Raw genomic sequence first — 67,689 nt, 5'->3', positions numbered from 1 at the left:
GCGAAAGTTTTACCACGCGAGCCCTTCCGCAATTAATAACAGATCTGGTTATAAAATACTCTAATACGAGATCTTTAATTTTCTATGGCAGTTTTCACGGTCTTCAAAACTGCACAGTGGAGACGAGCGAACAATGTTCGGCGCTTGCCTCGGAATGTGCACTTGAGGGGGAGTACAACATTCAATGGGGGTGATTTCAGTGGCATTGTTCAAAGTGTTTTTTTTTTTTTTTTTCTGGGGTTTCTAACTGTATGATGAGCGGCGTACGGACGTGGACAGATGGATAGGGACAGCAGGAGGTAGTGGCGGGCAGGGGACGGTGAGCATCCGTCCTGAACCGCCTTGAGGGGGAACTGTACCGACATTGGTCTGGGGAGTCTGCCGGAAAAGCGAGCGAAAAAAAAAAAAAAAAGCTGGTGTCGGAATTCAAGCCCTCGTCTCCCACAATCTGTGCTTGCGGTCGTGTGTGTCTGCTCATCAAAATACCCGTGAACGAAGTTTGACCGATAACAAGGAACGCCAAGCAGGTACCTTTCATGCAGGAGGGTCAAGTCCTCTGTGGATCGCTCCAAAACTACACCGTTCGCCCATTGTTATGTTCTTTTTTCTACTTCTTCTGTTGTAAAATGGGAACTTCAGTTCTAAAATGTCCAGGCAGCTGCCCACCCATGATCAGACGAGGTGAGCACTACGCAGGTCCAACTGCACCATATTTCCAACTAGCAGAAAGCAGAAAAGCGCCTCGCGGTCTTCAATTGGACAATCCTGAGGGCCATTCACCCAAAGAAAGACGTCGTCAGGGAAACACAAGCCATCGACTCAGAACGTCGCTGAACTTCACGTGAACGGCATTGAGATCCGACAGTGGGAAAAACGAACCAGAAAGACTCAAAATATATTGCTAGGATGGGATTTGCGGTAGGTCTGCATCCTGAGCTCTGTCATTCAAAGGCGGAGACGTCGGCAGTAGCAGACGCCAATAATCCTGTTAACTATCTGGCGTGGTTCTCCCGGTCGCGTATTTCCAAACCCAGACCGATACGGGACGGCGGCGGCGGCGGCGCCTGCCTGAAACCCGGAAAACCTGGTGCGTTGCTGTTAGCTACGCCATGGCGGCTGCTATGCTTGGGGGTCATGTTGGATGTTCGGAGCGTTTACATTTACGCGGATGGCTGATTAGCAGATAGATTTGTTAAGGGGTGAAGTTGATTGTGATAAGCTATGTGCATGTTCCTCTAACAGTTTATACTTTGCGAACATGAGACAACGAAGGGCCAATTTTTTCAGTGAAGTGTGTATGTCAGTGACGTTGTGCTGCAGCTTCGTGTGGTGGTGACGTTCAGAAGGAAGAAAGCGAGGTATTCGAAAAAGTGCGAACAGTGAAAAAAACGAATAGCGGCTAAAGCTTTATTGCGTGTGAGCACCTTCGATGGAGTGTAACAGAGAGTGTAAGAGATGGTGGACGGCGGTGTGCAGTCGGGTCCTGCGAACACATTCACATGGTGTCTTTTTTTCTTTCTGTGCAGCTATTGCACCACAGTGAAAGATGCATATCATGGTGCAACACATATTCCTCGTGAAGTACACTCATGAGCACCAAATATTGTAACATAAATGTGCTTACATTCTATATCCGCACTCAATATTAGACTTATAATATTAGATAATAAGTTAATTATAATATTAGATTTCTGTATCGGATGCAACCAATTGGTCTGCATCCACTTTAGTTCATGATTGAAACATGTTTGAAATTCAATGAGAATTGGTTTAAAGGGGTTGGGACACTTTTATAGATGTGGTTCATTACATCATAAATGCATAGTACTGCATGTCACAATACTGTGAAAAGGAATTATTATTGTACATGTCATACTTAGCGAGATACAAGCCCATGAACACACTCATGAGCAAAGCACAGACATAAGAGAGCTCAGAGTCGCGTCCATTCCAACTGGCAGACTTACCTCCCGTGCGCTTCCTCACTAGACAACAAGATGGAGGAGAGCACTTCGTTTGCAGCCAGCTGTTGTCAGATAATGGCAAGCATATAATTCAAGATGGGGAGTATTTACTTGTGAAGCAAGATTTGTGTGTGCTTCTTTTTAATTACTTGTCATGCGTCTTGTTCGCACAGTTAACGTAGAAGTAAACTTCCGATACGTACGCTCGTCACCTGGCTCTTTCATCCCCTCCATCTGTGTCACAAAGGTGCCCATTTTCTTCTCTCCTATTACCCTCTCCACTGGAACATTTTCAATGCAGCTTCACAGCAATGCAAACAAAAGTATTTTACGTTTATCTGGAATAACAGGGGGTGACCTCTCACAACACCTTTAACTCACATTCCAGTGGCACTAATTCTGGCATCCCTTCTACTGTATTTGTGAATCATGTAGGGAGCCTCCCTCGCTCTTGGTCAGCAAAGTCAAGGATAGTCGTATGACAATGAGGAGACCCGAGACTTAAGAAGATGGGTTCACAACCATTACAATCACACTAGTTCTTTTTTATTTCCGTGTTAGCACCGCGAAGCAACTGTGGCTATGAGCAGCGTACAGACGTTGACGGATGGAGAGAGGATAGCAGGAAGGAGTGGGGGACAGTTGGGTTAGTATGCATCCTGGGCAGACTTCAAGGGGAACTGTGCCGACATTTGTCTGGAAAGTCTTCGGAAAACAGGGAAAACCAGTGACAGGATTCGAACCTGTGTCACCTCCCAGTCTCGGCGTGGAAAGCAATCATCTTAATCACTATGCTGGTACATTCACACTTGTGAACTTGTAAACAGCAAGTGAACTCGTATCGCACTTGCACAAGGAATGTAACGTTTCTGAAACCCATTTTCTCTCAAACTGATGCATCATGTAAAGAAAGGGACTGATGGCATAGGTTGCTTATGAACTCATTGGAGACAACTACATGTGGCAATTGTGTTAGCAAGCCATTCTTTGTACTCATCCTCCTCTCAGGACGTTTCTTAGTGTATAAGTGCGGTGTGCCAGTAAAATTTGTTGCTGTGTTTGAGAAATTGTTGCCAGTTAATCTTCCCCTGACTCGGGTCTCCTTGTCATCGTGAACCAGCTTGTCTGCGCCCCTTTCACTGTTATCGATTGCACCCTAGTATGCAGGCTACTGCGCTATATTCTTAGATTTTTGCAAAAAGTTAGAATTGTATCACAAAATTCTGTGCAATGCTCAAAGATTTCTGGGAGTGTAGGGGTGTACTGTGAAAATGTCTATGCCAAGGACAAGACACCAACAACTACTAACCAGGGGCTCTCTTTTTCATACAAATCTAATTCATTATTATCTAATAATTTTATTACATTGTCATGCAAGCTTTGTTTTATGAGAAACTGCTCGAAACTATTCTGTATTCTATATATCATTTGCAAGAAGCATGCTATGAATATAGCCAGTGCATGTACATTGTTCAAGAATACTACACAGACACTTTCATTGAAAGAGAGAATTCTTGTAGGCCTGTAAATATTAAAAAGCACTTTGATGCAGCATTTTGTCTCAGATACCAATGAAAAGGAAAAAAAAAACTGAGATAACTTGGATTAGAAGCACTTACGTAGCTGGACTTACGCTGGACCAAAAATCATCAGAGTGTACATCCATTTCTCCCATATCGCTACGTTTGTGAAGCTGGTACGTGTATACGTATCAGCTTCACAAGGATACTGTCACTTAATTTTATTTAACTGTTAATTGGAAACTAACCTTGACTATTATAAGTTTTGGATGACTTGAATTGTCGATCCAGAAGAACATTGTGTCAAGATCTATTTCAAAATAGTCAGTCGCATTTGATGTGGTCACGTGATACCCTCAACTTAGTTTTTACATTTGGCTGGCGTCACCACAGGTTGAGCCTTACCTGGAGCTCTCTGCTTCGTCAGCTAACATGTGATGTGTTATCCTTGTCAGAGAGGTGGAATTTACCCAATGAAAGGAACACATTACAAACTTTAAAAGCGATAAAACCCCCGTGCCGGCAAACAAATAAAAGAACGTTCATTTGTTTCCCGTAACGGGGGTTTTATCGCTTTTGAAGTGTGAAATACCGAACAGCCCAATTTTTAAAGAAAGAAGGGAGAGGGTGCAGGCAAGCTGGTATAGACACATGATGGGGGACCGAGAGATACGGAACAAGAAAATTTGTCGCCCGTCCTTCTTGTTCTGTGTCTCTCAGTCCCCTACCATGAGCCAAATTTTTAACAATTTTTTACACGTTACAAGTTACGGTGCTGTGCAAAAAAATTAAGTTACTAACAAGGTTAGAGGTAATCAAGAATGAATGAATTACTTTGGAAAAGTAACTAGTTACCTTCAAGTTACTTGCTACTTGCTTGACACATTTTACTTCCTGACCTTTTTATAATTCAGATACTGATGTTGCAATGGATGATTCAAGATGTTCTTCACTAGCTTTGATACAATGAATTGATGCCAATCTTCAATATAATAAAAGAAACTGTGTCTTCATGTGCTTTCGTAGGTTTGCATTTCATGATTCTGGTTGTGCAATAAATTTCTTTAGTAGAATACAAAGTAGACATCAAAATTTTAGATTCAGTGAATCATTAGGAAAACTAAGCAAGTCGTTTGTGCCCAAATCAAATGACTGATTCTGCCGATTCGAAAAGCGAATGGGAAGCGAACTACAGAAACTTAGCAAATCGGAGGAATCGTTCATTTCCAAATGTATTCCATGTGGATTTGAGTAGCAACTGGACCGTGGTGGATCATTTGCATGTTTTCTTGTAGTATAAATGACATACCACTTTCACCACTACCGTACTTCCAGACTTTTTTTCCCAGTTGAGTCGAACTACGTCGGCCACCGTGTTGTCAAAGCAGACGCCGGCACAGTTGGGAGACTCGATCTAACGTTGATGAATCAGGATGATGCAAGAGGCAGTTTTACTTTCAAAAGGAATAACCACCCGCGTGCGGGTCTCTCTCGGCAGTTACCCAAACAGGAAACGACACAGGGATGAGCACTTCGCGTAGCTTTAATGCGCCTTGCATGTACACACAACTTTCTCACATGAACTAGATGTTCTGGCTGACTACGTCTTCTGACTACATGGTTTAAGTAGTTAGAGATGTAGTTAAAATACATTGCAGTAGTTGAAGAAGTAGTTTTAACTACCTCCCCTGAAAAGTAGTTGAACTACTAGCTAAACTACTCTATCGTGAACTAGTTAGTAGTTATAGTTAAACTACTGTAGAAGTCTCACAAATCTCCCATGCCATTGTAGAGGTAGAATGCAGCTTGTGTTACCCTGAGTTACTTTGACAAAGTAACCTGAAAAAGGAACAAGTTCCTCAAAAAGTACTGGAGCTGAAAAGCAACAAGTTAGGTTAAGAGCCTACACAGCTCGCCCTTACAGTCCCGCACTGTAGTCAGTTTATAACCAAACTCTAAATAAAGTCTGTCCTCCTCTCTAAAGAGTTACGAGAGAATGTAGCCGCTTAATCGGTTACCCCCAATGCTGACTCTTGTCGTTGTTATCATCCCGGAAAGAAGTCACACAATGGGCTAACAAGCCTCTATGTTCACACGTTTACTGGTCAAAACATAAGGGTTAACTGAAAAAATATCCAATACAATTAAACTCACTTGACCTCATATCGAGCATATTCAAACCATCATGTCACTATTTCCTCAGCTATGGCCTGCCAGTGAGCTTCGGGACATCTAATGAAAGTAGGCCATCACCAAGTTGAGAGTAATCTCACAGAAGTATGAGCCTCAGATTACCAACTCAAAGTTATCTAGTGCATACTTCACTTCAGTGTAACTGGGTGTTTCATATGTTGTGCTCCCATTATGTCCAAACAAAAAAGCTGCAACTTGTCAGACATGAAGACAGTGTTTATTAAGATGCCTGAGATCATGTTCCAAATTTCTTTGGCACTCGTCTGCCTTGATGTAACAGTGCCCCACAAAATTTCAGTGTTGGGTGAATGTGTGCCTTGTCTTGAAGCTCTCTGTAGTGACACACCACTTTTGCACCGATAGAAAGAAATGTGCTTCGATGAGCTGTATGAACCGAGAGTAATAAATTGTAGGATTGTGCGAAAACTGGAGAATGGTGTGAACAGGGATTAGATGCCAGCAGTGATAGTTGTGCTACATTGTTCAACACACTGCATGGAACAGTGCAGTGCATAGCAGGTTATCCTGAATTAGTTATCTAGTAACATGGCAGTGCTGCAGTGGTAGTGGAGCTAGCACTCTCCTGCGTGATGTTCATGTACTGATGGGAGCAGATAATGAATAATTTTTATTTTTATTTAGCAATACTGCGAGCCCGTCTCGGGCCCAAGCAGGTGTCATTACAATAATCAAAAACGAGCACAATACACAACTAGCAATGACGTAAAAAGAAGAAAAAGAAGAATGGTTAGAAGCACAAGACTTTCAGTGGTTGCAGCAAGCTTTGCATAGTGTACAATGTTAGTTGTAGATCAATGACAAACTAAGTTACCACCGCCTTTCCTCAGGTCATATCTACTAAAAGTATCCATCACAAGGGTCAAATTAGCAACAGCAATGAGAATTATCTGCCACCTGTGGTGAGACAGGGTGGATGTTCTTGATTTCAATGTTGTTGTCAACACAGTGATGAAGACCAATACGTCACCAGTTGCTGCTGGAAGTGGCGTGAAACTGGGAGATTTGGTTTCTTCTTTGGGTTTTCGTCTGTCCGATACATTGTGTATTGCAGGTGTTACATTGAGTAGCGTATATGACGTTGGCCGAGTTGCAATCGAAGTTTCTCATTACCTTTGCTTTCAATAGTGAGTTTTAATCTATGCATTAAATTACCCATTAAATAAATTAGTTTCTGTTAACTTTCCTGTAATCTGTCGTCCATGTCTTATTATCTTAGTTTTATTTATCTTTATTTATTTATTTTTTGTATTCTTATTACCTTTATTTATGTTTATCTTTTATTACCTTTAGGAAAAATATGCAGACAACACATTTTAGGGAAGTTAGGAATACTAGATTATTTGACAGGGAGACATTAACACACCATACTTAACGCTAAATGGAAAAGGGTCGACGCTTTGACAGCGGCACGTATATACTGTCTTCGTCAGGATGAAGACAGTGCCACTTAATAATAACTCAAAGTTCTAAACTATAGCTTCAATTATTGCCATCCTTCATGATGAATATACTATATTTATATCTACATTTTGAGAATCATTTTTTTATTGTATATGTGTTCGACCCGTCCGATGCGAGTCCGGAGGTTCTCTCTCCCCGCTTTTACCATACACTGTGTGAGCCATTTCTGGCGCTTTTTTTAGCCAATTCCCCTGTCTTGGCCTTGGCTGGTATTCCTTATACTTCACATGTGGGAATGCACATGAGGAACATGTAGTTTCGTTTCCTGTTCAAGAGCGTAGGTGCTTTTCCCCTATCTCCTTTTTTCCTCTTTTCTTTTTTATTATCCCCGCCTGTCTGTTTTCACGTCACCGCTGGTACGTTACATAGATATGTCAGTTCTCAAAGTGGACTAGGTTGAGTGCAATTGACTTGACAATTACGTGCATCGGAGCAGCGCGCGGACGCATCTGAACCCGAATTACGCAATCCGGAGCAGAATCAAAGCGCGGGCGGAAGGTGAAGAGACGCCGAACAAGCTGCATGAGCGCACCTTGTTTCATGTATGCCGCCCTCAGTTTTGCACTTTGCGTCATTTGAGCTCCTGCGATGACTGAGGGTAAAACGTTCACCTGCGTACAAGACGAAAATCTCAGCACAGAAGAACTGCAAGTTTTCCGTGCGGATTTGAACAATGAAGCGGACGCAACTGAATGGCTTCGACAGTACAGAATACGGACCAACACCTCGTGGATCGTGTACAAAGTCTCCAAGCCGTACGGTGAGCGTTCAAGGTAGGAATGAAACGGAAGATGCACGAGGAAAACGACTTGGTCCATTCTGAACGCGATGTTTCTGTCGCATGAGCGCACGTTTGTTTCCGACTGTTGTCGAGTTCTGCTTTCTTAAAACAGCAGCAGTATACCAATTTGCGTTCGACGGATAAGGAAACCTTGATAGTGAGGGGAAGGCGAACGCATTTCGTTGAATTGAACTTCCACGAAACAGAACTAATAATCAACGACAAAAAGGGTTCGAAATTTATGTAAGATCGTATGCAGATGTATGTAACATAACAGTGGATCGCACAGGTTCAGGAGGGCAACAGGCAGAGAGAAACAGCAGTATTGCAAAACATTTTAAGAGACAAGGGCCTAGTTAAACTGGCTTGCAATTGCTAAAGAGCAAGATATGCAGCAACAATACAATCTACAAGAAAAAGAAAAATGTGCACCTTGCTAACGGGAGCCACAGTCGGCCCCACAGGTATTCAGTCCTGGGACAGTGGAGACAAGACTCACAAAAATGTGTGTAATCATGGCAGAATGGCAAAATATGTCCCAATGTAGGCAGTACGCACAATAGTGTGAACTACCAATTTTCTCTTTCCCTTTCCTTTTACAGAATGGTGTTCCATAAAATCTGGAAATGCCAGCATAACGAGAAAAACAAAAGTGAAAAGGGCAGAGCAACACGTTGCCAGGCAACCATTGATATAAAAATCAAGGTGGTTACGAAGAAGACTCAAAAGACGGATGCATTTCTTCGAAGCAACCCGGTTCTAGCTGGAGTGATAAAGCTCTTGCCCTCACACAACCACAGCACAGAGTGTGCCGATGCTCTCCGTCAGCTTCGATGTGAGCCCGAGACAAAAGCCAAGTTTTTGTCATACTTTGATGATGGGCTTACTCCTGCAGAAGCAATTAAGCTCCACGAGAGCAAGTTGAGCATGGAGGACAATGGTCCACTATTGTTGGCAAACAGTTCACTTAACCCTATGCCAAGAACTGTTTACCACTGGCGTAGAGACCACTTTGGCACTACTGTGGATCCCTTGGAGAAGCTGAAGAGTAAAGTTCTGCTCTATGCTGAACAAGGTAGGTAGGTTCAGACTACATGCCAATTGGCTATTGTGCAGTACACTTGTCATAGGGAGCATATGCTAAACTGGTCCCCCATCATTGCAGAAGTATGTTTGCTAAAACCATAATTCATTTACATCTATATTTTTACAGATTTTGCCGTGTAATTTTTTCAATGATTCATATGCTATTCAGCAGTACCTTTATCACAGCTGCGTGAAGGTTTCTAGTTATAATACATGTACAATAAGGCAGGCGTATACTTTTACCCTTTTGTGAACAGTAGTAGGTCTACCATGACGCTTATGCTTGCTATTACAGTGCACTTTTCTCTACACTGGTAATAAGTGTGCGGTATCTGAAGACTGTGTAACTGGAAAACATGCTCTGCAAATGTAGAAGCAATAATTCACAATGATTTTGCAGGTATATTAGTACACACAGCAAGATCTTCAGATAACAGTCTCTGGGCAGTACTCATCATTACACCTATCATGAAAAGAGCACACAGACTGCAAGCATCAGGGGAAATCATTTTTATTGACTCTACTTCCTCCTGTGATGCAACACACAGCACAACCACCCTGTTTCTGGTAGCCACAAATGCTGGAGCTGTGCCCATAGCTGCCATCATCCATAACTCTCAAAGTACTCAGGGCTACTGTGAAGCATTTAGATTGCTACAGCAACATTATCCTAACGGCTTCGGGGGACTAGAGGTATGTAGCAAAATAATAAAACCTACCAGTGGTACCTGTAGTTTAGATAAGTAATGTAATGATGCTTTTGGTCATGTACTTTTTTAGTGTGCTGTCTCTACATAATATCCCGCTCCCTTCTCCTCATAATAGCCTGTCTGCAGAACAGAGAACACAAAATACGAACAATTGGACTGCATGTGTATCAGGCACAAAAAAGGAAAAAAAAAAAGGAAAAAGATTTAGTTTGCATCTAACAAAATACCACATTTTCAGGTGTATATTTTGAACAATCAAGACACCTAAAAATACTTCGAAATACAGTCGACCCACGTTTATCCGGATCCTGCGCTATCCGGTCAAAAAAGTATGCGGACGGATTTCTCCCCATGCATTTCGCCCTCGTTTATTCGGACTTCAGCTTCCGGACTCGGACGAGAATTCCAGGGAACAGAAGTGACTAATACCCAACAACCAGCTTCAGTTATCCGGTCATTGTCCACGAATGACACTTGGCCCACACCTAGTCAAGAGAGGTCGAGGACCCTGGTCATGGCCTCCTTTTTACTGACACAAAGACGGTGTTGCTAGGACGAATTTTCTCCCTTTCCAACTTTGCACGTTACACAAAGTAATCCACTGAGCAGTCTGGTCATTTCAGACTGAGAAGGTCCGCAACGAGGACCCCTGCGCTGCAATCACAGATGACGACATCGTCAGTGTCGTCGTTTCCGATAGTGTTCATAAAGAATCTGATGATGAAAGCGTGGCTGCACCAGCTGTGACGCTAGGAAATGCACGAGCGGTACTGAGAACAGAGAGAGAGAGAGATATTATGGGTTTAATGGCACAAAGGCAACAAAGACCATAGAGCGCCAAAACTATGGTGAGTGGTGGTGGGAGATGATGTGAGAACAGCGCTATTTTTTTTTTCGTGCAACAAAACAATATTTCGCAAGTCAATGCCATTAGCAAAGGTTTGCAAGAACTGGATGCGTGTATTAGAATGAAACATATGACAATGAATAGTTTTCTGTGTAATGGTCAACAAAGGCGTCCTTTTAGGATCACTCTGGATTTTCGTGTTTCACTTATCCGGTTTCCCCGCTATCCGGACATTTTCACAGGAAACGAAGCCGTCCGGATAAACGCGGGTCGACTGTACAATGATGCCATGAGCATAGTACTTTGGACAGCAATTTATGGCACTTTCCTTGTCACTGCAAGCCAAGCATCTAACCATGCTAATCATGCCAAGGATCCAGTATGATGTCCACTCATTAGTGGGCATCATACTGGATCCTTAATTGAGCCACTATTGCACCTATGTTTGCAAGCTCTACGAACAACTAATGTTTACAAAGTGTGAAAGGGAAATACATGAGAAAAGAAATTAACTCGCAACACTACCGTTACACAAGTAAACCAAACCGCATATACAGCATGCTTCCCAAAACCACCACTCAAGTCGACTGACCAACTTTCATCTTGGTGCTATATATATATTTGTGTAAAAATAAAGCTACCCCAGATATGCATTGCCTACTTTCATGGCAGATTGCCAGTCGTGCACAATGGCTCATTTATCGGTAATAGCTTTGTATGTTTGCAGAAATGGCACATATTCTGTTGGAATAAAACGGCGAAACAGGTCATATCACCCTTGTAATCCATGGCAGTCCAAGGGGCTGGAGTGATGTCAACATGGCCATCAGAAAGTTGCTTGTGGATGCTACTAGAGCGACACATGGAAAGAAGTTCTATATGGATGCTAATTCCTGGTACACAGAATTTGTAGCAGGTGGCATGACAGCGGTCACAGCTCTGCTCAGCAACAGAGACAGCCCTGTTCACACCAATATCAGCCCATTCTGGTCCAGTTTTGTCGTACACCACTAGAACTGTGTCTGTGCTTGTGTGACTAGGATATTTTTACAAATACCCCATGTATGCAGACGGAGGAATGTACGAGGGTGGTTCCATAAGTTTCCGGCCCAACGTAGAAAATGCGCGCGAATTTGAAAATGCGATTAAGGACGCGTGGCACCATCTGTTGGAGGGCCGGAGCACCACCCTCAACCCTCTCCACGCTTTTGTCGGTTGGAGAGCGGCATTTCAAACAGCCAGGGTGCACTCTTCAGTTAAAATGGAAAAAATCGAGTACCGCGCTGTGATAAAATTCTTGACAAAAGAGGGACTTTCGCCTAAAGAGATTAAAGCGCGACTGGACAACATGTACAGGGAAGCCTCTCCGTCGTACACAACGGTAAAAGACTGGGCTAAGCAGTTTCGACTGGGGCGAGAGTCCATTGAAGATGATCCACGCGATGGTCGTCCAGTGGAAGTGGCGACAAGAAAATTTCTCTTTTGTCGAGCAGGAAGTGCTGAGTGACATGCGTCTGAAGGTGAACGAAATCTCAGAAAGGCTGGGGCTTTCCAAAACAACTGTTTTTTGCATCATCGGCGAGGGCCTTCACATGAAAAAGGTCAGTGCGAGATGAGTGCCACGACTTCTCTCGTCAGTTCAAAAGCAACAGCGTGTCGTCTGTGCCAAAGAGTTTTTGGAGCTCTGTCAAGAGAACGAAGAAGAAATATTGAAGTCAATTATCACAGGGGATGAGACTATGGTGCTCTACTATGATCCCCTTTCGAAAAAGGAGTCGATGGAATGGCGCAAACCAGGAGAAGCACCCCCAAGAAAAGCCAAGGTCACACAATCCACAAAGAAGATCATGGCAACAATATTTTGGGATTGTCACGGGATCCTCCTCATCGACTTCAAAGAGAGGAACACCACAGTGAATGCGACTTATTATGCTTCACTCCTGCACCGACTGCGAGACGCCATCAAGGAAAAGAGGCGCGGCAGGTTGAGTCGAGGTGTCCGGTTGCTCCAGGACAATGCCCCTGTCCACACGGCTTCTGTTGCCGAGGCTGCACTGAAGGAGTGCGGCTTCAAAGAAATCCACCACCAACCCTACAGTCCAGACTTTGCACCGAGTGACTACTTCCTGTTCTCAAACTTGAAGAGGGATCTCAGAGGACGGAGATTTCAAAACGATAGTGAGGTGCAAGAGGCAGTTTTCCAGCATTTTGCGGACAAAACTTCTGACTATTTTTTCAAGGGTATAAGAATGCTGGTTGAAAGGTGCCAAAAGTGCATTGAAGTTAAGGGTGACTACGTCGAAAAGTGATACACTTGTTCGTCTCTATGACTATTAAAAGTTGGTCGGGCCGGAAACTTATGGAACCACCCTAGTACTTTATAATTCAGGCATACTAACCAATTCATTAGGTTCCAAAGGCATTTATGACGGACAACTCTTCAGCTGAAAAGGCAGCCTTGAGTGACGTGTGGCCTAGGGGAACCCAGCTCCTATGCCATTTCCATGTACTTCAAGCTGAGTGGAGATGGTTAACAGCAACAAAGAACAACGTGGAAAAGAACGAAAGGCGGAAGCTAATCACAGCATTTCAAATGGTTGGTGTTCACTTCTGTGCTGAGGCATTCCAGTCAAAAGCAGCCAGAGGTGCAGCTCGACTCTCTCAGATTTTGCTTAAAAAATTATGCATTCCATTAGGGGGTGTACATGTAGGGTATAAACTTTGTTTCTCAAGATTGTTTTCTTGAATGTTGGGGGTGCTTCAAACTCAGCCCAAATATGAAAGTTGCTCATTCCGCAAGTCCTGCTCACATGTGCAGAAGACATTTCTGCACATACCTTGCCTGGTGTTGGGAGGAAGGATCTAACTTACCGAAGGTCATATGCAATGAGCATTAACTTGGCGTCATGCTCAGAGCTCAAGAACGGAGCAAGCGGAGGAAGTTCCTTTACCAAGTTTACATTTTTGGCAGGCACCTGAGATTATTTACAAACTACTGTACGGAGATTTGTTTAATTTACAAACATAAAGCTCTCTTCAAACTATTGTTCCACAAAAAAATCAAAAACATTAACCATACATAAAAAATGTTATTTCGGGGATAGGCTTTTCACATAGCTGAGGACGTCTTGGAAGTGAAAGAAACCATGTCATTTGTAGAACAGACCCCTTCCTACAACATATTGAAAATCTACAGCAACAAAATTTTTCTCTCATTTAAGGGAAAATATCCTTAAACGAGAGAAAAATGTTTTTGACACACCTAGCTGCAGCTTATTTAATAATAATAATAATTGGGGGTTTACGTCGCGAGACAACTGAGATCATGAGCGACGCCACAGCGGTCGGTCTGTGGATTGCTTTTGCCCACCTGAGGGTTCTTTAACGTGCGATGAAAGCTCATCACACGGCACCCCGTATTTAACGTCCCTCGCGGAAGACGGCGTGTCTAAGCAACTTGTACCCTGCCACCAAGTTGCTGGCGTCCTCGGCCGGGTTCGAACCCGCGATCTCGGGATCAGAAGGCGAACACGCTACCGACTGAGCCACCGAGGCCGGTTGCAGCTTATTTGATAGCAGAGGGTACTCGTATAAAATAATAATAATCCACTGCTCTTAAAAGAGAAAAAGGCGTCAGAAAAAATTTCTTCTGTGTCTTTGTTTTGAGCAGCACCATCAGAGAAAGAATGTGTTTTGACAGAGCAGCATGTAAATGAGCTGACAGAAATTTTTTTCTCATAAAAAGAATACACCTATACATTATTCCTTCCTTCCAACATTAGGCAAAGAATACACCAAAATGCTGTCAGTATGCGTCAGCACGACGCACGGAGCGAGCAACAGTTTTTCATATTTGGGCCAAGCTCGAAGCTCCCCCAACGTTCAAGAAAACAAAATCTTGAGAAACGAAGTTTATATTCTACATGTACACCCCTAAAGGAATGCATAGTTCCTTTCAGCAAAATCTGAGAGGGTCAAGCTCTGGCTGGTTTCAGCTCAAATGCCTCTGCTCTGTACCTGAGTATTTCAAGAACATTATGCTGTAAGAAAGTGAGGAGAAATATGCTAACCACAACACACCTATTGGCACATCAAACAAAACTATAAGATGATAGTAACGAAAATCTCCAACCAAGGTACAGGATGGGGCTCCCCGACGTTTCGGAGCCAGTTCGGCTCCTTCCTCAGGGGTGACTGTAGTGGCCGTTGGCAGCAGCGTCCTTGCCGTGGTTCGAATTTCGAGATTCGTCGGATTGTTTTTCAGTCACGTGACGGAGGCCGCTGACGTATATGCTGGGTAATGCTCCAACAGATCGGTTAAGGTTTCCAGGTGTGGATTGTATATGCCAGGACTCTACAAACATTCTTTTGGTCTGATTACACTCAAGATCGATGATGCAGGCGTTTTGAAAGTCGAAAGCAACTTTCAAAATGCCTGCAATCATAACTGAACTATTTTTGAAAAAAATAAAAATAAAAGCACATGCTATATTTGTGTTCTCCTTAACCCTTACCCTCGTAATCAAAGAGTTACGTATCAAGATCAACGGATACACCATGGATGGCTCCGATATTGTAGCCCATCATAAAATATTTGCTATGGACGACAATAATGTCTTGAGCATTTTTGTACCACATCTGCTAAATTTTAGATGCCTGGGATTGAGGTTGAGTAGCAGTCGCTAGCACAGTACAGCCTTCATTGAGGCTTGTGCAATAACGTCACGTTTGGTCACTTGGCTCATGAAAACACATTGCCGCCCAGGATTATAGTAGGAGGGCATACAGTGAGTTGTTGCGGAAAGCATGCAATACCAATATGTAACCTTGAAGTTTGGATATGAGAATAATCTCTTAACACATACAAAATTCTTCTAACCACTAATTTTTACAAAGTTGCACATGGACAGTGTAAGCATGCACAGTTTGATTTCTTTTTTTTTTCGCGCTCTAGGTTCTCTATGCAAACTCTGAAGAGGAGCTGGAAGCAGCAACAGTGAATCTTCATAGTCTGTCTCATCTAGGATATACTGCAAGATTCAGAGCTATGTTTGAAAAAAAGGAGGAATGGGTGATGTTTTTCAGGAGCACCACTACAATCCGAGGACATAATACAAATAATTTTGCAGAGGCATGCATCCGGATTTTAAAAGACATCATTCTGAATCGTACAAAAGCCTTCAATGCTGTTGCCCTTGTCGACTTCATCAGTACTGTATGGGAAAAATATTTTGAAGGACGAATACTAAAACATGCAAACAGCAGAGTCGCTGCCCATCATCTGCTGTATCACCACCTCGTCAACAAAATGCCAGAAAGCGCAGCAGACAACATTGTATGTCTGGACGATCAAGTATACAGTGTTCCAAGTGCTAAACAAGATGGATGCTCTTACGAGGTCTGGGCCGACACTGGAGTGTGCAGTTGCAGAAGCGGACAACAGGGCGCCTTCTGCAAACATCAGGCAATTGTCCATATGCGTTATGGTGGAACGTTCCCAAACGCTCCTGCATTAAGTGCTGATGATCGCCTTGAGTTGGGGGGGGCTAGCCCTTGGTGACAAATGTCCACCCTATGAGTTTTTCTGCGGGTTCCAGGAGGGCATGGACGACCCACAGACACAATACCCGGTGGTACATGATACAGACCCACAAACATGTGCATCCCCTTCTCTAGATGTACAGCCATCAACATCTGGCTTCAGCGAACCAGATTATGTTGATCAGGTATGTATTTAAATCATATGGTTCTTTACAAATATCAGCATGTGAGGCTTTTGCTATAACTGTGACAATGCATTTGGGTACATTAGGGCACACAAGGTAACCTCCAGGCTGTCCAAAGCGAGCTGCAGCGACTGTACGCACTAGTTGGATATAACAACACGTTTGAAAAGTGCCTGGGGAAGATTGCTTCACACCTCAAGAGCATCAAAACAGGGTGTGGTGCAGTTGGAGCAGCAATTACTATGAGTGCTGCACTTGGTAGCCATGCACGCAAGGGTGGAAGAATCAAGGTTCAGCCAACAGCTATAGGAAGAAGGCGTGAAGGAGTCACAAGGGGATCAAAGAGGATACCAGCTGGTCGACCTCCAAAAGAGCCTGTATCAAAGAAGGCAAAGAAGCGATGCCACACACTGAGCTCCAGCATAAAAATGAATGTTCCCCATGCAAAACAGCATGGTCAATGACATTAGACCGGAAAATATAAAATAAATAACACAACGAAACGCTTGAGTTAAAACGCCATGCACCTATGATATGAGAACTAGATTCCCTCTTGCAATGCCTTGCAGCACTTTCTGGTACATCCTTCAGTTTCGTCACCATTCAGAAAAGCAGCTTTAGCCTCCTCCTTCCTTGTTTCCTCTGAGCCTCAACAAAACTGTAAATATGCATATTAAGTGTGACCTTTCTCGAAGCTTCTGATGAATCGAGGGATTCGAAGAGATACGACGTCGAAGCCGTGCAGGCGTATTGCACGCATATATCAACAGTCGCACGGCATATATCCTCGCGTGTCATGCCGGCGTTATTTCTTGTGGACGACACCAAAACTAAAACTCCCTAATTATTCGCGTCGATACAGAAAGACCTTTTCAACTTATTATTCAAAAGACGACTGCTGATTCAATTATCACTACGTTCATGTATCGAATCCGCGATCTTCTTACCTAGTGCATCAAGATCATCTTGTTATGTAGTAAGAGTTCTTAGCCATAGCGAAGGCTTGCTACTCTTCAAGATCGTCACATCCACAGGAGCGAAGGTTGGTGCCTTCAGATAACGCAGATGGGCGAGGCTAGATAACACAGACACTACAGTACACTACACTACACTACAAAACACTACACTACCTTGCTAGACCTAACAAAAAACTGCCTTGTTTTCACTGTTTTCACCTCGGTGCCTTCGCCCCCTGTCGTCTGCAAATGCGTCTTATTCTTCTCCGTTCAGAACCGTCTCAGGTTTTCCGGGTTTCAGGCAGGCGCCGCCGCCGCCGCCGTCCCGTATCGGTCAGGGTTTGGAAATACGCCTCCCGGTCGCGGTGTACATCGTGTGCTCCGCGCTCCACGTTTGTTGCGGGTTGCGGGCTATCCCGAGTTGTGCTGAGAAGGAACCTTCCGTTTTGCGTACACATATAGGTCATAGCCTGGGCTATATAGCCACAAAATATGAAGGAAATCGGAGGTGGGGTTTTCGAGAAACGAGAGTTTAAAAAAAACCATTTTTGAAAACATAGCTGTACTCTACACCGTCTTGACGAAAGTGGGCAAGGTACAGAGATGTAAATTTGACATCAATGACCACATGATCACATCAAATGACCACATTTGACACCATGAGGAGTGCTCCGAAACTCACCGATTCGAAAAAGTGCGCTCGAGTTGACTTTGGTCACCAACACATCAGCACAGACTGGACGAAGGGAAGGCCTCTCCCATACGAAATACCGGTGGCGGATCATTGATGGTCGAGAGCACATTCCGCGGCACAGGACGCGTAAGGTCGCGTTCGTCATCTGTAGAATGCACTCAGTAGGCCGTCAGGCACTCCTCCAAGGCCACCTTCTTCCATTCGTTAGACGTCGACATCATCAGGGCCTGACCTTGCAGCAAAAGAATCAAAAGAAACAAAAATGCTGCAATGCACGTGAACCCGTCTGGGCGAAGCTGACTGGGGCTAACGAATTCAGAGTCCTGCCTTGGCCAGCCCATAGCACCGACCTATACCCATTGGAACATCTCTAGAGAATCGTTGTGCGCGAGATTTACGAGAACCGACGCCAGCATGCTACCTGCCAAGGGCTCAGAGAAGCAATAAAAGATGTGTCGGAGCCCATCGATACAGACACCACAGAAAACTTAATAGAAGATTTCAGAAAATCCTTGTGCTCCTTGCGCACGTGTTGCATTCTGAGAGATCACTGGAATGACGAAGGGAGAACCAGTGGCGGATCCAGGGGGATGGCGGTTGGGCGATCGCCCCCCCCCCCCCGCAAAAAAAACACGTCAGTTTATACCTTCGATTTCCCTCTCTCCCCTCCCCAACTACGCACTCCGAGAACGAAACCCCCCTCCCCCAACTCGGGGGTCTGGATCCGCTCCTGCACTCTAAAAAATTTCACCAAAAAAGGGGCACTTTAGCCTACCCGCTCCCGTAAAATTTTACAGGGTCTAGGCGTTATTGTCAGTTTACAGAGCAGGTGGGGTAAATCAACTTAGCAAGCTGCAACAGTGTGCTACGCCAATGGCTGCAAGGAGCCGCGTTTGGTTCCTGTGTGTGTGTGTTTTGCAAGAATATACGCTGTTTGCCTGCGTTTAAAGGTAAGCATACTGAAACACGTCATGCACAAAGCTGTTCTGCGACATCAGAATAACGCATAGGCTGCTGTGCATCCAATATAAACCGATGTAGAAGTATGTACAGGCGTCGCCACGCTTAAAGGAAGACTTCGTAACCAAATGGATTTCAAGCTTGCGGTATTCCCACGATCATTTACACGAACTGAACACAGTTGTGAAAAATCTCACTTGAAAACGAAGCTGGAATCATAAAAACGACTTATAAAAGTTGTCGAGATCGCGGGTTCGAACCCGGCCGAGGACGCCAGCAACTTGGTGGCAGGATTAGTAGACAGGGGTGGCAGTTAGTTAGTAGACACTCCGTCTTCCGCGAGGGACGTTTAATACGGGGTGCCGTGTTGTGAGCTTTCATCGCACGTTGAAGAACCATCAGGTGGGCAGAAGCAATCCACAGACCGACCCCTGTGGCGTCGCTCATGATCTCAGTTGTCTCGCGACGTAAACCCCCAATTATTCTTGAAATTTGAAAAAGTCTGGCTCCCACCGAGCGTCGATGGAAGTACGTACTTGTATCTTCCTCTGGTCGGCCAACGTCACCGTGCATTATTCATATCATTCCTGCGCTGTTTCCTGACTCTCAGGAAAGCAGGTGTCCGCTGTTTCTTTCCATGAGTGTCAGAGTAATCTGATCCCGAATCTTCGTCCGTTGTTTTGTTTCGGGAATGTAACACAGAAGCTGCGACAGGCGTGGTATACTACTTGTCCGCAACATGCAGGGTGACGTAACGCGTTGGCCTTCGGAAGGGAAAGTTTCTGCGATTCCTCTACACGTTCCCGTTTCGGCTTGATTGCTAGCTTATTTGGGGCGTAATTCGTCACATGAGAAAGAAACAAAGTTGATGGTAGGTATACTGTGGATGTTATGCACCAACTACGATGTGCAGCAATTTTTTCACCTATCGTTCCGAAGTATCCATTTAACCGTAGCGCGGGAGTGCGTGCCCTGCTTGTATGCCAGCGCCGCCTTGCGTCGGCACTGGGCCGAGCTGGGGGGGGGGGGGTGAGGGTGGTGGAGTCTCTGGGGCCCTGGTAGACGAGCGCCCCTCTCGACGGCGACTAGGCAAGCACGCACGGTTCACCTACTGAGTTACTTACTCTGCAAACACTTCAGCGATAAGCCTAACAGTATTCGCTGCGAGATCGACCTATAGGGTGCGACACCGTAACCTTTCTGGTGTGGACAACACGCGGCCCGATGTTCGGAGTTGATGTTTTTTTTTTCGTAATTCTTTTGTATATTCACTGGTAGATCACTTGTGCCGCGATGGTAGGATACTGGTCGGTTCCCCGATGCTTCACCTACTGCACTGAACGCGGAATAAACGTGTAAAAGCAGACGACGCGTTCACACTACGGTAATTCTCCGTCCTCCGCAACGCGCCGACACCGTTCGATCTCGGAGCGAATACCAGTAAAAATATCAGTGTGCCCCTGGAGTGTTGGCATCCACAAAAACACGTTACCAAATCTTTCCTCAGCACCATGAAACAAAATAAAATTTTTTGTGATAACACATATCATGGTGAACAGAACGCTCAGAGGAAATATGGGTAAGCCTACAGTGCTTCCATACGCCACAAAATTATTGCATAATATTTTGCCCCTCAAGCTCGCCCTTGCACAAACCCACATTTAAATAAAGCGTGGTAGATAACGCACACACGCTGGTGGGCAAGACCGTTAGGTGACACTACACAGTAGGTGATCCATCCTATTACGCAGATTCCCCCAAGTTCATCCCGTCGAGAGGAGGCGCTCGTGTACCATGCTTCTGATGCTCCTACAGAGTCTCTACCCCAGCATCAATGCAAGGCGACGCTGACATGCAAGCAGGCCACGCGCTTCCGCGCTACGGTTAAGCGTGGCGACGCCTGTACAAAGTGTACGAGCCGTGTCTCTAATTCATTATTTGCATGGAGAAGTCAGTGGCTACTATTTATCATCGTTGTTGTATTGACACTTGAGCTTCGTCTTTTCGCACATCAATATTTGGAAAATGATAGGTTTGAAAGAGATGCAGTACGTGCTGTGCTGAGAATGCATTGCGGTGGTCGAAGCTGAAGTGACATTCCGGTCAAGATGGCCGCTGAAATACGCTGCGCGCATCAATCGGTTCGAATGAATCTAAAATCGTGTTCTGGCTGTTGCAACACATCCGTGAGGAACTTTGTTGTTGGAATAATAAGGGAATTTATTGAATTTTGCACTGTGAAGAAATACACCGTTAGTATCAAGTTCGTGTAAGAGGTGAAGGGCGGGTATTTTATCAGCTTGTGCAACTCCGTGCTTGGCGCGTATGTATAGCTGAGTCGTTTTACTTTCGATATGTAAATTAAGAAATCTCTTTTGAACTTTCGTCATTATCGTGATACACGCCAGAGGAAGGACCGTGTCTTCCATTTCTTATGACCCTTCGAGAAATGATTTTGTGGGATGCCCCCTGCCCTCTTTGTTTGCAACTAAAACCTCATGATAAGTGTCGCAACGTTATCGACAGAAGCTTTTGCTTAGAAATCCGGCTGCAGGCTGCCCCACTTTGTTTTTCTTTACAGCACCACATTGTACAGTAGCAAGCAATGCGAGATGTCTCTCTTCGCAGGCGGCTTGTAGCTCGCGTCAGAAAGGACTCATCGACGTAAGCAACTATGTATAGATCTACTCTAGAGGGAACCAGTTTATGTTCAAAAGTTTCTTAGTTGCACACCCATATTGAATGTCTTTTTTTTCCCTCTTTTTCCCAGCCAGTCGCTGTTCTTCCACTGACACCAGTGACTGCGTGCGTCTGCAGGTGAGTTCTTCGTACTCTACAATACGTATGTCGAGCAGCAAATATTAAGAACCTCAACTGAAAACTCAGCTCTCAGCAAATGAATAAAAAGGGAGGTATTCTACAGGAAATCTACGGAGAACATAATTGAGACAACGTTTGTCAATGCCGAAAATGATACCAAATGCATATATTATATATCTGAATCTTTTTTCTCATCCCTGTAAGAAGCCCGTGCATCTCGTGGTTTTATGATTGCATCTGATAACACATCACCGTGTACGGACGCCCAGATTTCAGACACACTGAGCTGCCTTATTATGACAGTGTTGACAGGTTTCTTTCAGAGGTGAGAAACAGTTCCTGGAGGCTCTTACGTATGTCTTTTTATTGCTATCCGTTAGGAAGGTGAAATAGAATCACACATTTCATTTACAGTCCATTCAAAAGGAGAGGTGCGGGCAGCCAGGACAGTGCAGTGTCTGTGTTTATTTTCATGACTTGCTCATGTCTTTGTAGAGGAACACCATCTCCTGTAGATTCCGCTGTAACATTCCATTACCTAAACTGTGGAATTCAAAGGCCAGTAATACTGTAGTGTGGAAAAATTTCCAGTCGCTGCGCAACGCTGCGCCTTTACCGGAATTCATTACCTCGCAATTATTTTCATTTCTCTTTCCATTTACTTAAAAGTATTTCTTTCATTTGTTACACACTGGCATGCACAACAACTAAAACAGTAGTAGTAGAAACTGTCCAAACTTCGGGAACAGGCCCGTAATACCGGCCATAACTTGGATTTCGATAAGCCACTAGTCTTAGATAGAGGGAACCGCTGGGGTATTCATAAACAATTGGAATCCTGGTGTATAGAAAACACAGATGGCGCTATCAACAAACATCCGGGGATAATAGCGGAATGCTACGCCGCCTTGACTCTTAAAAAGACATGGGCAGGCGCCAATGCGTCATTCTGATCATGAAATCTAGATGGATTCTGAAACGTAATTTTTACACTGTTTTTACTTGTGTATGCCGGGGTTTAACAAATGGAATAAATATGACTATTTCCGGCATGTGGACTATTTTTAGTTACTAAAAAGTGAAATATGGATTTCCTGTACCATATGTGCTCCCTGCTCAGATGTTAATATATTAATTCTTCATATGACAACTGTGTTAGCATGACATTCCTCTTCATTACAGCTATTTATATAACGAGTCCAGAGCAGAAGTTATCTTAATGCCTGAGCGTTAGAAGTCTCATGTCAATGGAAAAACGGCGGTGTCAGTGTGCGGATACGAGCAGGAGACGAGAATATCCGCATACTCCAAAATTTGTTTCACTAACGTAGTATAGGCTGTCAACAGAGGCAAAGAACCGGTTGAACTCATCCGCGATTATTGCTCCGTCGACAAACGTCGCCCCATTGTGTTTAATCTCTAATCTGGCTGTGCTTTTCTAGATGATGCCAGAACAATCTTGGGTACTGTTAAGAAAGTTGCCCATAGTAACATTAAAGAACTGGAAACGAAAACTTATGCACTAGTGATCGCAGCTTTTGACGCAATGTCAGGAGTGAACCTTTAAGCCCTGGATGGAACATTTCTATCCTATTTATTTTGTGTCCGTGAAGCGCATCAACACCTCCCTCGTTTCACGGTGCACCATGGAGTTTCCTCCTTAGCTCCGTGGACACTCCCAACACCGGCAATCGCGACCTCTGCCCCCGGGATCAAGAACAAGAAAAAGGAAGTCCCAGTTCCTGTGTTGAGGCAAGCGACACTAGATATGATGGACGCGGTATATACAACTCACCCTGCTGTTTTCACCGATGGGTCTTCCACTCAAGAAGGTTCATCCTCCGCTTTCGTCGTACCAGAGGAGTCCCTGTCACGCAGGTATAAGCTTTCGCGGAGCTCTACGCTACTCTTTTTCATGAAAAAGCTATTGGAGTGTCACTTTCAACCCCGCTCCTGGGTGATATATACTGATTCTAAAGCAGCCCTGCAGTGTATTGCAAGCAGGGATATTAGAAGCTCCTTGGCATCAATCGCTACTGACATACTGCAACTTTACAAGCCACTACACGAAAAGGGAAACGGACTGGTTTTACAGTGGATCCCGGACCACATCGGTATACGTGGTAATGAAGAGGCAGATTTAATAGCTGCAGAAGGTCACCGCCGTCGACGTACACATCCGACATACGATCGATACATATTGCCAAAAGGGAATAGACGATCTTACCTGTCGGCGCTTGTATCAGCAAAGGCCGCCCATCAATGGCGTCAAGACATCCCCGGAAGGATCGCTCCTCCACTCAGTATATCCCACACTGTCCTTCATAATACCGGCTACCCTTCGTCGACCATTACGTCTATCGTCCGTCGACTTCGTTTGAACGTCGCATTCACCCCATACTTCCGCTACAAGTAGGGTTATAGCAACACAATGCTGTGCCCTTGCTGTAATAGTCCAAGTACTGTACAGCACATTTTCATCGACTGTCATAAGTATTTCACTGAGCGACGCGTCCTCCAGCGCCAACTTGAAGCCACTGGGACACCCTCACTAGCCCTTCCTCGACTGCTGGGGCCTTCGGTCAATCCTGCGCATCAGCTACGAGCTCTTCAGGCCCTCATCACCTTCTTAGCAGCAACAGGGCTCCTGCGTGAATTCTGAACATTCATCATCGTTCACCATCTTCTCCCCCTCAAGCAATGGGATAGGGTGCCGCCTCAGCGGCGAAACATCCCACTACATCATCATTACTTATTTGTTGTTGTTGTATTCATAGATAGCTGCGTCGTGAGTTGCGATGTGGCTATCTGTCATCGTAACAAAATCTGGCCTCTCCTTGTACGTCAGGTCCTGAGTCTTCATACGCGTTGCTTCGCATATCGTAGAGAACCAGCGAAGTGGTTTCTGCAACATTTTTCTCACATGTTCGGTGGGAATGGAAATGGAATTCCGTCCTCCTCCATCATCAGAGGCGGTAACAAACAAGTGGAGAAGTAATCCCGGGAAACTTCGATGTTGGAGTCAAACCACGTTCGTGTATCAAACAGAAAGAAGCATACAGCAGAACCGCGGAATTTTCATACCAGATACTCTCCACCTCAGACTCCGCACAATCCGATAGAGGGCGGGCGCGTCCCCACGAGGAAAGAGGTCCATTGCGGCTATATCCCGGCCCTTTACCAAAAGCGGTTTTCACCAGCTGTAGCTTGACGTTTGGAGCGCGACAACTTCAGAAATAACGATAACGTTTGCTGTGTGCAACGTTTGCTGTGTGCGAGTTGGGGCCCAGACGTGGACTAGAAAGCGCGTCACTATGAGAGTAAAAAAAGCGAATGAGTGAGAGTGGTGGAGGTATCAAAGTAGTCTCGTAACGTGACTGTTCAAAACGGTAAGGTTATACACACGCTGTTTTGTCATTTTCATATGGTATCGATTAATGTGGAATTTGTTCACTGTAACATTCCGGCGGGTTACCTTTGATAAGAGGCATACAGATACTGATACTGAAACAATGTCATGTTCAACGTGACCTTCTGGCGCCACCCACCCAAACATTGCCTGCGTGTGCACAGGTGACGATGGCACATTACGGCCGGAGCAGCCGTCCAGTGTTGATATGGTTACACTCGAATTATAAACTCATACAGCCAGAAGCTTCTACTTATTTTATACTTACACATTCGCTACCTTTGCACCGATCTTCCAGCTGGTGAGAATCTCACCCTGACGGGAGGACATGACGTTCTACGATCGCGTGTTTTCTGTTGTGGGTATAGTTCTCCTGGACTGCCCAAATTCTAGAGCAGTAGGGGTTCCACACCACTCCCTCTCCTGTTACACCATCATCTTTCCTCTCCCTCGTTTCCCCCTCCCTTGGTGTACGGGGCCCCCAACTCAGAGCAGGATAACCGCACCTCCCCCCCCCCCCCCATCAACGAGGTAACGTCGCCGATCAATCCGGCGGTTGCCGTGGTACCATGCTATTGGCATTGGAAGCAAGAAGATTGCACACCCTCTTTCGCCCCTCCTTTTCCCGTCTCCCATGGTGTACCGTGCCGCCAACCCAGGGCAGGCTAACTGCACCTTCCACCAAAACATCATTCGCGCCCCACTCTACTTCCGCTACGGAGGATGGGGTAACTCCGCCAATGATCCTGGCGGTCACCTTGGTTCAGGGATCATCCCGTTGAAGGTTGCTGATGCTCGCATGTTTCCTGTGGTGGGTAGTTCTCTTGGAGTACTCGAATTTCAGAGCAAGAGGAACTGCACACCCCATCCCTGTCCTGTACCACCAAATGTCTTTCATCCCTCTCTTTTCCCCCTCCCTTGGTGCACCACGTCACCTCAGAGTAGGCTAACTCCACCTTCGCCCAAACATGATCCCTCGCCCCACCCCTACAGACACTAAATTTCCGACATGACCTGCGCACTGCTGACGATGGCCCAACAAACTGTCCAGCGCTGGCATGGCGACCTTTATAACAGAAATTGATACTGAAACAGATAGTCGAGTGCGCAATATGTAGTCAGCTATTTTTATGCTTATTATGTTTAAGAACTGAGCTGGTGAATAATTTCGCAGACATACATACTTGCTGAGTACATGTACAAAAAAGCAGCAGTACACAAAATAGCAGTAGTACATATAATTGTGCCATGTCCTCTGAGCGTTAGTCGCGATTATAGATATATTAGTAACTGACTGCGGAACATCTCACTTGATATGGCTCTTGCTTGCTGGTTCTAGAAATCTCTTTGCTGATTCACAAAACAAAAACGCACGCACCGCTACACCACACCTACATGTACCACTGTTTCCTCCACTCGTCTCTTTAATCCTTCACGCCCCTGAGGACGCATAAATAATAAGACATAATAACAATTACATGTAACAACAACAATAAGAATAATGATAATAAAGAACAATACAAAATTGGCGGCATCTTTGGACATTGTGCCAAATGCGTTTAAATACCGTAGCTTTTCAGGTCAATCGTCGGCGGTAAAGTCTTTTGGAGAATCTCTTTTTGGAATGCTATTAAATTTTTATTGAAAGCTTTTTAATGCTTTTTGGAATCGTTTAATTTATTTATTTCTTACTGTATTGGCACCACAATTTCGGCGCGCCACAAACACAGTTTGGTGACCACGTGAGGGTGGCCCCCCCATGTGGTGTCATGTAAGTTCCGGACTTGTGCCCGTTACTCGAAAAAAGTAATTGATTACCGTTACCGGTAATCAATCGTAAGTAACGCGTTACTGCGGTCGTTACTTTGCAATCACGCAAATTATACCAGTCTTTGTATGCCTCAGAAAAGAAACGAAGAAACAAAAAAGAGGTTCAACAGCGTACAAAAACGTGTAGGACAAGTAGATCTGTAGGTCTCCTCTATTTATCGCCCGTGAAGACGTTGACCCGATTGTCGAAGAGCATTGCGTGGAACTTCCCCATGACTCACTAAACCTCCAAAGCTTCAGGTACCACCACACTGGTGTAGGAAGAGATTAGGGAGAGCGACCCTGAAATTCCAGAAAGTCAACACAATGACCTCCGCTTGCTATTCTAGAACGGCCCAAGAAAGGCTGACCGCATGAGGGGCTTGACTTGGGGTAGAGCATCTGAAAGATAGGTTAATCTCTGCCGGAAAAGTAATCAGTTACTGAGTAATCGATTACTCAGAAAAGTAATCGATTATTCGAAAAATTACTTTGACAGTAAAGTAACTGATTACTCGAAAAATTTGAGACTCAAATGAGTAATTGATTACAAGAAGCGCAATTACTAGTAACGCGTTATGCACAACTCTGCATGTAACCCTATAAAGCCACAGACGAACCTGCAATCTGGCTGGTCCTGCAGGGCTGTTGCTTTCATAAGAAGTGAGAGAACGCGACACCATACATTATTTGTACTGTATAGTAGTTCACAATGAACTCGGGAATTGGCTGTTGAGCATTCATGATTCACTACAAAATCTAAATAACGTGTCCCTAAATTACAGCGCACTACACAGGCGCACAAGCAAACAATAAGCAATTACTGCTGGCAACACTCATTATAATGCAACATATATTGCAAGTAAAGGACTACGTCATTGGGTGCATTATGAGTAAGAGAACATCAGTTAATATTGTGGGATACACACTGGGATATTGCATGTTTCACAAAACTAATAGTTGGACATGATGAAACTCGACGCCGTGAGGTGATTCAGGACTCAGCATTTCTTATACCAGGGAACTTTCTGCTCCTTCGGAGTGTCCGTCAGCCTCATGCTTACTTCAGGTGTACTGGAGTTCTGGGAGAAATGAAGACAAAAGAAAAGAAAAGAGATTGCATTAAAATACGATAAGAAAACTCCATTTATTGTGATAGCGATGATGGTTTGCTCTCCCTGGAATCAAGAAAGCTTCTTTTACGTATTGTTGCTATCGAACCTATCCAAACTCAACACATCCTAAGCTGAGGTAACTGTACGTATTTGACAAACGTGTTGTTAGCCAAGGATTAAATGTCTGCCGCGTCCGTCCAGTTCGATTTCGAAACTATAGTGCCGTTTTATTCCTTGTTCATCAGTCGTCACCCACAATGACGCCAAAAATCGTACGCGATTTAGTGGAGTAGCTTCTGTGCAACGTGATGTAATGCATGGCAAGAGCAGACGCCGGATGTCGAAAGTATGCTGGAATTCCCTATGTGGACATTGGAGAAAACGTCAGACGGAAAAGTCCACTCAGAGAGCGCCGTTTGGCGACCGGCGGAAGGGCGGGAGTCTGCAGGTCGCTCTGAGTCTGTGATCATGTCATGGAATGTCACGTCTCGGTTAGCACCGGGCGTGTTCGAACAGCCAGGAGCGTAACACCGTGTTCCACTTCCACGCGGAATGATCGCGACACTACTCACACTCATAAGCGAAAGTTGGGGTATTTACCGATGACTTTTCACTTAGTATGTCGCTGTGTGAACGCGAAGCAGACGAACTCGGTGACAATCGCCAGCGCGGCGCTCCCATTCGTGTGCCTGGCTCACATCATCACGATCTTACTACCGCTGTGACTTCCCTAGCTGCGAAGGCATTGCGAATCTTTGAAACTAGTTTATCTAATATGTAAGCTGTTTTCGCAAGAGAAATTTGTCCAACTAGACGGCGACGAGGTGGAAACTATTGCCGTATCGGTCTCATACACATATTCCCGGATGCGACAGTCCATTTAAGAGATCCGTACGAAGTATGCACAAGTTCGTAAGCGTTTCACTTCCTTGCACTAACACAAATTGGGTTTCCAAGAGATATCAGAAGCACAGATTTTCGTAGACCTCGAAAACCCGAGTAAAATACGTATAGATGAGTCCATCCCAGGGACAGCATGACCGTCATTTCACTTTGGCCCTGTATCTCATGCGTGAGCGGCAATATGCGGAAAGAGTTTGGGTTTGAATATAAAGAAAAGGGGAGATATATTGAATTCGTCACCCGACGAATTCTGCTACTCCCATAATGAACCCTTAAAGGACTGAACCCCACAGAAAGGAAAAAGAAAAATGCGGAAAGGAGATTGGTAGTTGCCGAAAGCAACAAGGAAAAATGCAGACGATAATGATCGTTAACACTGACAAACTGACACCCGTGACGCATTAAGACAAAAAAAAAAAGAAATGGGCGATCGAGTACTGTGGTGGACGATTGCGGAAGGTAAAGTGCAAGTGGCCTCTCACCAGAGGGCTTGCAATCTGAGTGACATCAACGTCGAAGCAGTAGCTGCGTCTACTTGCACCTCCTGAACTAGTGCAAGGAGTGCAACATTCTCGCATTCTTTTTGTCATGCACTCGCACTGCACCTGCGCGTCCCCATTCTTTTTGAGCAAGTGCTGACCTAGTTCTGCACTAGTTCTCGATTTTCTTGCACGACGTGTCCCGCTAGTGCAACGGAAGGGCGCAGAGGAGCAGACGACAAGATGGCGGAGAGCACTTCGTTTGTGGCCCGCTCTTGTCGGATAACGGCGAGCGTATGATTCAAGATGGGAAGTATTTACTCGTGACATCAAGCAAGATTTGTGTGTGCTTCCTTTTAAATACCTGTCATGCTTCTTGCTCGCAGAGTTAACGCAGAAGTAAACTATAGATACGTATAGGCTCGTCACCTGGCTCTTTCTTACCCCTCCATCTCCATCTGTGTCGCAAAACTGATGTCGTCTGCAAAAGCTAGAATGACGTGCACCGGATGAGGTGCACATTGCGGAAATGCGATCACTAAGTACTTAATTTATCGCCCGTCCGTCCAAAGCTGAACATTCTAGGTGCGGAAAGAATTATTCAGTCATTATTGTGAGAATTTACGTCGTTAAAAGAGCATGCTATAAGGAAGCAGAATCTCCCAATACCCGCTTATGAATTGTTAGTACAAACAAAACGGAAGAAAACAGGCTACAACAGAGACATGCTAACACTCACAAGAAAACGTTCTGTAGCAGACGACAAGGTCTGCACTTCCTCATTATTTTTAGGAGCCGGTGGTGTCGCGTCAGTGTAACTGGTTCAGAACTGTGTCTACACCTCGCGTGCACTTAAGAACTGGTGCAGCACGAGTGCAGCAATTTTCTTTCAAAAAGAACGCATCTAGTGACGGTCTGCCAAACATGCAAATGTGGCGAATATTTATCATTTGATAATGTATATAGTATATAATAATATATATTGTTTCTGTCAAAGACCAATTGAATGATGTCGTGCATTTTTTTTATACATGTTGTATAAATGGGCGAAAGCTGAGCATAGGCGGCATGCTCTGGATGCCCCGAGTTCCTTTCTTCAAGACGTCGTGGCGACCATGTTTTCTTTTTCTTTTTTCACTGTTGGTGTCCTACATTCACGCTCGCTTACGTGGCGTCTTAACAACACAATCTGCATCTTCTCGCACATTCTGCCCTTGTCGATTCATAATATTCTCCACAAGAACGTTGTGTAGCCATACGATCGTTCTTGAAGTCACATCAACGACCGATCCTAGTGCAAGAACTGCTCGGAACTGTAAAACGTCGGTGTGGCTCTTCGAACACAATGTTCAAATCTGGGGGTCCGAATTTGTCGAGGAAGTGTTACCATGCCACAGCCGCCATCTGTTGGCTCAGAAGGCGTTGCCTTAGTTGTTTTTTTTCTAAGTTGTTTGCTTTGTTATCTTAAATAAATATTTCATATAATTTTTCACAACCATTTTCCACGTTCCTTGTGTGCTGTCGTTTCTGCGTCGCTTCATTGTTACGTGAAATCGAGAGAACGCAGTAACGAATGGCTGGTGGTTTCGGTTTTGCTAGGATGCTGATATTTGAATTACTGTCGTCCTCGTAAAGGCCTGCTGTATTCGTATTCGTTTCAATTTATTCATTCCGCCAGAACAGCATACAAATGGTTATTCACATCGCCGCTTCAACATGTTATAGGCGGTAAACGTGTTCATCTGCTTCGCTGGAAAGGTAAGGACTAGGAGAGCAGCAGACGATCTTAGACATAAGATACGATGCACGACGCTTACGCTGTGATACCGAGAGCACTGCGCAGTTCTACACGCATATGGAAAGTACGCAACAATGTACAGATCTCGCCTCTTTGCCCTTCGCTGGCCAATACCTGTTCCCTCCATTAGCTGAGTACGCCAAGTACGGCGTTCTGTTCGGGCGTGACGTGACATCGCTCGTAAAGGGAGCCCCTCCGCTGTAGTTAGGATAGCGAGATTCGTTAACTAACACTGTCCATGCCATCAGAACACTGCGTGCCCCAGGTCACATACAGGGATAGGAGGAGCCGATTGCAGGCGCGATAAGTTCGCTAGAGTCTTCCTTTCCACCCCTATGGTTCAAATACTCACTGAATTATGTTGCAACGACAACGCTGCCTTTGCAGCAACACCAACACACTTCTTTGCAATGTTCATGAAGATGTCATCCACAGTCTGTATCTCAAAGGACGACGCCTCGTAGAATTCCATGTGAAGGGACTTTGCGAGCTTTCTTGCGTCCGTAGGCGCCACTTCTCTGGAGCTTTCCTGCAGACAAATAGGGCCAGTGTTAGAGCACTGCACGGACCTAGATTTATCGGCCCCGCCCGGCGCGTATCTGAAGCCACGCAGGCTTACCCGACCCGGCTACCGGGAACCGATTCCGGGCAAGGCCCGCCGCAGCATACCCCTTCCTTGCAAGAACCCGACCTGCGAGATTTATAATGTCATTCCTCCAACTATAGTCGAATCGGGACTCATGATAACAAAATATTTCAGTGTCGTAATCTGAGGCTTACACTATAGAGGAATACTCAGAGGGAGCGCCTGGAGTATAGCTGTGAGGCCTGTCGTTACATCATTCACAGAACTACGTCTAGATGTGCGGTAGGATATCGTGTGGTTCGGGCAACAACAACAACAAATAAATCGTGAAAACAAACCCTGATATTCACTTAAATAAAGTGCTGCTGTCGATGAGGTCATATTGGTGTAAGTACATGTAGGCACTCGTATACATACGACTTTCCAGTATAAAGCACGGGGCTTGAAACGAAGCAAAGTGAAGAAATACGGCTTTTGGGTGCTACACGATTTACTTCATTCATTTTTATATATTCATTTGGAGCAGTTCCTTGCGGGTTTCCATAGTCCGGTAACTGTCGAAATGTTATTGTTTTGTTTATTTTGCTGTACTTTACAAAATAATCGAAGCATAAGATGCACTTTTGTTAATATGTCTTAGAAAGTTTATTTCAAAACGTCAGCGATGCCCCAACAGCTCAAGATCAGTAACACTGGAAAGCGCGGTTTTTAATTTTGCACATAGTGATATTTTTGATATCTCTCGATAGTTCTGAATCCGAAAGCTAAAAATTTCCGATAAGATTTATGAGGGCTCCTTGTTTCACTCACCAAGGTTTCTACGTTGCCCAGTGCGAGAATTAAACAAATAATGCGAAGGGAGACGACTGACAAACGCTCGAGCGCGACTCAGGGGCTCAGGCCTGATCATCCTCGGACTGGACCCTATAGCACTGCCCGTGCTCAAAGACAAAACGACTTCGAGACCCCAACTCGGTCCGCGTGCCGGGTCGGGCTCTGGTCTTCAGGCCAGCCCGCCCTCTTGAAGTACTCTACTCAGTGCGTTAAAGGGGCACTAAAGCGCGAACACCTGTCTTTGCGGATCTCGTCACCATGACGAACGGGGTCAATTTCATTATCCGATCAACACTGCACGAGGGGAGCTCCGACGTGGGTGCGACGCATGGAGATACATCTCACCAACACGCATATTCAGGAGTAGGTAGTAGCGGTAGCTCTAGGGCTACTACCCACTGCGAGCGGAGCGGTACAGGTCATATTGCAGATGAGTGCGCACCAGAAGCTAGAACAATGTTGGGACTGTTATAATACCGCCGTTGTGTGATTGCGAAGTCCATGTCTGTACGAATTGTATGTACCACAACGCCGTTCCTGAGTAAAATACGATTTCAAGCCAAACAATTCCTGTTACAAATCCATACGACATCTTGCAGATGGGACGTTACATCATTCTGACGTAATCACTTCGTCATTTTGACGTGAAACTCTTCGTTCCACACACCTCACAGTCGCAAAATACTTCGCAAAGAATCGCGCATAACTGTATACTTCTTCCTGCGTTGCAGTATACGAGTGCATTCGAACTAACGAGCATTAAGTACAGAATAGACGCTCTAAAGAAGTGTAATTTTCGACCTTTTGGAGTAGAAGTGTGTTGTTACTGATACTCAACCATTTTGGGAAGAAAGTGAGGGGTAGAAACACTTCAACCCCGTCATTTCTACCACCATTGCTCGAACAGTTCTATACCCCATAGCGTATAGAGAGTTCTACCCTGTCAGTGGCAAAATTCTATTCCTACAGGTAAAAGGGTCGTGCCCTAGTCAAGCAGCTTTTTTGCTGCTTTTTGGCCACCCTCTGATGTACAGGTTCCTACAAATGTTTCCAATAAAATGAAAAATGAAATGAAAATGAAAAAAAAATGAAAAATGAAGTGTTGCTCCTCTGGGGGTCTATCTTTTCTCTCAACCTAAGAGACACGTCTACCTCAAGGATGAGAAATATGTCTCCATCTTGAAGATAAATGTTCTACCTTTCCCAGAAGGCAGTTCTACGGTCAGTAGAACTGTTCTCCCATATTGAAGATAATTTTTTACCCGAAATGGTGAGCACCTTTACCATCATTGGTGCTATACCTCCCGGTGGATAATTTCTACTCGTAATGAGGGAGCACGTAAACCTTGTATGGAAGTATTTGCTCCGCCTTTCATGAAGGACTTCAACCCTTTTAAGAAGAACTTGACATAGACGTATTTGTGTGGACGAGACAGAATGTAAAGACAACTGTTGCCGGCCACAACATTTTATTACCACGCCACAACTGGAATTGTGCACTGGTGCTTACCAATGCGAATGGTACACCCATATTGAAGAAGCCTGAGCACGGAGACACGAAAGAGAACACGACACAACACAGATGACTCTATCGTTGCATCCATCACATTGCAGAGCACTTGCATGGTGCAGACTGTCGTGGACATAAATTGAACGTACATTCACCAGAACAACACCATGGGGATAACTTCTGAAGGCTTGACGTTCACAGTACTCTGTGACTCAAAAGCCACACCAATATCCGCTCGGTGTGAAATATCTGCCCAGAGGAACACATGGCAGGACGGATAGATTACCAATTCCCCTGAAATGTAAATGACATTAATTGAGCTGTTAAAAACGTAAGTGATAGATAATAACCAAGGTACAAGCTTCAGTCTTTAGAAATAAGCATACAAAATGAAGAAGAAGAAGGCTGACTATCCCTGCTGTGCACAGAAGACAAGACAAAATAATAACGAAGGGAACGTCCGAAAACCAACACTCGAGCCCTGCATGTTTTTTCCCATGAAACAATGGGCTCACCTTATGTTATGACCCTATTTCTTCATTTTCGAAGTGGATCCTATATTCACCTGCGACGGCTGCTGATAAGGAGGAGTCTTCGGACGTGCCAAAGTCGTCATGGTGGTCTACGTGTATTACACAATGGCATTTCGTAATATTGCATTTTCCCAAGATGCTGAAAAAGTGTCAAATGACATGCGGATCAACCCGAACACGCACTGAGCAATACATATCTGATCACTGCATATATACACGGTTGGGAAGTAAAATGTTGAATAACATGAAATTACTCACCTTACTCTGTTGCAACTCCACCTTGCTTATGCTGGATATCATTGCAGCTGAACCGGTTTAGCCGCTTAGCCTTCCGCAACGGAGATGCCAATTCCCGACTCAGGCTGTGGCGAGGTGGCCGACATTTCTCATTATCTTCCGCACTGCCAGCAGCACCTTCCCCAATAGCAAGCCCTCCGTCGCCGTCTAATGCAGCTTGGGTGCAACACAATGTCCATGGCCACCCTCCTTGGTCCCGTTCCTCGGCTTACCCAGTGGGCCGTCACCACAGCCCTGTTCCGCTTCCCGAAAGGCTCGGGCCTTGCGTCTGCCCTCTGACTGGGCTTTTTTGTGCCATGTCGTGCCTGTGCTGCACTAACTGTTTCTCTTTCTTTTTTTCGTTTCATTATTTTTTGTTTCTTTGCTTTTTTGGAATAGCAAGCCGGCAAAAGCCTGTGAAGCCTGGCTGACATGTCCATTTTTCTTTCTTTTCATTCTATTAAACATATCCCCCCCCCCCCGACTCAGCATAGCCATTAGGAATTTCGTAGCACGCATGACCTTCGGTGCAGGGATGTCCACGTGCACACCGATAGTCTGTAAGTCTCGGTTTTCGTCTGTATACTCACCCCTTTTACACAATAAGCGATTCTGCGGAAGCGCAGACACTCCGTATTTGGTCGCTCTACTGTATCACTTGAACCGTGACCTGGAAGCTGAACCAAACGCCTTTGTGCCCAGGATTAGTAAACCTCAGCTATTGTCGTCACATCGGTGACTCCATTTACACATCCGTTAGAGACCCTGCTATGAAACACACAAAAATAAAAAGATTCACTTTAACTAAAGGCGTGATAAAATTCTCACAGTGATTCTACCATAAGGGGGAGAGACCTGAGTAAAAGGGCAGAACAGCAGCACCTCGACCTGCAGTCGGTGGAGAGAAAATAGGTCGGGGAGAACTGTTGCGCTTCTACACTCTAAAATCCGTACGTGCTACGTACCCGACGAAATATGGGGTTCGTAAGAAACAGGCGGTTCATAGACGGTGCGCCTTCGAAAACCGTCTCATTCATAAGGTTCTTGCTGCAGCGTGAATAGTTTTAAGCAGTACATAGCGGATTTGTTAAGTCTCCGACGGGTTGAACCGCCTAACTGCGTCGTGAACCTCCTGTGAACCTTCTCCTCTCGGCCACGAAAAACAAGCCTATGTATGTACCTCGTGAACGTATCGCCAATGGAAGGCAATCTTTTGCTTTAGGGCGGTGTTGGCAGTGCTCCAGTAGACGCTTGCTCGCGTCCGTGTTCTATCATGTCGTCGAACCGGCGTGATCTGCATGGTGTTGATATACGCGTATCATATTTGCAGACTGCAACGTGCTTATGAGGAAAGGCATCGGTATGTACCTGGATCTTTTTTACTCGTTACTCGCTACACGGTCACCATCCATATTTTTTGTCGCAGGGATCAAGGGAAAGGATGCGGCCTCCGTTGCGTACCAGCACCACTGTTTAGGGTTAGTTGCAGGCAGCAACTGTTTTGTTACGCTGATAAAACTTCGCAGGTTATGGTATGTGGCATCAGGAGAGGCTTGGAAAACGGAATGCAGATAACAGATGAGCGTGGAATTCTATCTCTCAGAGGCGAGTTTGCTGACCTTACTTGTTTCTCTCTCCCGTATAGAGAAACTTATAAACAGTTACCGTCGTTCGTTCTGCGAGGTAGAAGATAAGACAGGTAATTCGTTAGCCCGTTACTTGAGCTTTGTGTCATGTACGCACACAGATGTGCACACTGCTTCATTGCTTGCTTTGAGAGAAATAAATCTTTCGAAATGACTCGGCTTGCTTTGTTTCTTTATGGCACCGAGGCGCCGATGGTTGAAAATCTAGCGAGAGGGAAGGGGTAAAGGTTGGCGAGAAAGGGCAACACGCACTTCTGCAAGACTTCCAAAACGAGAGGGTGATCTGTACCTCTTGAACTTAGCGTGTTTGTGGCACCCTCTAAATCAGGGCTTGCATTATTGCAATTTTTTTACCTTCTGAATAAGTGGTAGCCAGACAGTGCCAGATTTAGAGTGTACCGTTTTTCAACCTTTTTGTCTTAAATGTACCAGCTCTAGCCTATGAGACCCACAAACATAAACCCTTTTAGAGCCAATTTAAAGGGAGACTCCGGCACAATTTCAGTATCCTTCACAAAAATTACAATAATGAAATGACTATAAGTGGGCAAGGTAGCAACGCCAAAAGGCAGTCGTCTAGAACTCCGCTAGTCTCCGCAGGCCGTATTGCTTTTGGCTGCGCAAGGGGTATCAACTGACTGGATTGATGCGACGGTTACGGAACAGTTAGCATAGGACATCATGCGCCTGGTATGTTCAGGCGAAACTACAGCGTGCTTCTTGCGTAGGTCGTCGACACGAGCCATGTGGGCTTATGTCACAACCAGTGGCTTAGCCACGTGGCGTTAGGGGTGGGGTTAGCCACGTGGGGTAGGTTACCTGCCAGAGGCAGGCCCACGCAAATCGTGCAAATCCGAGGAGAAGAAATAATATATATGATGGTGGTGGTGGTGGTAGGGGGGGGGGGGGGGGTTAGCGTGACGATCGCAAAAGTCCTCGCAGTTACCGGCGTCTGTCTAAGCAGCATACTTGAAAATGCTTGCTATGAGCTTTTCGAGCTACTTCAAATCACATGAGACGGCCTCACCGCTCATGACACCCCATGTGTAAACGCATTATTAAACGTTCAAATATTCTGTATTTTCATCTCTCATCTCGCTGTATGCATAAGGATGAGTGTGTGAGCGTACCCAGAATCAGCGGCGTGGGGGGAGTGGGTTTTTGTAACGAGCCCCCCCCCCCCCCTCCCCCTACTTTGGAGGCCTGGCTACGCCACTGGTCACAACCAGTGTCGCCACAGTCCTTTCCCAAGCCCGCCAATTCTGACGCATCTGTGTCCAGAAGGCGACCCCAGCATGCGGACGTCGTGTTCCGCTGATCTCTGCACTGGTTGAAAAAGCTATTTGGAGTGTTGTAAGAGTGTAAAGGTTGCACGTGAGAATGCAACGTAAGTACCACAATGAGACTCAATGCGCGTACTTTGAATTGCATGACATATTGAGAACGCTTTTCGCAGCAGGTTGTTTGCTTATGCCTATATACACTTACCTTATCTGCCTTGTTGCCTACTAGAAAAAGAATCAAGTTGTCGTTCGAAGACGCACACTTTGCATGATCTGTCCAGTAGTTCACCTCTCTGAAGGTATGATGGCGAGTGGTGTCGTACACTGAAAGGGAGAAATATCTCGTGTTGCACCAAGATGTCTCACGCGTACTCCAGGAATTAAGAACGGACGGAGAACGAAAGTGATGTCAGGAGAAAGTGCAAGAATCGTGAAGTGAAGTTTCTCGTCCCAAAACAATAATTTCTAGCGGTGCAGTACGCGACTAAGCTGGGACAAGTGATATTTTTTATGAGACTTGTGCTGTGCGTTTTTAATGTAACTCAGATTTTAACTTATTTGTTTGCCCTGTAAATATGAATGGTGTTAAACTTGAGGCATGTTCCCTCTCATATTAAGTGTCTTCAGGAGCGTGAAAACTTGGAACATGTTCAGCGGCTACCCGAGCCCAAAGGCGCTAGAAAGGCTGTGGCGTCGATCGTTAACAGAAAGGCAAGAGAGAGCTGTAGTTGCACTCTACGCACCTAACCTTAAAAATCCAACAAAGTGTAAGAATGACTAATGGTAAGTATCTGAGACATTTTGTCATTTCCAATGCCACGGACTGGAAGGTTATGATTCCGTGTACGCATTCGCTTTGTCCACGAAAATGGTGAACCTGCCTCGCCAAACTGCAGTAACACGGCAGAATGGAAACCACACACACAGTCATGGCAACCGTGCCCTCAAGCAATGTTGCCAGATTTGGCTACTTTGCGCAAAAATTTGGGCAATGGCGACTTGACTATTTTATGCCTAGTTTTGTGGACACTTTTTCGCGTACGCTTGAGACTCTGGTGCACCTATATCGGAGTAGTTTTCGTCGTGCGCCTCATACCACCGAATTACGAACAGTCCATTAATTTCTGTCAGCCTTGATGACCGGCCTTCTCTCAGTCGGTACGATGTCCTCCGGAGAGTTTTCTTTGTGTGCTGGGTTTTAGCACCTTCATTATACTACAGGGCGCCCAAGAAAACGTGTCACTGAATTATAATTAAAAAACTACGCCACCTACAATAATGCGGTCAACGGAATTTGTTCTTATTAGGTTTTTGCCACCTCCTGATGTGAATGCCATGTAACGTAAGTTTAATTATGTAAATTTTCGCGAACTCAACTCGGAAATTCGCCAAGTAAATGTCACTTTTTTACTCCACCAATGTGAACAGCGTGCCGAATATACTCAAATTCATGATAATTGACAGGGATATTGAGGAGCTATCCCATCGGAAAAAAATAGCCGAACATCATGCTCTTCGGAGCATCCCGAGCATAGCACGCGACGACTTTTTGAGCGCAATCGCTGTCAGTCCGACGACAGGAGGTTAGAAACCCAGCCCACAAAGGGACAGTAGAAAAAGTGACAGTTCCTGAAATTTGGAAAGGGAACGCATGATCCCAGCGGAAGCCAGATGCGATAAGCCATGCCTGTGTTACCTCTTACTATCCTGGTTTGGCTCGGGTTTCTAACCCCTTTTCGTCGGGCTGACAACGATTGCGCTGAAAAATTCATCGCGCGCTATGCTCCGGGTGCTCCATAAAGCATGACGTTCGGCTATTGTTTCCGATGGGATAGCTCCTCGATATCCCTGTCAATTATCATGTATTTGAGTAAATTCGGCACGCCCTTCACACTGGTGGGATAAAAAAGTGACCATGACGAAAACCCGAGACTGGGAAAAAGACGAAAAACAGACGACACAACACAAAGTCTCAGTTTTTCGTATTTTTCCCAGTCTCGGGTTTTCGTCATGGATCTTAGCCACCAGCTCGCTTGCTTTTTAACCATTTTATCTGTATCAAGAAAGTGACCTTTACTTGGCAACTTTCCGAGTTCAGTTCGCAAAAATTTACAGAATTAAACTTACGTTACATAACATTCACATCAGGAGGTGGCAAAAACCTGGTAAGAACAAATGCCGTTGACCGCATGATTCTATGTGGTGCAATTTTTTAATTATAATTCAATGACACGTTTTCTGGGACACTCTGTATATAATACGACGCCTGCAAGGCTACATACAGGGGAAATTTGTTACTTTTGGCTGCTTTCTCATGAAGCGTTGGCGACTTTTCAGGTTTTTGACCTGACAACCTTGCCCTCAAGCCCTCCAATCGGCTTTGGCCGATCTTGACAACTGGGCGCTCACAGGCTTATCATAACACACAGAAAGGTTCCTGCAACTAATCGATGAAAACACAAAACCAAAGTCATGGACGCGTATAATCGTACAGCGTTTCTGCCTGTACTGTGCCTAAACTATGGCGGGATAGAAGGTCCTAAACCACCTAAACCGAAACCACGTGAGTCGCGTCGATAAACCTTGTTCCACGTTAGAAGCCCTTGTGCTGTCGAGCCGCTGAGCTGATTTTAGAGGGCGCTGATCCTGATGTAGATAAACCGCTTCGCGGCTCAGGGCCAGCTCTCACTTGGCGATGCCCGACGCGACGCCGTGAGCGGACGGCGGAAATAGACGCGCATTTCCGGCGTTAGGAGAGGAGAGACGTCGAGCCAAAACAATGGCATGCCGAACTTCTTTCACAACGTCGGCGAGAGCTGCCGAGAACGATATATGGCGACCAAAAAGATAGCACAGAAAGGCCGCCTCCTGATGTTTCGTCGGCTTTGGACAACAGAACGCCACTGGGGTGGGAACATGAAAATCGTACGCTCTGACGGGGCGGCAGAAATGCGCCTCTACTTCTGCCGCCCGCTCACGACGTCGCATCGGGCGTCGCCAAGTGAGAGCTGGCCCCAGAAAGGCCGCGCACCCATATGCGGCAAATGCGCGCGGCAACGCGTGTGCGGGGTGGTAAAATTCTTGCCGCGGTGCGGCAGAAGCTGCCTCCGCGTTCCGCTTTTCCTCCACCGCGCAGTGCACGATTTTTAGCGGTATGCCGCACATATTCGTCCAGTCAGGTGGTCAACGGAGATTGCGTCACACTCTTCTCTTCTTCCGACCACCCACGTAGTCTACAGCACATCGTCAGCGTCGACATCTTGAGAGCCGCGGAAACCGCAGGAGGTAGCGGCTGCTGGGTGGCAAGCAATTTCATTTCTCTTTCTTGCACTCTTTCTTGTAGCCCAGCGGCAGCCCGCAAGCGGTTTCCGCGCATGTGTACCGCATGTGGATACGGGCTCATAAGCCGCTGGCGTCGATGCGGGCATCCTTCGTGCCGTCTAACGCGTGGATTCCGTTTCGCGTGATCTGCACAGGAAAACCTGGCGATGGATGTCTCAAAGTACACGTGTGTTCATTTCAGAATTTGTTAAAAATCGGGTGGTTTTAAATATAATGACTTCCCCAATTCTATCACGCATTTGCGCGAAAATCTCCGATAAGAAAGATGAGTGATGAACTTTAGATCAATAGACATTTAGTAGTTATATACACTCTCGGACAAAATGTCCACTTTCTTCATAACCCACTTGGAAAAGGGTATCTCTGCTGATATGTCATGGCTTTTTTAATTTGACAAAACCTGTACCCGTTAAAAAAAACACCCTCTACACGAAAACTTACTGATAATCACTCCATCTGCGTTCCGGAAGGTATTGCTGAGAAGTTGAGAGCAATACTTTTCTTCTCCACTAGTGTCCTGGAAGACAAATTTCTCGTATGAGCCCAGATAAAAGTGAAAAATTCAAATTTGATGTATCAGCGCTACCAGTAATGGTGCCGTGATGTTGTCGGCCTATCAGCGCTACCATTGTCGAACTGGCAATGAAAAAGGTAACAAGGAGATCGTTCGGAGAATTTGCGGTCACCCGTCCCGCTGGCACGCTCCGCTGCTATACGGGAAGGCGACCTTGCAGTGGGAAATTGCGTTTACGCCAATTAAGAGCGAAACAGAATAAAAATGTTCAGATGTCATCGTCTAACACGGAAGAACACTATGTAAAGAAACCCTGGAAATATGAAAGGCGCTAATAGGATATAAATCTACAGCTTTTTCCGGCGTTATTCATCCTCTTGTCGTACATTTTAATCCTTATACAATGACATTTAATCCATTTGCCATCGGAATTAATGCACCTTTTATTATTTTTAATCCTGATTTCACATAATTTAATCCGTTTCTCATGCAATTTAATCCAAGTGACTATGTGTGGGCTACGTGACTTCTTTTGTGTGTATTCTGGGATAATTCCCATATGTACGAGTATTACCTATGGTTTTCATTAAAAACGTGGGATTCTGAACTGTAATGGGATACTGTGGGACTGTCAAACTGGACTGTGATATTGTGGGACTATTTCTATGTCTACAGATATTACATATGCTTTTATTAAAAACATCGGTTCCTGCATTGTAATGGGATACTGTGGGACTGTGTATATGGATTACGATATTGTAGGACTATTGCCATGTGTACGGATATTGCCCATGCTTTTCATTAGATATGCCGGTTTCTGCACTGTAATGGGATACTGTGGAACTGTGGATCTTCATTACGATATTGTGGGACTATTTCCATGTCTATGGGTATTACCCATGCTTTTCATTCAAAAAGCAGGTTTCTGGAATATAACGGGATGCTGTGGGATTGTCTATCTGGTTTAGGATATTGTGGAACTATTCCCATGTGTGCGGATATTACCCATGCTGTTCATTAAATATGTGGGTTTCTGCACTGTAATGGGATACTGTGGGACTGGCAATCTTGACTACGATATCCTGGGACAATAAGCCTGTCTATGGATATTCCTCGTGCTTTTCATTAAAGGGACTCTGACCAGAAGTTCAACAAATATTTCGTTTGCATCTATTACGAAGGCATAATATGCCTCCAAGCCACACGCGAAATATTTTGGCTGTGCGCGGCGGCAAAGTTTGCCAAACGGAGAGCTGAAAACCAGCTTGGCTTTTCCTCCTCAACTCGCGCAATCGGCGCCGAAATCTAGCCTCTTTGTAGTGGATATCCGCCAATTTCCGTGTGCGTGACGAAAACATGAGGTCCATGTTTCATTGGGCGCCCGGACCGGAAGTTCTGTTGTTAGTTTGTGAGAGCGGCGGCATCCGGAAAGCGATCTTCAGTATGGACGTCGAAGCAAGGAATGCGGAGACTCGAGCCCGGAACTTTTTTCTGACCTTTCTGCGATCGAGAAGGAAATTCTGTGTGCTAAACAGTTTGGCAGCCTCGCTTTCGAAACGTCGCCGATGCCGCAAATGCGAGACGAAGTCAAAGCTCTACGAACATCGGTCACAGATGAAGCAAACAAGGATCAGTCGCCCCGAGGACAGTAAGACTGTCAACCTTGCTTACGATATTGTGGGACTATTCCCACGTGTGCGGGTATTACCTATGCTTTTCATTAAATATGCGGGTTTCTGCACTAATGGGATACTGTGGGAATGTCGATCTTGATTACGATATACTGGGACTATATGCGTGTCTACGGGTATTCCACTTCCTTTCCATTAAGAATGTGGTTATTTGCACTGTATGACATACTGCGGGTCAGTCAATCTGGATTACGATATTGTGAGACTATTTTCGTGTCTATGGGTATTACCCATGCTTTTCATTCAAAATGCAGGTTTCTGCAGTATAACGGGATACTGTAGGATTTTCTATCTGGTTTAGGATATTGTGGGACTATTCCCATGTGCGCGGGCATTAACCATGCTTTTCATTGAATATGTGCGTTTCTGCACTGTAATGGGATGCTGTGGGACTGGCAATCTTGATTACGATATCCCTGGACTATAAGCATGTGGGTATTCCCCGTGCTTTTAATTAAAAACGCGGGTTTTTGCACTAATGGGATACTGTGGAACTGTCAATCTGGATAGCGGTATTGTGGGACTATTCCGATGTCTACGAATTTTACCCATGGTTTTCATTAGAAACGCGGGTTTCTGCACTGTAATGGGACACTCTGGGACTGTCAGTCCTGATTACGATATTGTGGGGCTATTCCCACGTCTACGAGCATTGCCCGTGCTTTTAATTAAAAACGCGGGTTTTTGCGCTGTAATAGGATTCTGTGCACTGTAAAAAAATACTGTGATTTCTACAGGCGTTTAATACCCAGTAAACCAGAAATATCCTAGGTACGTCCCACAAAGGTCGCACACGTTGCACATATCTGCCACGTCTATGCGACGTTGCCTGTACGTCCACAATGTGACTTCGAAAAGTGTCTTACTTTGTATATCCCTGGGACATCTGGTAGATGTAAAAAGAAGGGAGCAATCGCGCGTTATTTTTCGGAGTCATCTACGACACGTGACCGTTAGTGGCATGATGTAAGCAAACGTGGAAAATTTTGGGGTTTACTACGTTATTTACCAAGTAATCACACTATAGGCGGTAGCTTGAGTTAAAAACACGTTAGCTGCTAGGATGGGGTATCAGGAACGCTCGCAGGTATAAGCTGACGTGGTTTGCACGACGTGGTCACCTGACGTGGTCACCATTGCAAATGTGATACGTCACGCTACACTTGACGAACGTACTCCAACAATTTGTGTTTCAGTATATGCTCGCTCTGGTATCTCTTGAAATCCGCGTACGCGGTGGAGGGGCCAAAAAGGGAGCCTGCGTCTGATATGGTGAAAGGTGGGAGCACATTTACTAACCTGTGGTCTGCATTGGTCTTGGATTTGGGGCGAAAGGTCGCTGTGCACCCCTCCACAAGCGGGGTGTGCTGCCAAAAGTAGATGCCTTTTTGTTTAATTACTGTGTGCAGCATTTATTTGTTACAGCAATCAATACTATCGATTTCAAATTGATTCAACGCTAAAATAGCATACATTTTAAAACATCCCCGGAACATCCAAATATCCAAAATAGATGTCTATGCGACAGTTCTGGGATGTGAAAACAGTAGGAATCTGGCAGTTGCATGGATGTACTTTCTACGTAAACGGGCTCTCTGTGAAGCTCCCATGGATATCCTAACATCCAATTTGCGATATCGCCAGGATGTACCTGGGATATATATGGTTTACTGGGTAGTATCTGACGACGGCGTATTACCGTAAACACAAATACTGCGAAAACTACGTAAAACGGTGGCGCCATCATCATGCGCCGGCCGAAAACTTGCATGCGGAGGCAAGGCCAAGCACAGTACGGGACATGGCCGTCATTCGCAACCGCAGGAAGCGGAACATCGTACGCGGACGATCGTTGATGAAGAAGGACGAAGTGGTCATTGTAAATCTCGTGAATGCACGTAGTCAGGTAAGCACATTTCTGTTCGCACATCTTGTTCTTTGCGGTTTGAGCAACTTATGGGACACCAGTAAATCATGGCTCGCGTTTGCTGTGAAGCGTCTCCCTAGTTCAGATCTCCGTGTGTCATGTGTGCTCGTAGGGTCATCAAGGCGCTCTTATTGTAATGTATCGTTGCAAAAGGTGCCCTTGTGTTTTTAACTCTTATGGGCTACGTTGACCACTGTAGACATGTACATGAGGCGAGCAGAATACCGTGCTGTCATGCATTATGTGTGTACGCGGCGGCGAACTATGCAACACTGAGATGTCACATTTTGGGACATTACAAGAACACACCAGGACGGTCGCCTCGAATCGATTTGCTCTCCGAAACCACGAAAGTATACGTCCATTCGTGCTCCCGTCTGTTCACTACAAATATAGAGATACTGTCACATATGAAGCAGCACATACGAGAGGGCCATGATCAGATACCCTTATGAACGCTGCCAGAAGTTCCGTGTCGTATCCGCGTTTTGTGTACACCTTCTTATATTCTTCCTTTGAAACAATAAAACGGTGAGTATAACTTCCTTTCTCTTTGCAGGGTTTTGATGCCAGAGCTGACTGATGGGTGCACATGGTTCCCTCGTATGTTCTTCCTTTGAAAAAATAAACTGAGTATAACTGCATGTCAATTGGTCTGCTCCCTGTAACAGTTTCCTTTCTCTTTGCAGTGTTTTGATGCCAGAGCTGACTGATGGGTGCACATGGTTCCTTCGTATGTTCTTCCTTTGAAAAACTGAGTATAACTGCATGTCAATTGCTCGGCTCCCTTTAACAGTTCCCTTTCTCTTTGCAGTGTTTTGATGTCAGAGCTGACTGATGGGTGCACATGGTTCCTTCGTATGTTCTTCCTTTGAAGAAATAAACGGTGAGTATAATTACATGTCAGTTGCTCGGCTCCCTGTAACAGTTCCCTTTCTCTTTGCAGGGTTTTGATGCCAGAGGTGACTGGCGCATTTTCATCACTATGTACATAGAAAATAAATCCCAATGTGACAAACATCACAATCTGTTGCGCATGGTCATCGCTTAAACTGCTCTCATTGCTACGACTATATGTAGAAAAAAAAAAAAAGAAAGAAAGAGGGGCTCCAGGGACGGGCACAGCACGATAAGGGTACACGGCGTATGCCAGTTAAAATTACTGGCCAATGCAGTATTTTTTCACGGGCACAACTTATACGGGGCCACCGTAAAAAAAAACGGCCAATGTTTGGCAGCCAACTTTCCATGCATTTGCCGGTTTTTTGAACGGTGAAATTTTTTACAGTGTGGGTCTGTCAATTTGGATCACGATAGTGTGGGACTATTTCCATGTCTACGGGTATTACCCATGCTTTTAATTCTAAATGAGTGTTTCTGCACTGTAATGGGATACTATGGGAATGTGTATCTGGATCACAGTATCCCATTACAGTGCAGAAATTCGCATCATTAATGAAAAACATGGGTAATACCCGCACACATTGGAGTAGTCCCACAATATCCTAAACCAGTTAGACAGTCCCCCAGTATCTCGTTATACTGCAGAAACTCGCATTTTGAATGAAAATCATGGGTAATACCCACAGACACTGAAATAGTCCAACAATATCGTAATCCAGATTGACAGACCCGCAGTATCCCATCACAGCGCAAACAACCGCGTTTTTAATTGAAAGCAAGGGCCTTCGCGAGTGCCGTTTGCGAAGCGATTTTGTCAAACGCGACCGCAACAGGGGAACAGGTAAGGGTCTCAAACTCCCTTGGTCCAAACTCCTGTGCCCAAACTCCTTTTCATTGTCAAATACCGTGATCTTAATTTCACATATACATATTACAAAAGCCACTCAGGGCATTTTTTATATTATTTTTATATCAGGCGATATTAAGACCGAAATTTGGTCAAATTTACATATTTTTTGGCCTCCGCGAGTGCCGTTTTGGAAGCGGTTTTGTCAAACGCGACCTCTCTTGGTAAAACAGGGGAAACAGGTACGCCTTGGAACCATGATTAAAAGGGCTTCGCACGTTTTAAAGGGCTCGATCTGTTGCCGCCTTTTGCGAACTTTGCGGTTGGCTCCGTTACAATCCCAGTATAAATAAGGGCATAGCATAAGCCGTTGATAGTCTTTCTTTGGCACCATGATACAAGTCGTTTGAGTCATTTTAAAGGGCTCTGCTGCCGCCTTTTCCAAATTTTGAGGTCGTCTCTGTTACGGTCTCTGTAGAAGGGCTTAACACAAGCCGTTGCGAATATGCCTTTGGCACCATGATACAAGGGGTTCCGACCGTTTTAAAGGTCTCTCTCTGGTGCCGCCTTTTCTGGATTTTGCGGTCGCCTCTGTTACAAGCCCAGTAGAAAGGCATAGCACGAACCACTGATAACTGGCAGCATAGGATACAAGGGGTTGCGCTCATTTTGAAGAGCTCTGCTGCCTCCTTTTCCGAACTTTACGGTCGCCTGTGTTATAACCCTAGTAGAATGGCATTGCATAAGCCATTGATAATACGTCGTTCGCTTCATGAAACAGGGGGTGTCGCCCGTTTCAAAGGGCCTTGCTGCCGCCCTTTCCGAATTTTGCGGTCGCCTCTGTTACAATCCCAGTAGAAAGGCACAGCATAAGGCGTCGCGAATATGCCTTCGGCACCATGATCAAAGAGGTTTCGGCCGTTTTAAAGGGCTCTACTGCCGCCTTTTCCAAATTTTGCGGTCGCCTATATTACAATCCCAGTACAAGGGCATAGTATAAGTCATTGATAATAGCTTCGCTATCCAGAATACACCAGTAACCCTTTATGGTGAATGATGAGTACTGGCTTGTGATCGTATTCCTTGGTCGTTCCTGCACTCATCGGGGTTCCAGAAAGGTTCTTTTTCTCTTTCTTTTTTTTTCTTTTTTGCTTTTTGCTAGGAAGTTGGCAAGTGAGGCAATGTTTCAGAAGCAGACTGTGGGTAATCTTTGCCGTCAAGGTCATTTCTTGCATGTAGACGTGTAAACGAAGCATGGACTACTTCATGTGTGCTGCACTTCGCTTCGAGAAAAAAATAGTTCATTACCATAGACAGTGAAATGGAAAAGGCTTCGTAAAGTATGCGAATTTTCATCTATGAAATACATTCTCAGACTTTAGCACCAGCGCTGGTAGGTGTCCGCTGCCGTGTAAGTGTTCGGACTGCCGGAGATTTGTCGAGCAAGTTCACTTTTCTGCCTCTTACGTATCTTGGCAATTTTTTCCTTGCCATATCCTCGCGGCTCTGTCACGCTGAATTCAAATGGCAGATATCAGCTTTTAGCCCGTTGCGCAACTCATATCAGCACCGAAGAGCAACGGCAATTTCTTCTTTGTCATTATTTTTCCGGCTGGCACTGCATAGCGTCAATGCGCGTAGAAGCAAAGATATGGGAAAATGCGTGATAAAATGTCTGCGTGACTTCGAGTGGAACGAACTATTCCGAAAGACTGTACCGTACAACTACATTCGCATCTATGTTATGTCGCGGGGCTAGTTAGTGCCAACAGAACTATACTTCAAGACGCAGTCTGAAGTATATGTTCCAATTAATCAAAAGTAAATTTAATTCGCCACACCTGATAGGAGACGCACGCGTCTCAAGGAATAAGCATTTTCTTGCTTTACAAGAACATCCGGCTTGCACAGACGTCTTCAAGTTTTCTTTCGTTCCTCGCACAGTCCACGATTGGAACAATCTTCCGGCTAACATTAATAACGAACAAGACAAGAACAAGGTTTTGCATTTATGTTAGAAACTGTCTTGTAAACACCTGTTGTAATTGTCTGTTCTTGTGTTGTTGTAAATTGCCCTGTGGCCTATCTACTTGTGACTATACCCACAAGGGTGGGTCAACAGCATTGTAAGTACAGTAAAATGAAATTCCCTCAGTGTTCTGTACTTCTTCTCCGCCTCGTGGATCGGTGGCCTTCTGGATTCGTAGCCTCTGCTGGGATTTGGGATTATACACGCCTTCGGTTCTGAATGTATTTAGTTCTGCACCAATGTTTCTGCACCAACGAAGTCGCGTTTGGTCAAATCGTCGCCCAGATAGCACTCACCGGCGCCAAATTGTCAATTTCTTCCATTTCATCTCGTGATAACTCTTGATATAAACGTGATATCGATGATGTCATCATTTAATTACGTAGTCTGTATATCTATATTTAATAGCTATGAGTCTGCGTCCCATGGCTGTTTCCCCTGCGCTAAGAAGTAGTGTTTGGCATTTGATCTTGTTGGTATAGCCCGTGCTATTTGTGAGCATGACAACAACGTAAAAAATGCGGCCTATTCTTCTGAATTGGCTAGCCACGTGACAACTTGCACTGACTGGGCCCCATGCTTTGAACATACGTCCTCTGTAATCTTTCGTAAGGAAGATTCTCCTCGGATGCTTTTAGAGTCGTCGGCCATAGCAACTAGGCCAAATGCCATCAGTCAGCCTTCCATCGTAATTCCTCCTTGTTTGGCACCCACCAAAGTGTTCAACCCTTCCCCCTCTGTAACCCTTTGGCTTTGTGTAAAATAAACAATGATTGCTCGTCTGAGTCTCGTACGTGTTGTGTCTGTCTTCTGTGTCTTCCTCAAACTCAGGGAAATGTTGCCTACATCAAAGGACACTGAGGCTGTGCATATTTCACAGGGTGCAAGCTCCTCACATGGTCACTGAAACATGGCCCTTGAAATCCACAAATACCCTGGAATTCAAAAATGCCATTTTCAACGTCTGGAAAACCCTGCAGTTTTCTACAGCCCTTGAAAACGCCTGGTATGTCATCTTAGATACACGTTATAGTGCAGTGTAGTTCCACATTGCTCTCTTGCCAGTAGTTTTCCATCCCCTCTCTTTTGAATTATTTAGCTTGTAAGTGCCTTTCCCACAATGGAAGACGCCGAATGTTTTGATACTGTTGACTCTGGACCCTGGACGACTGCGGATGATGTGTGTACACAATAATTTTGCGTTTTGGTGCACGGCTCAAAATCAGTTGACAATGTAGAGCCTTTGAACTTGCACAACTGCTTTCTTTTTTCAGAACCTGGACCAACTAATGCACGTGGACTCCATCATCACCACAGACAATGCATACGCACAGTCTCGTCCCAGGAAGACCACATCATACTATAATTATCCCAGCTACATTATATTTATAGATGCCGCAGTACATATCAGTTTTCTTCAGACATGCCCAAGCAAGCCTTCATGCAGAACCTGGTACCAGTGGGGCAGGGATGGGCAGTATTTAAATACATTGTATTTAAAATAACTGTTTAAAATATAAACACATGTATTTATATCTTGTATTTAAATACAGCTTGGAAAAATTTATTTACAGTTATGTTTAAATACTGTTTCTGAGTATTTATTTGCTTGAATACTTTGTAAATACATGTAAATACGTCAGATGCGTACGTCTTCAGATTTCACAACTGCATGTATTGTCGTGACTGAGGCCTTGCGGAGAGGCTAAAGGTTATTCACCCGGTTTGAAGGATTAGTACACTTTTAGAAGCTTCTTTCGGGCGTACATGGATACTGCACTTGTGTCAGTAATCAAATGGTATCAACACTCTACCAATAGCGCACTCAGTACCAAATGTGAGTATTTCGCTCTGAAACTTCAGAAAGACTCCAGGACCAATGTCTAGATGTCTTGTTCCTCAGCTCCTGTGAGGCTCTTTCCTACGAATCAACATCGTTTGATCAAACAGGAGCTGGGTGGACGATAGAATCATCGAATTAAATCATTTAATCAATAAAATCACGATGTTGAAGGAATGCTGTTCGTAACAGTCTGTTTGAATGCGCTGTAAACAGTTATTCAGTCTATATCTATCTTAATTATTTGCTTATTCAATGTACCTATTTACGAAAGTATTAAGAGTAGTTAAATACTGTATTTATATTTTGTATTTAAATACTGCATTTACAAAGTATTTATGCAAAGTATTTAAATACATATTTAAGCAAAGTATTTTGTATTTATATTGATATACACCAGAAAAGTACTTATGCCCATCCCTGCAGTGGGGTAAAATGTGGCGGAGGATCAGGTCGTGGCTACTTTATCGAACACGTGGCACTGCCGTCACCTGTGAAGGTACCCACCCAAAAATTTAAAAGAGTGTGTGTAGCTGAGAAAAAAATGAATGACACGGTATCCACACTTCAAGATGAAAAGCACGACGATGCATACTGTCTATACAAGAAGGAACACATAAGAAATGTGCAAGCGAGCTGGTGAGCATTCGATGAAGGCATTTTTTTTTTAGTTTGAGAAATGAAGAACATAGAGATGACAGACACTAACATGACGAGGCTCAATTAACTCCCTTGCAATTTCTGGTCCTTTAGAACTTACACTGTCATGAAATCCTTTCGTTTTAGCGACATTTTCACATATTCATAGCTATCCAAAAGAAGCTTCGGTTCCTCCTGATGGAAGTAACGACTTCCATAATCCACATTGTCTGAATCTCGGGCGCTTTCAGTTGCGCTCGCCTTTTATAGGCATGATCACGGCTTGTTTTTTTTTTTTTTTCTTTCTCTTGTTTTTTCTGAGGTATTGACCTCAAAATTTTCCTATGCCATCAACGAGCACACGTCCTTTCACGAGAAACGGTGTTTTGAATTTTGCTAAAATTCAGCTCTGGATTTTTGTTCTTACTCAGGTTGAATAGGTCATGAATTCTGAATTTGCAGCAATGCAGCGGAAACAAAGACGTTGGCATGTGATGATATCAGGCTCACAAATTGAAATCAAGCTCCCAAATAGAGAAGTATGGCTTCAACCATAGTCTGAAAGGCCTGAAAGATGCTACGGGATCTGCTGCATTTGAACGGACAAGCATACAGCAACAAGAAAACTCATGAAAGAAAAAGGAGCCAGATATGCAACACACTGTTTACGCATAGGATGCTGTAAAAGGTATCACAGAATCGTAGTATACAATGTCACAAATTTAACTCTACGTTGACTTGTCTACCAGCAGAATGATTACTTCACAACAATATAGGTCTTGGATAGATCTCCATTAAAAGACTGACTAGTAATAACAGTGACTTTGCGTAATCGATAATTTTCTATCTGTCCCGAAATGTTCCAACTACCGGAAAACTGCCTTCACGCCATTGCCTTGACAGCCTCTGTCGTTGTAGGTTTTCAGAATGTATCTTCTAAGTCTGCCAAGTATTGCTGTGCTGAAAATCAGACTGCTCTATGCGTGAACAAACCTTAATTCTTTGGGTCTGCAGTACTTTTCAGAATTTTGGTTCTTGTTTTTCAGAATTGTAATGATGTAGCCACTACTCAGTTTGGGATGCTGAAGCCCGAACCAAGCTAGTACAGAAGAGGCCCTGACGTTTCGGACCCGACTTGGCTCCTTCTTCAGAGTTGACAGTGGAGACCAGGGAACAGCACATTTTATACTCTGAGGATTTCGACTCACTGTCATCCCTGAAGGAGGCAAGTTGGCTTTGAAACGTCGGAACTCCTTCTGTAGTAGCTTGGTTGGAGCTTCAGCATCGCTCTTGATTCCCACTCAATCCGGCACATCTGTGACGAATATGTTCACTTCAACTACTCAGTTTCTTTATCCCCCTTGTTCACCTTCGTGCAAAATAGTGTGATCTAACACCATCACCAGCAATGTGCGCCATTACGCAAGCAATGAATGGCAATAAAGAAAATATACTGGTAAACACTTTACTTAGGTTGCACAAGAAGGGACTACAAATGTATTTCATCTGAGATGTCTCTCTTTTTTGTCTGGACTTCATTGCGTTCAACCTGTCCTCCTTTCATTGTTGTCTGTTTATGCCACAATGCGAGGGAATTTTTCCAAGTCACAGAAACTTGTCATGTGAATGACTCAGACAGCCCACGTTATGGTGTGTGGGGAAGCATTGCAAAGATAACAACTAGGTGGCACCTTTATTTTGCATACCTTCTATTGTTGACCCTCTAGGCTGTGCAATGTCTGATTTTCATGACTGTGAAGGAGCATTTGAATCATCCTTCGTACATAAACTTTTCAGTATTGTAGTTCTTCAGCCCCAATCTGCTTACACCCTTGTTATATGTCACATGTGATTCACAGCTATTGCTATGTTATGTAATGATTCCCTGTGATGAGCAGATGCACTTCAACAAACGTATAGAATAAAGCAAATTCACGGATTTTTCAGCAGAGCATTGTACTGTGGAGGAATGGTTGTTCGAAACCTCCAGACCATGGCAAAGCTATCATCTACTGGATGTGTTGCCCTGGTGAACAGATACCAGTATTCCTCGTGGGGAGATGTGCATCCTCGATCCTCAGGGAAAGTCTGGTAATTTGCTCATGGTTGGACGTCACCTATAATCTCGTGTGATCCACCCTCTGAGAGGACAGCGGTGTAGTTTCATCATGTGCATCATGGGATCATGTTCGATCAGTGTCATGTTTGTCAGTTTCACTTTTTTTGTTTTTTTGCTTTTATTTAGTTACTGAATGCTCAGCAAAATAAACTTATTGCTCTTCTTTATCTATTTTTTAACTGTCTGGTCACAATTTGCTTTCGGTTGCTGTTTTCATGAACTTTGAGAGACCACACAAGTTCAAGCACCAAACTGCTGTTTGCCTACAAACTGCACTCTCTCTGCCTATCTGCTGTGGCTAAAAGGAGGAAGTAGTGGCGCACTTCCGCAAGCTACTCCAAAAATTTGTTGATTTTTAGCGATTTGAGTACGAGAAAGGCAAAGTGATTTTCAATACGTATACTATGCAAATTCAGGACTATAACTTATGCATCATGTATGCAGTCCAGTTACTATTTATAGCCTACTAGTTCACGCTGCCGACACACCCTTTTATATCACGTCGCCATCCATGTTTAGACAGAGGGCCGGCATTGCAAGTTTATGAACTGCTTCACGACGATTTCTGGAAACGCTCAACGGCACAGACACTTGATCTGTTTCTATTTCTTTGTAGCTACCGCAACCGCACCTGTGTCATATGCAGTTGTAGAGTGGACCTAGTTTATAAAAATGAAACTCTCGTCAGAATGGATCCACCACATAGTCCACGACAACGAGTCATCGATGCAGAGCCTTTCGAGTGGCGATAAATTCCTTTATGCAATGAGGCCTTCCAGCGTATATAGGAATGGCATTGTTCCACTAGCTAACTAAGGAATGTGGGTGATATTCTTGTACTCATACGCGTCGTCGTTTCGCTCTTAAACTGGTTATTTCGATTTCCTCAACTATTATTGGAAGGAACATAATGATAGGTACAGATGTGAACAGAGAACGTCAATATTGTGGATTTCGTTGAACAGAACATCGTGTTGCCCACAGACAAACGTGCGGCAGAGTTCCCCGCTAGGCCTAACAATGATGTATTTTGACAGTGTGGGTTTTAAGAGCGTGGATTCTTAAATGGTTTGTTTCAGCATATGCATTTTGGCAGGTGGAATTTTAAGCGTGGATTTTTAAGTGTTTTATTTTCAGGTTTTTATTTCAGCATACACCCAAGTTGTGCACATGTGATATTGCGGAAGCACGATGCGTAGAAGTAGAGGGTGAATAAAGTAGACACGAGAATGTAACGGTGGCTGCGTGTTCGGTTTGGACTAGGACACCACAGCTCAGACTCAGGCTTTTCACATTATGAAGTTTGTTCACGAGCTGGCCTGTATCTATGCCATACTCTCAGTCAAAAGCCAAGTTATTGAGCTCGAAGATGGTCGGAGTTGCGTAGAAAGTCGGCAAGCGCTGCCAGGATGGCAGACCGCTACACCAATGAAGCTACAATGATGACCGCTACACCAATGAAGACCTGCAACCTGTGGAGAGGTCGCACGGTTCTGAGTACCAACAGGAATGATAGAGACCCTTTTTCCTCGAAAGTCACCAGTCGATGCAGCAGTGTACTGGAGTACTGACAACTGAATTGATCGTAACATTGGAATAACAATGTGCTCATTAAATGCAGTCTCTCATTTCGAGGTCTCGAGATCTGCACATAACTTTAAGCAGGACAGTACCCCTTATGTGACCAGTGAATGTTGTGGTTTAGTCAGCAGCATAGCAGCTCGAGAGCTTCCAGAAGGAAGTATGTAGTGTTCACGTGGTGGCGTACCAGTATACACACAGTGCAGCGCAGATAATGTAAAAGTAGTAATATCTGAATGAAGTGTGGGACTGAAGTGTCCCGAATTTCACGGTCGTCGTTCTTCTGTGAAATTAAAAGGCTGCAAATATTGGTAACGACGGCAGAAATAAACCAAGTCAAGGTCACTCGCTGAGGGCATTTTATCGTAGCACTCTGACAATTTTACTGCGAGTGGCAGTATTTCTTGACACTGCATATTCCACACTCGTTCTTAATTTTCCGAATGCAAGCTTCCAAGCTGTCATCAAGTTCACCAAGGAAGGGCTTCCCTCCATGGGAATGTCGCGAAATCACCTATAATTCCCCGTATCTTGGCATGACATATAAAACTCCGACCCACACTAGCTCCTCACCTGTACCGTGATGAATCTGCACAGCGAAATTAAGGTTCCACGAATTACTTTCGAAACGTGCCTCCATCCGAATCTACGAATTCTTAACAACTTAAGCGCTTCTTGGAAAATAAAACGAAGAATAGTCGCGCATGTACTGATCTGTCGCCTAAAGAAAGAGCAAGCTCAGATAGGACCATCCGTGTATTCAATATCGGTTCCGGTGACTGATCCAGCAACTACACGATGCGCACGACTCTAGAATCCCGAAGCAAACGGAGTTGCCTATAACGTTGAACATAGAAGTGAAACGCAAGCGAGCTGGTGTATTTTTACGTTGGCAACATGTCCCTGAGCTTGGGGGAAGGACACATTTTTGTTCCCAAATGCTGTTCGTTTTTGTTCTTTTTTTTTTTTTGTTGCCCTTCGCCCAAGCACAGGGACATGTTGCGAACGTGAAATTGCCTACTTAAATTGAGTGCGTTCAAAGACTCACCCATATATCCAATACTACATTTTCTCCGTCCAGGTTCACCTTTTTGAAGAAAACATCCATACCTTGAGGAAGGAAAGCACGCAATTATTTTACACGAGTGGGTAAGTGAGGGTGCGTCCGAATAGTGATGCGTCACACATGCCGTCATAGTGTGCACAGGGATAGAGTATACTAGAAGAGGGAGAGTGAGGCGACCGAAGCGTTCTCCTTGAAGCGCCGAGTGTGGAAAGCCTCGAGGGCGCTGCGAGCGAACTGGCTTGGGCCAGCCGCATGGTCGGGCAGTTGCGCGCGTGTGAAACCCACGACCGACTCTATACTAGAGACGTGGACAACTGGCGATCGCCTATGAGAGAGCCGGGTCATGGGATTGTTACGGTAGTGGCCACTGCAAGCGCCACATAGCATTATTGGGGAGAGGGAATGACACTGTCCTCTTGCCACCGTCTTTCGTACTATACAGGCTGTTGCTAAGCACGCGCTACGCTTATGGCTTCGTCGTCGTCAAAACAGCCTACCATTTATTGCCGCGGTATCGGCATGTCACGTGGTAACGAATAGTGCGAGCTAGCGCCAAATCCCATAGCCAAGCGGCGATTGTTTACTACACTACTACCCCGGTACTGGGAGCTTTGCGGATGGCCAGGTCTCTAGTATAGTAGTAGGTCGTGGTGAAACCCCGCGGATTTCGGTTTTTGTGCTGGGAGCCGCCGTGGGAAACACTCAATTCAATTCAATATTTATTTTCCCTTCGGTTTAGAGGGGAAGGAGAAAGCCTAGAAGGCTTGACGAAGGCTCCCCTCCCAATGTGCATCGTGCAGAAGCACTACAAAATGACAAAGTAACAAATTGCAAAATAACAAAGTAACAAACTTAAATGCACAGTGAGAATAAAGTGATCAGTCCATATGTAGGATGAAACTAGTGAGGTTCTTTTTGGTCACTAATGAAGGATCCGGTGTAATTCTAACATGTTGATTAGGTATTGAAGCGGACGTGTATTGTACTAATTGTTTGTCGTAGTTAGTTCTACATAAAGGTGTACACCACTGCTCACTACGAAATGAATAACCAGACACTCGTTTATTGAAATTACACAATATTAGGAAGCTCGCGTTATTATTACGTAAAGAACCGATGCCAGCAACCTCTCTCAAGGCTCTCTTTTGTACAGCTTGCATTTCATTTATATATCCGGTAGTAGTTGTACCACAACTTGTTTGTTTTTCTGGTAAGATATAACGATATCTGCTTAATATTCCGTTTACACCAGCTTGTTTCTTTGTAGTGTATTTTACACTACAAAGTATTTTACACATCTATAACATGCTACCTCTATCACTGCCACCACAAAGCAAGCGATGGGACTCAAAACGTTAATTTACATATTTACACACTTAGTTTACGTTAATAAATAATTAAGCTTTAATTAATTAATTAATTAATTAATTAACTAAATCAATCTAATTACATTATTAAATTAAATTAATTGATTACACTAATATAGTTATATTAATTAGTTCAATTATTTAGCTTCTTAGTTTAGTAGATTATTTAGTTTTAGTTAATTAGTTTAATAGGTTAATTAATTTACTTCATTAATAACGTTTAATTTAAGTTTATTTTTGCACACGGCACTCCGAGTGGTATTCTCACTTCATTCCCATTTATTAGGCGCACATAATCGCGGACAATGTAATGGTCCTCGAAGTGAAGCTCGCACACGGCGCTGTTCAAGCGGTTTGTCACGGTTAAGATTCTTTTCCCAGAGCTTCTTACGTTCTTCATCTTTAGGAGTTCGTGGATACAACACATCGTTGATTTTACACCGCGGGAATGGGCAGTCTTCACAGACTCCAAATCTGCACTTCAAGCAATTGAAAATTCTGACATACGTGGCCCATCCGCACCCCTAGATGCTAGACCCCGTCAAGATGCTGCATTAATCCACCGAATGCGCCTTGATGTGGCCTTTACAGCTCAGTGGCGTCACCGCTTGGGATAACTTGACTCTCCCACCTGCTGCCACTGTGGTGTTCTTGAGGATCTGGAGCATATTCTTCTTCATTGCTCCCACTACCAACCTTCCCGAACCACACTCTCCGAGTCTCTTCGTCAGCTGGACTCTCGCCCCTTCTCCCTATCGAAATTGCTTGGTCCCTGGCCTAATCCAGCCCAGCAACGCTCTGCACTCAAAGCTCTTCTGACGTTTCTGGACACCATCGGACTTCGATCGTTATTGTGAAGGGGCTCGTTATTTTATTCCCCACTTTCCCACCAGCAATGGGGTAGAGTATCGCCTGTGGCGATGAAGCTCCCCACTCTCCAAAGCCAAAATAAAGTTGTTGTTTTGTCATCTTTAGGCGCGCTGAATAGCCAGACCTTCCTTTTGGGCGCTTACACTTGAGTAGAGTGACCTAGAATCACTCTAACCAGAGTATCCAGAGCGATAACCTGGAGCATGACAATGACGATTCCTGCCCCTCGGCATGATGAAAGCTATATGAAAACATCAGGCTACAGCAACCGCACAAACACGCATGTAAGCAACTTTCTTGGTATCAGCCACGACGAAAAACACTTGCTCCCTATGTGGAACGCTGGGCAACTCCCCAAGCCACATCTATCGCAGCGCCCCCACACGCTTTCCACACTACGCGCTTCACCGGAATGCATGGGATGAGCGAGCGGGTCGGCTCACTACCAGCTCCGGTGGCGCAGCGGTAACGCGTGCGCTTGGAGACTGGGAGGTCCGCGGTTCGAATCCGCGGGTTTTTTCCTGGGTTTCCCTCAGATGTGTAATAGGCGTATGCCGGCACAGTTCCCCTGAAGTCGGCCCATGGACGCAGCTATCCTCCCCCCGAGCGGATTCCGCTCGGTCTTCCACTTCACCCTTTCCTCTCCTCCTCTCCACCACCTTTCCCTCCCCGAGAAACATGCCGCCTAATCAGGCAGGCAGACCTCTCGGGTTCCTCCCAACGACACTCCTCCTCCTCCTCCTCGGTCGGCTCACTCTCCCTCTTCTAGTACACTCTAACAGGGATGGCATCCAATGCATTGCTCCATAGACAAAAGCGTGCTGGGCGAACGCAATGCATTCTGGACAGGTCCTGGTCGCACGCCACAGCAAACGTCAACGCACACGTGACCTTAAAGATGGGCCGCGCCCGTGATCGGCGGGCAAGCCGGTTGTAAAGAAACGAATTTGCAGTTTCTGGGCGCCGTTTTCGCCGTCTTTCCACCACGGTAATTGTTTTTATCCTATATTCTCGCAGTAAAATGCGCAGTTTTGCACATGAGGCCTCGTACTGTCGACCACTTCTGAAGATGGGATGACGATCCCGGGTAAAGACGCACTCAGCGGATGTGGTGCACTTGAACGAAAGAGGCATGGGTTAACATATCGCGGAAGAAGTACCGTATAGTTTACGCTGCAAAATACGTTGTACTCTTGGGTTTATGCCGACGGGGATATGCCGGCAAGCCCTAAAACAACATGTAGACAAAGTCACATGATCTCAAAATTACGTTTTGTATGACGTGCGACCAGGACAAGATGGCAGTTTTGCGAAAAGCACCCACTTGAAGGTAGTTACAAAAATGGCGGGTTTATGTCACCCCTGTGATAGTGTGCGTCCACGACCTACTCTATACTACAGACCTGGACAAGTGGCAATCTCCTATGGGAGAGCCGGGTCGTGGGTTAGTTACGCTAGTGGTCGCTGCCAGCGCCACATAGCGTTATTGGGGAGAGGAAATGACATGCGCACTACTATCATCATTGCCGCCGTCGTTCGTCGTGCCCAAAAGGAGCACCCAGGAAGAGACGACGAGAGCTCTGCTGCCGACGACAGTAGCGTGATGCAGTACCGGGATCGGCTTGCTGCGTATTTATCCTGCCCAAGGCTCCCTGCAATCGTCGATCACGACTATGATGTAACGTTGGAGCAATATGGTTGTGCTCTGAAAACTTATACGAGGCTGAATGCGACAGTCCTGCACGGGAAGCATTTGTGTGCAGTTTCGTTAATCTATTCATAGAACCATTTGAGAAGCTCCGCCTGCTTTTGCATTTTGTTTAAGATGTCCACTTCAATATTTGTTGAGGAGTGGCAGCGACGGCGCCTCGCGGGTGGCTCATCACTGATCACCTTATCCTCTGGATCTTCCTCTCGATTTTCCACATCTTCCAACCGATCTTGCGGCGTTTCTCATTCCCGCGAAGAGGTGTGAAGACTCGTGTCGCTTTAAAATGAACTAAAGAGCAGCTGATAAAATGTTTAGTGCTAATCTATATCTAACGTGAGACACTAAACTTACAACTGCAAATATTCCGTGCTGTTTCGCCTTCGCGCTATGCCCATTTATCTTGGTATGCCGCCATTTGCTCGAGCAAAATAGCCGCCGCAAATTGTCGTCTGCAAAGCTTTTCGACGAGCGCGCCCTTACCCGAAAAGTGACAGAAGCGCGTAGCGCACTCGGCGAAAACTGCATAATCGGAAGAGATTTCTGAAAGCGCATAATAAGCAAGGAGCATAGTAATGAAGGAAGGAAGGATGACGCACCATCATGGCGGAACTTCCGGTGTGCGGTATGCGGCATCTCGGACTATTCGGAAGCAGCCTGAGTGTAAAAATAATATGGAGGTATCGCATCCACGTAAAAAGAGCCGCTCTTTTTACGTGGATGCGATAGCTGCACATTGCGTAGATAACAAAACTGAATAACAATTAACACTCAGCTAGCCATAACATAAAAAAAGCAAAAAAGAAAATGAAGAAAAGAAAGGAGCAGGATAATAGGAAAGTGGGGAACAGTCACGCACATTATGCAAATGTTTGTTTTTACACAGATCACCCGGTAACAGCGTACCAATTGTTGCAGGAGGGTTGGTAGGCAGCGTGCTTCCCGTACCATTCTTGAACGTCCTCACAAAGCTGTGAAACAAACAAGACGTGGAGAATAACGTAAACCGCATGACGTTATATACATAATGAATATGGAGACACTAGTCCTGATGAATGCGAAAGCAGTTTTCGTTCTTCTAGCTGTATTGCAGAGCAATATTAGCCTCGGATTATGCTCATTCCCAAACTGCTATCGTCGAACGCCTTAGGGAGACTCCGCACGAAAAACGTGTTGAAGTGCGACATCAACCCATACCGTATGATGTTTCAGTGGACACAATTTCTCATCCCCAGGTGGCACAGATAATTAGAAAACGAATATTCTTCTTTGAGTGATTCGGCGCTCCTCCACGGAAGAGCGGCCCAGAAACACTGGGCTTCACCTCATCGGTATACTTCGTGTGCGCCTTTCGGTGGCTTCCCTTCAACCGGTGGCGAGTACTTTACAACAAAATCGAGGATCCAGATGACTCGTCATCCATGTCGCAGGAAGAAGTTACGAAGCGCGTACCCGAAACTAAAGGGCGGATCCCATAACACGCTACAAGCGACACGAGACAAGCAGCAAATTCGGTGGCGGCGCCACCACTCCGGCGACAAGGAAGCTCTGTTGCGGCTACAAAATCTTGCATCTACTCCCCCTAGATATTTGTCGTTTTGCACGGCCGGTAGAGACCGTTGCCCGGCCGTTGCCTGTTGCCCGAGAGACCGTTGCCCGAACCCGCTAGATTTGGCTGTATCTAAGTGGAGCGAATGATAAAGCATAGAAATGTGGGGGCAACGTCGTAGCGTAGGTGGCAAGTCAACTTTATTAAAATGATATTTCGATCTTGTGGGGTGGAAAGGAGCCGTTTGAATCGATGGTGATCGCGTGTGACCAAAATCTATTGCACATTGTGTGGAAGCGGGTAGAACGGCAGCGCCACCACAGACAGATATAACATAACAAACTTACGGTAGTGTAAATTTCTCTCGGTGTTTATGTTCCTGCGGCGGTTCAATCATGTATGCCGCATAATGAATTGAAAAGTAAGAATTTTTCTCTCGCAAATGTAGTTTTGTCGACAGCTGCTGTCACCTCGCAAATGGATCGGATAGTTGCACCCGCGACAGCGCCGACAGCGACATAATCTGTAGCGTGTCGCTTGTCGCGTGTTATGGGATCCGCCCTTAAGTAAACGGCCGACGGTTCGCACGAGACGACCTGTGACGTCACGCAGGGTACAGGAGGCCGGAGAGAAGAGCCTTCAGGACTTTCGGTTTCGATATAAGCTTCCCAGCTCTTTTCGCAACTAACGAGTCCGCGACCACCTAGTCAACTTTGTTTCTCATTTCTGAAGAATCTTCAGAAATTATTTACACAGTCACTATAAAGAATTTCGAATTGTCCTAGAGTCTCCCTTTAAAGGAACAATGAAACGATTATTTTCTTGTTTTCCATTGACAGAAGTATTACGTTCGTTAAGCAAACGTTTTATCTCGCTAGTTTTAGGGAATCATTTTCGATGAAACGGTTCCCGAACAGATTTGCGATGGCCCACTAAGATGGGGGAGTTACTCCGAATGGAATCCTCCGGATGGGCAGTTCCAAGACCATCCTCGAACCGCTTCAATGAAAACAACTCACTAAAACTATACCTAAGTTAAACGAAGTACCAAAACCAGCTCCCGTGGCATAGCGGTTAGCGTGGCCGCTTTCCACGCCGAGACTGGGAGGTGACGCGGGTTCGAATCCCCGCACCGGCTCTGCTGTCTGGGGTTTTCCCTGGGTTTTCTCGCAGACTTTCCAGAGGAATGTCGGCACAATTCCCCTTGAAGTCGGCCAAGGACGCATACTAACCCCTCTGTCCCCTACTCGTTTCTGCTGTTCCCTGTCCATCTGTCCACGTCTATATGCCGCTCATAGCCACAGCTGCTTCGCGGCGCTAACACGATATTTTTTTTAAGTGCTAAACTTGAATGAAGCTGACACACCTGGCGACACGCCAATGCCAGCGGAGGCAGGAGTGTCGTGAAGAAAAGCTTGACCCTGTCACCGCTGTGCAGCATGTCGTTACCCACGACCTCAACCGTCAACCCACGAGAACCGTTTTCAGCAAACAGTTTATGGGGTGTTTGGGAAATATCATAGTCCCTTTGAAGGAGCAGGAAAACATGTGCAGAAAATGGCCCCCTTTGGGGGTCACGCCTAATTCCGCCGGAAACAAGAAACGTTCTTGTACAAACGCAGCTGACAGTGACTTTAGTCATTGACTGAGGTGCGCTTTAGAAATCCCTCAGGTAATTCACACAAACAAGAACTCGTCTGTTCAATGAAATACTCCTATATTGCATTTTGTCAAATCAATTTCTTCTATAATTTTCCTTTTCTAACAAAAGGCACGCAGACACGGGAAAAAAGTGGAGGGCATAATAGTATTTGCGACAAAATCGCCACATGCAGAATACGATTTTGCCTCGACGTGAAATTCGGTCTTTTATTTGTTCGGTGTGATATTCGTGACTGACAAGTCCAACTTCTCGCATTGTCGATGCGCCTTGTGCTTTTCGGCATCGGCGTTACACTATCGCGTGTGCTTCGACCACGGTAACAGGGTCTGGATGTGTGTGATCCTAAATTAACGAGACGGCCGATATTAGAACCTTATCGACGCGGTAATGCTGTTTTCAATGTTCCTTCCAGGGCCTCCGTTTCTTAGTTCCTCTTACGTTTCTTTTCCCGGCATTGTAACTCCAGCGTAGAACGTGCTCGAAGTACGAAATCTTAAAAGTCAATAGAGCACCAAATTATCGATCGTGATCGACTATCCCCGTGACTGTGGATTTCGGGACGCCAAGGGCCCTGTTGATACTACATAGCGCAACCTAGCGTTCACAGTATAGGCGAATGATATTTATGGCGTCGTAAATTCCATGGGGTGAATGAGCAATTAAGACAAACAAAACGTGGTCTTAACATGGCTTAACATGACGAACATAAGCTTGAGTACTTGACCTGCGATCAGAAAGGTGTGGGAAAGGTGTGACCGATATTCGCTGAATTTTCATCAACTGCCGTCTTTCATACATTGGTTGCGTAAAAGGAGGCAAGAAATGGCAGTTTGCCTCGATGTCTTTTTCTTTTTTTTTTGTCTTTGTGATATTTTTTGCTGTACTCTATACGTGAGAAACTCGCGAGCTTTCCAAATGCATAACTTTTTGGCCTCAACAATCAGGCAAAGTGGTTTCAGAAAGTCCAACGGTTCTTTCCGTCACGCCGCTGTGAGAAGCCATCGTCAGTGTTCGGGAACAAGACAGCATGCTTGGCATTAGCACATGTGCAATGTTCCATGGACATGCTATGAAAATTCAATGTTATCCCAAAAGTGTCTCAAACGACTTTGTGTCCACAGCCGCTGACTTATGAGTAGAGGTGTGCGCCGAGGCCTGTTTTGCCGGCGGCGGCGTTCAGATGAATTCGACCGTCGCGGCGGTGGCGTCAGCGGCGCGGCGCGGCGCGCATTTAGACACGGCGGCGGCACAGAGACCGTTACATTTTGATTTTAGGGCCACCTTTAATGTTGTGGGCGTCAAACAAATGCATCTGCGTGTTTACAGTACTTACGCTGGCAGCATAGCCCTTGATCATGCAACTGCATAATGATTGACAGAGAAAATGCAGGTTAACACGAGTCTTCCCCGTGAGCAACAACTACGATGCGGCATACGCAGCAACAAAGTTACTTTTAAAGTTTTTGAGTACGCGAACATACCTTTCAAATGGCTTTGAAGTGCCAGCGTCCTTGCATTCATTGCAAAAGTACTCGTCTACAACGCGCATCTCCGTCATACGTCGACGCACCTTTCCAAAGTTCAAAAATACCGCCACACATTAGCTTGGCTTGTTCTTCCAATGAAGTGTTACTTGAAAATTTCTCACAGGCTCTACGAAAATCTTGACTGTATCAGTAACAGGTGACTTGTCGTCGTCCGACTTTTCACAGCGGTCAAAACCGCGTACCCGTACCTTGGGCGTACCGAGTAAACCAGAAATATCCTAGGTACGTCCCACAAAGGTCGCACACGTCGCAGATATCCGCCACGTCTATGCGACATTACCTGTACATCCACAACGCGACTTCGAAAAGTGTCTTACTTTGTATATCCCTGGGACATCTGGTAGATGTGAAAAGAAGGGAGCAATCGCGCGTTATTTTTCGGAGACACCTACGACACGTGACCGTTAGTGGCATGACGTAAGCAAACCGGGAAAATTTTGGGGTTTACTACGTTATTTACCAAGTAATCACACCATAGGTGGTAGCTTGAGTTAAAAACACGATAGCTGCTAGGATGGGGTGTCAGGAACGTTCGCAGGTATAAGCTGACGTGGTTTGCAGACTCACAAATTAACTGTAAAGACGTTGTCACCGTTGCAAATGTGATACGCCACGCTACACTTGACGAACGTACTCCAACAATTTGTATTTCAGTATACGCTCGCACTGGTATGATGGGGTAACTTCGCCAATAATCCTGGCGGTTACCGTGGTACAGGGAGCTTCCCAATGAAGACTTCTGAGGGATGCTCGCATGTTTTCTGTGGTGGGTAGTCCTCTTGGACTACCCAAATCCCAGAGCAAGAGGGTTAGCACGCCCCTCCCTCTCCTGTGCCACCATCATCTCTCCCCTCCCTCTTTCACCCTCCCCCTTCTCCCTCACCTGGGTGCACCGAGCCGCCACTTCAGAGCAGGCTGACCGCAGCTTCCCCCTACATCACCCCCCCCCCCCCGCTCTGGTATCTCTTGAAATCCGCGTACGCGGTGGAGGGGCCAAAAAGGGAGCCTGCGTCTGATATGGTGAAAGGCGGGAGCACATTTATTAACCTGTGGTCTGCATTGGTCTTGGATTCGGGCCGAAAGGTCGCTGTGCAGCCCTCCACAAGCGGGGTGTGCTACCAAAAGTAGATGCCTTTTTGTTTAATTACTGTGTGAAGCATTTATTGGCTACAGCAATCAATAACTATCAATTTCAAATTGATTCAATGCAAAAATAGCATAAATTTTAAAATATCCCCGGAACATCCAAATATCCAAAATAGATGTCTATGCGACGGTTCTGGGATGTGAAAACAGTAGGAATCTGGCAGTCGCATGGATGTACTTTCTACGTAAACGGGCTCTCTGTGAAGCTCCCATGGATATCCTAACATCCAATTTGCGATATCGCCAGGATGTACCTGGGATATATATGGTTTACTGGGGAGCGGGTCGTGTGCTCTACCCCCCCCCCCCTCGTCGAGCGTCAAGGTCACTTGTGGAAATTGTGCACTCTCTATTCATAAGTCGTCACGATTTGTCTCAGATGTAATATGAATCCCTGAACATGAACACCCGCATAGCCCACAAGAGGTGGTGAGGCTTGCGCGCTTTGTCCCACCTCTACGAAGCACTTTACCCCTCCCCGCTTGCGATAAATACTGGGAACGTCCACACACACAGACAACACACGATTACGGACACAAATGTAAAGACATGCACGCAGAAGACGCTGTTTTTGATGATTTTTCACCCACGCGCCGACCGTTATGCTCGGCGGCGGCGGCACGACGATCATGTTGGGTCGGCGGCGGCAGTCCGCATAAAAGTGGTCGCGGCGGCTCCTCGGCGCGACAGCGCACACCTCTACTTATGAGTCAACAGGGATGCCGGAGTGCCCAGCGAGGTCGCCAGCCGCTGCACTCACTCAGAGCAGTCACTTTTGCGCAACTGGACGAAGGACATTATGAAATCGAACAGAAAACGAAGCTTGCCCGCAACCTCAGCTGTGCAAGCAATAATTCGAAGCGAGAATTCGAAAATATCAAGGCATGCTTGGTACCATGTTTTCCCGACGCCGGAAGAACCAATGACGATGACTTTTATCATGCTTCGAGGTACTGAGAAGCACTCGCATTGACAGCGGAATGAACCCACGCGCTTATACGGCTCCTGCATGATGGTGGCAACTGCTTGCTGCTATACAGCATGCTTGGAGCACATAGCGGCGAGAAGGACGTGGCCGAGAGGAGGAACCGCTGGGAAGTCGACGCGGGGAGCGCACAGCTGCGCCTTCATGAATGCACTGTGTGCGGCAAACGCCAGTTTTCCACGCCTCTCTCGATGGAGCCCGCCGGTATTTTCACAATCTCGCGTGTTTCGTTACAGCTCACGTTATCGCTCTTCGCAGCGCGCTTCCGGTGCTGTAAAACTGCATAGTGCAATGTGAACAACGATCGTAGAAGACAGGGTCACGAAGAAGCGATGAAAACAAACGCTCACTAACTACTGAAACATTTATAATAAAAGGACAGACTTTGAAGACAAAGAGGAGCAAGCAGAAAGATGGTAGGAGGTTAAAATTGCAC

The 67,689-nt window shown here is 45.3% G+C and overlaps 1 protein-coding gene, 1 long non-coding RNA gene and 1 pseudogene across 3 annotated transcripts; 1 reads left to right on the top strand and 2 right to left on the bottom strand.

The window, feature by feature from the left end:
- Positions 1 to 13,008: 13,008 nt before the first annotated feature.
- On the top strand, positions 13,009 to 16,773 carry LOC135384675 (uncharacterized; annotated as a pseudogene).
- Positions 16,774 to 26,246: 9,473 nt separating this feature from the next.
- On the bottom strand, positions 26,247 to 67,426 carry LOC135385457 (ras-related protein Rab-18-like). Its single transcript, XM_064614777.1, has 7 exons — positions 67,164 to 67,426; positions 61,270 to 61,334; positions 56,401 to 56,462; positions 41,704 to 41,779; positions 38,126 to 38,244; positions 31,605 to 31,781; positions 26,247 to 28,039 (listed from the first exon to the last, which is right to left on the bottom strand). Exons 1-7 carry the CDS (start codon positions 67,277 to 67,279, stop codon positions 27,959 to 27,961), a joined length of 696 nt encoding a protein of 231 aa, XP_064470847.1. The 5' UTR covers positions 67,280 to 67,426; the 3' UTR covers positions 26,247 to 27,958.
- LOC135385458 (uncharacterized) lies at positions 34,113 to 35,457 on the bottom strand. Of its 2 annotated transcripts, XR_010420422.1 has the most exons (3): positions 34,974 to 35,457; positions 34,698 to 34,854; positions 34,113 to 34,476 (listed from the first exon to the last, which is right to left on the bottom strand). It is a non-coding gene; the product is annotated as an uncharacterized LOC135385458 (long non-coding RNA). The 2 variants fall into 2 exon arrangements; XR_010420421.1 differs by having other exon boundaries at positions 34,698 to 35,457.
- Positions 67,427 to 67,689: the final 263 nt, after the last annotated feature.

This window comes from Ornithodoros turicata, chromosome 2 (assembly GCF_037126465.1).
Source record: "Ornithodoros turicata isolate Travis chromosome 2, ASM3712646v1, whole genome shotgun sequence".
NCBI classification, from domain to species: domain Eukaryota; kingdom Metazoa; phylum Arthropoda; class Arachnida; order Ixodida; family Argasidae; genus Ornithodoros; species Ornithodoros turicata.
Note: the sequence above shows the minus strand (reverse complement) of the source record. Positions and strands in the feature narration are given on the sequence as shown.

What these genes read in the sequence shown, in the direction of transcription:
- LOC135385457 (XM_064614777.1), bottom strand. Translation starts at nt 67,279, where the DNA reads ATGCAGGAGCCGTATAAGCGCGTGGGTTCATTCCGCTGTCAATGCGAG. An exon ending in TCCGGCGTCGGGAAAACATG is followed by an intron (nt 61,335 to 67,163) that starts GTACCAAGCATG and finishes TTTGTTTCACAG; the next exon opens with CTTTGTGAGGACGTTCAAGA. An exon ending in ATGTAGTATTGGATATATGG is followed by an intron (nt 41,780 to 56,400) that starts GTGAGTCTTTGA and finishes TTTGTCTTCCAG; the next exon opens with GACACTAGTGGAGAAGAAAA.